General features: G+C 37.2%; 2 long non-coding RNA genes across 2 annotated transcripts; both read left to right on the top strand.

Moving 5' to 3' along the window:
* Window positions 1-25730: 25730 nt before the first annotated feature.
* LOC128922638 (uncharacterized) lies at window positions 25731-29789 on the top strand. The gene is made up of 3 exons (XR_008471827.1): window positions 25731-27181; window positions 27243-27412; window positions 27478-29789. It is a non-coding gene; the product is annotated as an uncharacterized LOC128922638 (long non-coding RNA).
* Window positions 29790-33255: 3466 nt separating this feature from the next.
* Window positions 33256-40945, top strand: LOC128922639 (uncharacterized). Its single transcript, XR_008471828.1, has 3 exons — window positions 33256-37784; window positions 37849-37929; window positions 38005-40945. It is a non-coding gene; the product is annotated as an uncharacterized LOC128922639 (long non-coding RNA).
* Window positions 40946-72089: the final 31144 nt, after the last annotated feature.

Below are 72089 nucleotides of genomic sequence, written 5' to 3'. Positions count from 1 at the left end.
CACAGGTACAGCTCGTCCATTTGTTCCACAACCACTAAGACGACGAATTTTCAACACTCTACACTCAGTTTCACATCCAGGCCGTCGAGCTACTAGACGTCTCATTACGCAAAGATACGTTTGGCCATCAATGAACAAGGATTGCATCACTTGGACCAAAGAATGTATTCAATGTCAACGAAACAAAATTTCTCGACATACATTCTCACCTATAGCAAATTTTCAACCACCTTCACGTCGATTCGAACATATTCACATAGATTTGGTGACACTTCCTCTATCAAAAGGACACACCAAATGTCTAACAATCATCGACAGATTTACACGTTATCCAGCAGCCTCACCTCTCATTGACGGCACAGTCGACCGAGTAGCACACGCACTCATGCAAACTTGGATATCCTACTTTGGAATCCCACTTCGCATAACCACCGATCTTGGAGGACAATTCGAGTCAGACCTTTTCAGGAAACTCGCTGATCTCCTTGGCTTCAAACATCAACGCACAACGAGTTATCATCCACAATCAAACGGACTTATCGAACGTTTTCATCGACAGTTAAAATCATCTCTTCTCTGCCACAACGAAAGTTGGTACGATGCACTCCCAGCAGTTCTCCTTGGACTACGTGCAGCATTTAAAGAAGACGTTCAAGCCACTCCAGCAGAAATCGTTTTTGGTGAGTCAATTCGACTCCCAGGTGAATTTTTAACACCATCAACTCATACCATCGAAGCACCTGAACTCGTTAAAACGTTACGAAAAGCATTTCAAAATCTTTCACCTACTCCTGCTTCTCGTCATACTCGAGAGAAAATATTCATTTCGAAGGATCTCGGAAACTCAACACACGTCTTCATTCGTAACGATAAAGTCAAACAATCATTTTCATCACCATATGACGGACCATTTCCAGTCATGGAGCGATTTGAGAAATACTACAAAGTACTACTTTATGGAAAACCAACACACATTTCCATAGATCGGCTAAAACCAGCATTCATTTGTAGTGACGACATCGAACATCTAAATCTCAATCCGTCTGGAAATATCAACAACATCAATCCTAATCCTTCTACTACAACACAAAGACATCGAAAAAGAGTACGCTTCAAAACTCCTACATAAAACAAAAAATCACTAGTATGATTTTCTTTTTTTCCAGCAGGGGAGATATGTGGCGATACCCACATTTAACATTTCATATAATTTATATAAAGCGATCACTTACAGGTTAATATTAAGATCATTTATATTAGCACAACTAAAGGTTAAGTTATCCTACATTTCACTTCACCTTGTTATCCTACATTCTACTTTACCTTATTATCCTAAGAGTTACACTATTGCTATCTCTCTTACGCATAGTAATTAAGCAATTACATTAATCTATTATACTAAGCAAACATGTTAAGAGCATCATCACCTGATGCTCGATCACCGTTACCTTTACTATAAGTTAACTAACGCTAAGCTATTCAACAATCAGTTGGATTTTGGTTACCACGTCGCCCAGACGTGTAATAATAAAGAACCATTTACCACATATATAACCCTATATCTAACTCGTTTAGTTTTGGGACTTACAAACAACCGTTATGTGAACAAAATTATAATACTCTCTTAGCAACTTTTGTTGCGAGAGTATAAAAATTTGGTAAAAACTCGATCGAACATGTATTTAACCCCTTGTTGTCTGACGGTACTCTCCAGTACCACTTCGAATTTTTCTGTTTTAAACAGAATCGCTGAACTTCTTGCTGCAAGCAGACCAACGATACTTTAAAGTACAAAATAAAGCACACATATAACAGTACTTTTTGTAATATTCGTGAATTTTTCGCTCTCTATGCTCATTTCAAGTTAGTGTTTTCCATAGTGCGGTCGTAAAAAAAAGTGTTGTATTATTTTACTTATATATTGCAAAATTATTAAAATTTCTCCAGGAAATAAAGAGAAACTTGAAGTTTTGTTAATTTGGCATTTATTATTGAAGACGCAAAGGAGTATAACTTTTTTGTTTACCAGTGATATTTGATTTTCTGAAAGAGACTTGTAAGTACCGTCGGGCTCTGTTGGCCCTTGTTTTTTACACACAGCACTGATTTCCTTATATACAGGTTTATACAGATAATATAATATAAAGGCTGGAGTTCACGGCAGATTTTTGACAGAAAATCAAATTGCTTCCATTGTGGAAGATACAGAGGTGATGACTTTACCGAACGATGAAGATCAGTTTTTGATTGAAGTTCTAAATCAAATTCAGGAAGAAGAAAATGAAGAGACAAATATTGTGCCAGAAAATTTCCGAAGCACAGTTTTTGAAGAACCGTTGCGAAAATGGAAAAAAGTTGAGAAACCCACCGTGGTTTCACAATTTGACTCAGTAGAGGGACCAGTAATTGGTTTTTTTGAGGATATGGAAACGCCAACACAATTTTTCGTATCTTATATGGGTACAAAAAAATAAAACTTTGAATCTTCAAAAATGTGAACTATTGGCATTTATCGGCATAAACTTTTGTATGGGCTACCATCAGCTGCCAAGTTATCGTCATTATTGGAGTATCAGTGAAGATCTGGCAGTCCCCGTAGTATCAAAAGCCATGTACCGAAACAGATTTGATTTGATTTTACGTTTTTTGCATGTAAATGATAATTCTAAAATTCCGAAAAACAATATCGGCTATTCAAAATTCGCCCTATGATTGAAGCTCTAAATCAACGTTTTCAGCAGGTATACCATGGAACGAAGGAGCTATCAGTTGCCGAATACATGATTTTTTTCAAGGGTAGGGTCAGTTGCACAAGGCTAAATGACTCAAAAGGATGTTGGTGCCAACAAACGCAGGTTGAGTCTTGCACCAACACACGCTATCAAAAAACTTCGTGGTAAAAGTGTGTCAGTACCGAAAGATGTCCGATTAGGTAATTTGGGGATAAATTGGCCAGCATTTGGTGAAAGTCGAGGAAGATATGAAATGTGCAGTTAAAAAAAAATTCAGTCAAAGCCGCATTCGAAATGTCAACACTGCGGAATATTTTTGTGCTGCAATGAAAAACAGAACTGTTTCTCCGAGTATCATGGCATTAATGTATGAAAAATATGAGCTCTTCAAGGCCAACGGTACTTTTAAGTACCATATCCTTTTTTTATACTAAGATGTCCTTTACATTTTTTTGTGGTTTTTATTGCTATAATATATGACTACGAATGGAAATATATGAAAATGTATTAGATAATTGTCTTTATTCTTGGTTTGGTCAACAAGGGGTTAAAGAGTGTTACGACACACTCGTACCGAATTTAAGCAAGTGTGATTGAACAGACTCGAACATACCAGAAGCTGGTATATACATTAATCTATGTATGGTGTTCGAGTGCTAATTCGAGAGTGTTGGTCACAATCAACTCGTGTACGACACACCCGAAATTATATTGCAGTAGTTTTCCGAAATAACGAACCCATTAATTGCCAGGCCTGTTCGTTACATCGAATTTTTCGTTAATTCGAGTACTCACTTAGAGGTATGTTTTTCAATAAAAATTAGATAAATATTCGTAAATTTCAGTTTAATAAAAAGTTTTATTAATTATTTGTTAAAAAATGAGAAAGGATAACAAAACAATTCAAATCAGCTAAATTCTTCCAAAATGGATAAATTCTGCCACTGTATATAAAAAAACTCGAGTTCCCTGCGTGAACTCGAACACAATTTTCACTTCGGGTTCCAAACTCGATCGAACATGTATTTGAAGAATTCGTACCGAATTTGTGATTGAACAAACCATAAAAAACTCATAGTAATTCTACACTGATATGTGCCGTCAATTTATTACTAATACGAGTGTATACTAACAATTTGATTTTACTCACTTGCTCATTGGTCAGGATGAAAATAAACTTCAATGAGTTCGGTACACTGATCGGCACGAGTGGAATTTGGACATCGTAGCTGAGTACAAAGTAAAGATACCCAGTGAGAACTTTGTCACATAACATTTTTCATTATTTCATTGAACATGCATTTTCGTGCATCTTTATTAATTTTCAATTAAATTTACTATTAATAGAAATATATTAAAATCTAAAAGCATTAACTTTACTGTCTTTAAATAACTTAAAACATTAAATGTAATACGACATAACTCATATGATTGCAACTAGTGAAACAAATCAAAATTGTATTAACAAGCAATATTTTTCTAATTTTAAAAGATAAATACAAATGGGGTACTCACAACGTGTCTTAAAGCATCGTAAAATCATAAAATCATAAGTTTTTATGCTAGTGTAAAAAATTTGTTGTTGGATTGCATACTAAAATAAGTTTACGCAAATACAACTCTGAACGCTATGTATTCGGTTCGTCATAACTGATCAGCTGATTTCTGTTTACATCAGTTTGCTTTTGTGTTGTGGTTACATTTGTGTTTAAATTTAAATTTCTTTTATCGAGGGTTTTCGGAATAATGGAGCAATATAATGTTATACAGGTAATATAAAAATGCATAATAAATACAATTTAACTAATTAAATGCGCTTTTAGACAAAAGCAAAGCGGGTGCGTTCCAACCCAACCAGAAAGTGGCTATTTGATGAAGAAAAGGCGTTGATTGAATTTTTGACACAAAACAGGGATTTTGAGGTAAACCTATTAATTAAAATACAACTTAGAAGTAATCTATTATAATTTTAATTATAGAAGCCAACGTCTCAAATGTATTATAGACGATGTTCAAAGGAGAGCAACATTGCGGTGGACTGGAAGCTGACACGCTCGAAGGTTCGTTATATGCGTACAACACATAACAAAGCAAAAGCATGGGAAGGCACGACGGGTGCAGGGAGTATGGAAGGCGAAACTATGAAGGGTAAGATTTTGTTTTGCAAATAAAATAAAATTTTCACGGTTTCTGCGTGCGTATAGAAGTGAAGCAAATAGTATTGAGGACAATTGCGAATTTGTGTAAATGGTTCAAACCATAAAATGAAGCGGAACGACTAGTAAATCGTTCGTGGTACTTAGAATAACTAGACATTTTTATTTCAGCCACTTTACTTTTTATGAAATGGAAGAAATTTTCGGCAGTAGAGTGGTTGAGTCAGCAGTAGTAAACAATAGTTTGGAGAACAACGAAAACTATTCTGAAGTAGACCTCAACTAGTCAGCATCTTCTGCGGTTGTATGCGAGGGCGAATGCATAGAAAACACAATTCGTAAAGGAATATAATCCAGAACTGCGGCATCAGATATTCTGCAATTTCAGTCTGAAATGATACAGCTGAAAAAACAGAAAATGGAGCAAGAAATGAGTTTTAAGGAGAAAGAGTTGGAATTAAGAGAAAGGGAATTGAGGATTAAAGAAAAAGAAGTGGAGTTAAGGGAAAAGCAAGAATTATTACTAAAAGACAAAGAAATGGAGATGAAAGTAAAATAATTGGAAAGTAATGAAAAGTTAAAAATAATGGAAATACAAATGAAAGAAAGATTGACAATGGAAGAATTGAAACACAAATACAAATAAGTGGAAGAATTGGAAGAAGTGGTGCAAGAGAATTTTAAATTACCTGAAATGAATTAATGTACCTGAAGTTTATTTTTAATAATTGCTTTTTATGTTAATTGAATTGAAGAATTATATGAATACTTACATATACTAATTAATAGTAAATATACGTTTAAATAATGATGTACTTCAAGTTAATCTATGATTTTGAATGAAGTCAAGAAGGCTGGATCTTGTGTTACTTCCTGGTGGTAAGCTATATAGAGGTGGGTTAATTTCCACGCTTTCTTCGTTTTCAGTTTGGAAATTGATTAGGAAGTTATGGAGAATGCAGCATACCATGATCCACTTATTGCATTATTTTTTATTTTGCTCATTTATCATTCTAAACTTCAATTATTTCAAGCACAATTCGCACACGATATTTTGAAAAGTATTTATTGAAACTTTCTCTTTATTCCGTAGTGTACATAGTCCGTACTATTTTGCCTGAACGGTGTCAATAAAAATTCGTTGAGTGGATAGGTGCTATCTCCAGCAATCCACTGAGAGTCAGATAAAAAACGTTGAGAATGTTTTGCAAGGAGGCTATTCAAGAAGATTTTGGCTTCGTGAACACTTCCAGGGTATCCTATTGTGACTTGTCTTATTCGTAGCCTATAGTCACAAACAGCTTGCATTTTAATAGAATATTGGCGTTTTCGTGAATAAAAAAGTTCATGTTTTTTGGTTGGCGCTTCAGCCAACTTTAATTCGGATCCATCAATATATCCTATACAACTTGGCATCTCTTTCCGCGTTGCAGTAACAATTTCCAACCGTTAATTTTCATTTGGCCAAAACAGAAACTTCTCTTTTAATGTCAATATTGCTTTAAATACCCGCTTAGTTATAATTTGAATTGTGCCACCATCACCCACGCCAAACAATGAAGCAACCTTTCGTATAGATAATCCATCCACGGAAGATCCCAACCTAAATAGCACTATTTTTTAATTGTAAATCTAATGGAAATTGCGCTCCACTAGAATTTGTGTTAAATACACTATCGTCCTTTATATAATTTAGTATGCGGCGAAATTCGTCCGGGCGAACACGAATCATTTCGAGTTTCGTCATCAAAGTTCCTAAGTACATTATGTCGTCATTGGGATGACTTTGGTATTCCGAGATGAACACTTCGACGAGTGTTTAATAAACAAAGTAAACTCAATGAAAAATGTTCAAACATTTCGTCCGCATCTTCGTCGTCGCCTGGAAACTAATTTTTACGTAAATAAATTGCAAAGTGAGACTTGCTTATAATGGTAAAACTCACTTGAGTCAAGTATCATCAGGTTTAATGCTTGATTCTTGCACAGTGCATCTATTATTTTAAAATTTTCACCTCATTCATTGTATTTTGTCTTAATTTTTGTTTATGACTTATAACTTTATGACACGTTGTGAGTACCCCAAATATAAGAGCCGGCTATTTCCAATCTCTCCTAGTCGTCGGGCTTCTGCGTTTATATGATCTTGCAACCTCGCTGAATATTTCATTGTCGTTTCGTGAATAACTTCCCGGACAATTTTTATATGAAGATCACGGTGCAGATCTGAATTACGTATATACCACGGGGCATTTACAAATTTGCGTAGCACTTTATTTTGGAACCGTTGTACCGCTTGATAGTGTATGATGGTTTTTTTTATATCCACTAATATAATTTTTTGTGTTACTCAACCAATCAATCAGTTAAACAGATATATTGCAGTTCTCTGATGTGTATCACCGGTACTCTGAATTTTGTTCGAAAGCTAACGGTTTTCCATACTTGCGCATCAGATTACCCGGCAGTTACAAGTTCTAGAAATTGCTTTCAAGTTGCAATACCATCACAAATTTTCTCCGACCACACTCTCACCAGAGATAAAGAGATGTACAACTCTCATCTCACTGGAATTGAGAGCGCAATATCGAACGTTAAAACCACCTAAACTTTGACAGTTTGACAGATGAGGAGGTTTTGATGTTTCGCAATAAAAAAGAGGGGCAGCCAGATTGAAATGTCACTTATAAGAACTTAAAACAATAAATATAAATGGAAAAGCGAAATTTTAAGGTATTTGAAGAAATGTTTTGTGATTTTAATTTTCCATGAAAAAAAAAAATTAATTACCAGTTGAGTGAATTAATACCACTTGATTTACCACTGAAAGTTTGAAAACCGGTTGTTTTAATATCCCATAATATCGCTAACCGAGATTTAAATAGTTATTATTTATATCAATTGTTAAGTATACAATAATTGTTAGCAGAAATAAATGCTGGGTATTTTAATTTGTCTGATCTGGTAATAAAAATGTTATAAAAACGAAAATTTTGAGGCGCTATCACTCTGGATTAAATTGGACATCCCTTTATGCTTTAAATCAAGTTGATGATCAAGAAATAATCAGTTGAGCATAGAGTTCTCCAATTTTCAAATTACAAGTTTCAAAATTTTAAAAATAATGATGCATAAAGTTGAAATACGTAATTTACGGTGGTACCTGTCTCATCATCCTGATATATATAATACTATCTGTCAAACGAAATCACAGTTTTCGCTTAACACTACTTGAGAACTTCCATTCCAGTCATTATATTCGATGCCTGCTCTAGTTTAGTGGATATAATGGGAAGACTTATTTTGTCATCCCCAAATTGTCAGTTAATATTTCTTTACATTTTTAAAGGAATGGAGAAACAACAAAAGTACAAAAACAGAAATTCGTGGGGTGAGAGGGAGGAATTGAAGTGTGGCAAAATAAGGTGTGTGCTCTACGTGGGCCAAGAAAAAATGGCAGTGGAGTTGCAGCAACAAAGTGTGTCAATCACAGCGACCGAAATTATTTAATTTGTAGAGTCCGAGGGTGTCGCATAATTTACTAAATGAACGAAAGCTTTCTTTAAAAAACACAGATCCATTTCGTTGGCAATCGTGTCCCCAAAAATTATTCTTACGTTGATATTTAAAAGAAAACTTTTGCATCAGTAGAAACCTATACAAACTTGTGTTCAACATGATTTAATCGGCGTCCCAAATACCTTTATTATACCTAATAGGATTTAACGTTATTTGTTGAAGAATCATCGGTGCGCAAGATATTTATCTAGTTTTTCAAAATCAATTCCTTCATTATTAAAATTTTCTTGTCGTGATTCTATAAAACACGATCATTAATAATAAATATAAGTAAATATTAAAAATTCTAAAACATACAATTCTCGTTGCTCAAAATTTTAAGAAACATAAATTTGTGAACTGTCAATCTAAACGCATTGAAAACACATGATGTCGGTCAAAACGACTTTGGTTCCGCAATCCACAGATTGTGTATTCAAGATGTTTTCAATGTCGGTCCGAACGTAGTATAAGTCTTTACATAGTATCTCGATTAGTTTTAGGTGTTACAAACAATCGTTAGTTATGTGCAGCATATACGCCCGTATATTATATGAGGAAGAACAAAAACAAATTAATAGATATTGTGAAAATTGACGTCATACGTTACCCACAGGAGATTGTGAACAGTTGAAGTGAACTCAAGTGCAATTTTCGGTGCCGTGGAAAAGTCTAAATAACATTGTTAAACTGAATGCGTAACCGAATACATTTGATCCTAATGACTATCGAACAACAACAAAATTCTTGTCAAACGAAAATATACCTTGGTTTAGCTACGAGAGCAAACACAAAAGGCCAATAAAGGTAATGATAAAAAATTTACACCACTCATGTGATACTCAATCCATCTTGAACGACCTTAAAGATCAAGGCTTTAATGTGTTAAATGCAATTAACACACTTAAGTGGAAGACTAAAGAACCGCTAGATATGTTTTTAGTAGTATTCGATGCTACCGAGGACATTAAGAAAGTTTATCAGAACAAAAGCATTCTTAATACCGTTATCAAGGTTGAGCCTATCAAAGCCTCTAAATTAATCCCTCATTGCAAAAACTGTCAACCTTTTAGACCTACAAAAAACTTCTGCGGTAAGCCATCGAGATGTGTGAAATGTGGAGGCAAACATCTTTCAACTGAATGCACCAAAGCCGATAAAGGCCCTGCCAAAAGTTGCAATTACGGCGATTCTCATCCTGCAAGCTACCGTGGTTGTATCGTTGCAAAGAACTGCAAAAAATTAGAGACAAAAAGAATGATAATACAGTTGAGGAGAATGTCAATGCTCAGACGAAAAACCCCGTTGCGGACAAAGGAAGGAATGAAGTAAGACCCCTCCCATCAACTTCTAAACTTACATTTGCACAATAAGCAAGGTCAGACAAATACTGTTCAAAAAAGTAGTCCGTTATCCCAAACGAGCAAGAAAACTTATTTAAGTCCATAAATGAGCGGCTCAGCGCCCTTGAATGTATGTATGTGATTGGCGTTGCAACCGTTTAGCCGGTTATAGCCGAATCGACGATAGTGCGCCACCTCACTCTCTCCTTCGCAGTTCGGCGCCAGTTGGAGATCCCAAGTGTAACTAGGTCGCTCTCCACCTGGTCCATCCAACGGAGTGGAGGCCTTCCCCTTCCTCGGCTTCCTCCGGCGGGTACTGCATCGAACACTTTCAGGGCTGGAGTGTTTTCGTCCATTCGGACAACATGACCTAGCCAGCGTAGCCGCTGTCTTTTTATTCGCTGAACTATGTCAATGTCGTCGTATAACTCGTACAGCTCATCGTTCCATCGTCTGCGGTATTCGCTGTTGCCAATGTTCTGAGGACCATAAATCTTGCGCAAAATTTTCCTCTCGAAAACTCCTAGTGTCGTCTCATCTAATGTTGACATCGCCCAAGCTTCTGCACCGTAAAGCAGGACGGGAATGATAATCGACTTGAAGAGCTTGATTTTGGTTCGTCGATAGAGGACTTTACTGTTCAATTGCCTACTCAGTTCAAAGTAGCACCTGTTGGCAAGAGTTATTTCGAGGCTGACATTGTTCGTGTTCTTGATGCTGGTGCCCAGGTATACGAAATTATCTACGACCTCGAAGTTAACACTGTCAACAGTGACGTGGGAGCCAATACGCGAATGCGCCGACTGTTTGCTTGATGACAGGAGATATTTCGTCTTGTCCTCATTCACCTCCAGACCCATTCGCTTCGCCTCCTTATTCATGCGGGAAAAAGCAGAACAAACGGCGCGGTTGTTGCTTCCGATGATATCAAATTCCTTCCCAATCATGACGGAGCTTTTGGTGTTGCTCAACGTCAACTTACACAGCCGTATTAGTTTTGCAGGGATACCAAATTCAGACATCGCGGCATAAAGGCAGCTGCTTTTCGTGCTGTCGAAAGCAGCACTAAAATCGACAAAGAGATGGTGTGTGTCGATCCTCTTTTCACGGGTCTTCTCCAAGATTTGGCGCATGGAGAATATCTGGTCTGTTGTTGATTTTCCAGGTCTAAAGCCACACTGATAAGGTCCAATCAGTTTGTTGACGGTGGGCTTTAGTCTTTCACACAATACGCTCGACAGAACCTTGTATGCGATATTTAGGAGGCTGATCCCACGGTAATTGGCGCAGATTGTGGGATCTCCCGTTTTATGGATTGGGCAGAGCACACTGAGATTCCAATCGTCAGGCATGCTTTCTTCCGACCATATTCTGCAAAGAAGCTGATGCATGCACCTTATCAGTTCTTCGCCACCGTATTTGAATAGTTCTGCCTGTAATCTATCGGCCCCCCGCTGCTTTGTTGTTCTTCAAGCGGGTAATTGCTATTCGAATTTCTTCATGGTCGGGTAATGGAACAACTGTTCCATCGTCATCGATTGGGGGATCGGGTTCGCCATCTCCTGGTGTTGTACTCTCACTGCCATTCAGCAGGTCGGAGAAGTGTTCCCTCCATAATCCCAGTATGCCCTGGACATCGGTTACCAGATTACCACCTTGGTCTCTACATGAGGATGCTCCGGTCTTGAAATTTTCGATCATTCCCTCTGTCTACCAGCTTCTCAAGCTCTTCGTACTCACGCATTTCGGCCTCTTTCTTTTTTTGTTTGCAGATGCGTCTCGCTTCCCTCTTCAGCTCTCGGTATCTATCCCATCCCGCACGTGTTGTGGTCGTTTGCAACGTTGCGAGGTAGGCAGTCCGTTTTCTCTCCGATGCGAGACGGCACTCCTCATCGTACCAGCTTGTTTTTTGTCGTTGCCGAAAACCAATTGTTTCCCTTGTACCGAGATGCTGATGAGTGCTCTCAGAGAGCAGGAGTGCAAGTCGAGTAGAGTATTTCGTGGCTGTCTGTTGCGATTGCAGCTTTTCGACGTCGAACCTTCCTTGTGTTTGTTGACGGGCATTCTTTGCTGCACAGAGGCGGGTGCGTATCTTTGCTGCGACCAGATAATGGTCCGAGTCTATATTTGGTCCTCGGAGCGTACGCACGTCTAAAACACAGGAGACATGTCTTCCGTCTATCACAACGTGATCGATTTGGTTCCGCGTGTTTCGATCAGGAGACAGCCAAGTAGCTTGATGTATTTTCTTATGCTGGAATCTGGTACTACAGTCGACCATATTTCGGGCCCCAGCGAAGTCGATCAGCCTCAGGCCGTTTGGCGATGTTTCGTCATGGAGGCTGAATTTTCCGACTGTTGTGCCAAATACACCTTCTTTACCCACCTTGGCGTTAAAATCGCCAAGCACGACTTTAACATCGTGGCGGGGGCAGCGCTCATAGGTGCGTTCTAGGCGCTCATAGAAAGCATCTTTGGTCACATCGTCCTTCTCTTCCGTTGGGGCGTGGGCGCAAATCAGCGATATGTTGAAGAACCTCGCTTTGATGCGGATTGTGGCTAGACGTTCATCCACCGGGGTGAATGCCAGGACTCTGCGACGGAGTCTCTCTCCCACCACAAATCCAACACCAAATTTGCGCTCCTTTATATGGCCGCTTAAGTAGATGTCACAAGGACCCACCTTCTTCCGTCCTTGTCCCGTCCATCGCACTTCTTGGATGGCGGTGATGTCAGCCTTTAGTCGTATGAGGACATCAACCAGATGGGCAGAGGCACTTTCCCAATTAAGGGTCCGGACATTCCAAGTGCATGCCCTTAAATCATTATCCTTAAAACGTTTGCAGGGGTCGTCATGCGAGATTTTCGTCGATTTTTCATTGGTACTTCGTTTATATGTGGTCGGTCCCAGGCCCTACGCACAACCGCATAAGCGGGCTTCGCCTTCTCACTTTAGCTCGCCTTCAAACGGATGTCTGTTGGCTATCCAGAGGATGCATGATCTAAAACCGGAAGTCGTGAGCTGCTTGAACCATGTGGAGAAGAATCGTTTCTGGTCACTCCCAAGTGAATGACAATCAAAAACTTTCCTCAATTGCGTGAACTTCTACACATGATCCCTATATACAATTTATTGATGAAGAGTAGCTCTTTGAAAATAATGCTATAAAACGCCAATTGTCTTTCCAAAACTAAAAATCAATTGGAAGTTATTCTAAACGACAGAAATATTGATGTATGTTTGTTGTCCGAAACACATTTTACGAACCATTCATTTTTTAAATTCAAAAATTATGACTTATACCACACTCCGCACACGGCAAACTCAGCACAAGGTGTAAGCGCGGTTTTAATCAAAAGTATTTTTAAACATTTCGAAGAAGCCCAGATTAAGACTGAAGAAATTCAAGCTACAGCAATTTCAGTAAATATGCACAGTCAGTCATTATACTTAATTGCTCTATATAGTCCGCCCAGGCATAATATCACAACTGATAATTATACGAGTTATTAAAAAAATATGACATGGGTGGTGACTTTAATGCAAAACACACTCATTGGGGATCACGTTTAATTACAACCACAGGTCGAGAACTACTGAAAGTTATACAAGTTATTGGATGCAATGTCATTTCGACAGGGAGACCTGCAGATAGTAGGAAATTACCGAATCTACTTGACTTCTTTGAGGGGTAAACCACTATATGATGTCACATCTTACAGGCCAATATCGCTGCTGCCAGCTCTATCGAAAGTCTTCGAGAATGTTCTCATAAAGAGGCTCAAATCAATAATAGATCGAAAACACCTTATACCAGTACATCAGTTCGGCTTTCGTGACCATCATTCAACAATTGACCAGGTACACCGAATCGTAAATTTCGTTCAAAATGCTATGGATAACAAGTAAGGAAAGGCTAAGTTCGGGTGTAACCGAACATTTAATACTCTCGCAATTTATTTATTTAACTTTATTTATATTATATAATACACAATTTGACCCACATATTCATCATATATATTGTATAAAGTCCATTGAAAGTTGGAAACCCTAATATTAGGTTAGAAGCACCGAGGTCCTCATGTTCGATACATGGGGCCTTGAAAACCTATGGTCCGATTTCGACGATTTTTAGAATGGGGCTTCCACACTATAAAGGTAGTATTTGTGCAAAGTTCTGCATCGATATCTTCACTAGTGCTACCTTTATATATTGTAAAGTTAACGATTCAGGTCGTCTTCAAAGTTCTGGTATATAGGAAGTAGGCGTGGTTGTGAAGCGATTTGGCCTATTTTCACAACATATCATTGGGATGTAAGAAAACTACTACAAACCAAGTTCATTGAAATCGGTCGAGTAGCTCCTGAGATATGGTTTTTGACCCATAAGTGGGCGATGCCACGCCCATTTTCCATTTTGTAAAAAAATCTGAGTGCAGCTTCTATCTGCCATTTCTTATGTGAAATTTAGTGTTTCTGACGTTTCTCGTTAGTGAATTAACGCACTTTTAGTAATTTTTAACCAAGGGAGGTGGGCGTGGTTTTTATTCGATTTCAACTATTTTCATGGTGTATGGTGGGGTACGTAAGAGAATTGACTGCAGAAAGTTTGGTTTATATAGCTCTATTGGTTTGCGAGTTATATACAAATAACCGATTTGGGGGCGGGGCCACGCCCATTTTCCCAAAAAAATTACATCCAAATATGCCCCTTCCTAGTGCGATCCTCTATTCCAAATTTTACTTTTATAACTCTATTTATGGCTTAGTTATGACACTTTATGTGTTTTCGGTTTTCGCCATTTTGTGGGCGTGGCAGTGGTCCGATTTTGCCCATTTTCGAAAGCAACCCTCTCACGGTCTCAAGGAACGTGTGTTCCAAGTTTCATCAAGATATCTCAATTTTTACTCAAGTTATCCGTTGCACGGACGGACGGACGGACAGACAGACATTCGGATTTTGACTCGTCTCGTCACCCTGATCATTTTGATATATATAACCCTATATCTAACTCGTTAAGTTTTATGACTTACAAACAACCGTTATGTGAACACAACTATAATACTCTCTTTAGCAACTTTTGTTGCGAGAGTATAAAAAGAACGTTTGTTCTGCGGCCTTCTTAGACATGTCTCAGGCTTTTGATAGAGGATGCATACTCAAACTTGCAACCGATAGAAGCGGGTGTTCTCCAGGGAAGCGTGTTGGGGCCAATGCTTTACTTGCTTTTTACAAGTGATATCCCCACTAACTCAAGTTATGTGACAGCGACATTTGCGGATGACACAGCCCTGTTAGCAGAAGGAGAGTCAACTTCAATATCTACCCTTCGAGTGCAGAAAGCAGTTAATGCAATTACTAAATGGGCTTCCAAGTGGCGCATTAAATTAAACGATTCCAAATCAATGCACGTAGACTTTACTTAAAAAAAAAACCATCATACCATCACATTTATATAAATGGTACTCCTATAGCACATCACAATAATGCTAAGTACCTAGGAATCACCCTAGATGCAAAGCTTCGCTGGAAAGAGCATATCAAGAAAAAAAGGTGCGAGCTGGATTTAAAATTTGCTAAGTTTTACAATCTGGTCGGTAGGAGATCCACGCTTTCAATCGCAAACAAGATGTTTATATATAATCAAGTACTAAAGCCAATTTGGGCCTATGAAGCTCAACTATGGGGTTGCGCAAGTAAAAACTGTATTGCCTGAATTCAGCGCTTCCAAAATAAGGTACTAAGAAGTATAGTTAATGCTCCTTGGTATGTTAGATCTGCTGACCTTCACCGTGATCTTGGTGTGAATCCAGTAGTAAACGAAATAACCAAACTTGCAAAGACTCACGAAATGGGGCTTATACAGCATGTAAATGAAGAGGCATCCAGATTCATCGGTACGGCTGAACGAGAAAACCGACTGAAACGTAAGAGGCCTTCAGACTTAGCAAGGCAACTGTACCAGCAAATGAATTTCTCTAACATTTAGCTTTTAACCATTATTTTTAAGTTATTAGAATTGAATTGTTTTTAGTATTTAATCATTGTATACTAGGTACAATTGTAATAAAAAAAGAAAAGTAAAATTGTTATTGCATTTTTTCCTATAATGGTCAAAAATATTCTAATATTTTTAAAACTTTAAGTGCACATATGTCTGTATGCAGTTTCCTTTAAGGGGTTATTTCATTCAGCATATTAAAGATACATATTTAAACATTATTTTGTGAAATTTATATATACAAATTCCGAAAGCTTAGATGAACGGAGGTAAACAGAAAAGGTTAAAAATTGAATTTTGGATAGATTTTGAACTCAAGAAGTAACTTTTGTGGACAAATTTTCGCCATATACTAACTCAAAAAAATAGTTGTAATAAAGATGTGTGGAAATTTTCCAACAAAATCGCTTCATAACTTTTCATGTCCACTGACTTCAAAATTCGTGTTTGAAATAAACCCGCTTAATGTTTTACATTCTTGAAATTTTAATCATATCGATGTCATAATTTTGGATAATATTTTAATATCGTACTATTTAATAAGACAAACAACTTTCAAATTTTGATTCCCACGTAATCGCTTAATTCACCAAATAGTCCAAATAAGCGTGATTCCTGTAATTGAACAAACTGTTCATTAAAGCGGAATTCTTTTAATTGAACAAATTGTTCAATTAAGCGAGTATCTGTTAATTGATTCCCCGGATTTTGATGTACTATTATGCGAAAAGTACTGTATATACGTTTATGTAAGTTAAGCGCTAGTGAGGATATCGGAACAGAATTTTGCACTAATACTGAATTTATAGTGTGGCATCGCCCTTCTAAAAATCGCCGAAATGGGACCATAAGTATTCAAGGCCCCATATAAGGGACATGAGGACCTCAGTCCTTCTAATAAATATTTTACCCAAAATATAGGTAAATCCCTTATATACCTTGAAAAAATTCAAAGGGAATCTTTTTCTTCTCTTAGCTCCCTTATACCCAATATTAGGGTATCTAACTTTCAATGGACTTTATACCATATATATGATGAACATGTGGGTCAAATTGTGTATTATATTCATAAAATTATATAAATAAATTGCGAGAGTATAAACAGTGCGATTACACCCGAACTTAGCCCTTCCTTACTTGTTACCATTGTGAATTGCCTAAATATGTAAAACAAAACTTGAAAGCACTACGCATGCGGAGATAGAAATTTAAATGGGTAGCATACTCTCTTGCAGGAACTCAACTGAATAACTTTGTTGTTGTTTACACATGTAAAAGTTTTGACTAGCGATCACCGCCCAAAGATAGCGAGCAGAGAAGTGTCTAATCGATTGTAGCTATTATATTCTTTGTTTTTCGAGGTTAGCCTCCAATATCGAAATATTTCCCTTCGAATTACGAAGAACCTACTTTATTTACTTATGACTCAATCTCCCGGAAGAAACAATTAGGTACAAAAAAAAGGCAATAAGAGTTGAATTTGCAGTTTAGTGTAATTATTGTGTTTGGACAATATTAGAAACTACTCTACATGTTTACAAATATTTACAAAATACTATTTACTTTCACTATACAATTTTACATTAAGGTGATCCTCCCCCATTTCCCTTGTCCTATACTTAAGTGGCCTTTATTTCAAGTCTTTGTCTTCTGTCATTTGCGGATTTTTATAGCAACGGTTGTTTAATTAGTTGACATTTGAAACTTTCACACTAGTAAAACTTCTTTAAAAATTGTAAAATAAAAATTTTGTAAATATCCAATAAACTTCTCTTAATTACGTTCCACTCCTTATAGCCTTTTTACACAGGAGTTAATTGACCAATAAACCGTCCTCTGCTTGATTAAAACGCTTAATATCGATTTATCATACAAAATAAAAATCTACATTAACTTTTAATTGAATTTTAATCGACTTGAAAATTAAATGCAACTCTCCGACAAAGACCGCATTTGTAATTATATATACGTTCTTAGTCTGCGATTGGCTGTTTTGCTGAAACATATGTTCAGTTTGAAAGCTCACAGGTGGGCGAATATTGATAGCAAAACAAAACAAAAAAACGAAACAAATTGCCGGGAATCGAAAATTTAAAGACCCGCCAAATCGCCGCCATATTGGCATTTCTCCCACTGTGACATTTAAAGAATTTCAAAACAAAATGGAATGGTGAATTGCGTCGAAGCGCACTATGAACTAAATTTGTAAACAATGAACAGCTGTTTGTGTAAAAATAAGCAAATAACCGTATATAGGATGTTCACGGAGCATAGAGGTTATTTTTAATCTAATGATCATATAACCCGATAACCACCTAACCGTGAACAGCCTAACTTAGGACATTATTAGATTAAAAATAACCTCTATGCTCCGTGAACATCCTATATATGGTTATTTGCTTATTTTTACACAAACAGCTGTTCATTGTTTACAATTTTAGTTCAATGAAATTCCTACTTATAAAATGCCTAAACAAAGTTTAAAAAGCAAAATAATCGAATTTAAAATAAGTTCTGCTATTCAGGAAATGGACTTTATTGAAGGTATGTGCTTATTAATTAATCCGAATTTTAAGGGTTCAAAAAATTCTTTGTATAAAATTTGCAGAATTTCGTAATTCTGTAGACACTAAAATTGGAGTATAAATAAATGACAAAAAATTTATATTTATTTTGTACTTTATGATTCTTACTTACTTTGATGATTTTTGATAATTTTAATGATTTTTGATGCTTTGTCAGTCTTTTCACTTTTAGCTTTTTATTTCGGTTTTAATTTGCCGATTGTAAACAAAAACAGCTGTTAATAGCAGATTTTCCAATAAGAATATCTAATTGGAAATGTCATTCGCTTAGTTTTATTTATTTTTTGTGCTGCCATTTAGTAAAATTCCAACGACTTTCTAACACTGGAAATAAGCAAACAACCACATAATCTGTAAACAAGGGCCTAGGTTGGTTATTTTGTCATACCTAATTTTGTTGTTGTTTACTTAATCACATAACCACATAACCCGATAACCACCTTATCGTGAACGGCCTAAGTGGTATTTTTGAAGCTTTCAAAATTTTCAGCATCAAAATTTAGTTAAATATATAAACCCAAACGATTACCCACCTCCCGCCCAACCGACGCGTGGGGCGCAATCCGCAAACGAGCGGAATTTGCCGAGTCATGACAGGCAAGAGTTTTTAAGCGTCGAGATCTCAAACTGTTCAGCTACGGCAAGAAAAATTTCAACAGATAAGATTTAAAATTTACAAAAACAAAAGGTTAAAAAATGTTTAATGTTACTTATTAAGCGAAGACAAAATAGTTTTTTTAATGGTAAAGATCGAATCAGACAGGTCAAGTCAGACAGGTTAGGGAATGAGAATTAAAATCATAACATATTTGACGGAATGGTTCGTTTAACTCGAAATTTGTTCTCGAAGATTTTAAAAGTAATGGTCTAAACTGCCTAGATGAACGAAATGGGACATTAAACTTGATATCTGACAAAAGGAAAGAGCTATAAACAGAACTATTCAGAAGTTTTACTAGAAATATTATATCTAGCATTTCCCTACGACTAGTGAGTGTAGGTAGATTTATAAGTTTTAAACGACTAGTATACGGAGGAAGATTCAATCTTGAATCCCAGTGTAAGTGACCTAAAGCAAAAAGTAAAAATTGTTTTTGAACGGACTCTAACTTATCAGAATGGGTATTGTAGCTAGGATTCTATACCACAGAACCATACTCCAATATAGGTCTTACCAATGTTGTAAAAAGAGTTTTAGTAATATACGGATCACTAAATTCTTTAGACCAACGTTTAACAAAGCTAAGAACACCTTTAGCTTTTAAAACAATTGAATTTACATGAGAATTAATATTTAGTTTAGGGTCCATAGTAACTCCTAAATCAACAAAGCTAGATATTTGCTCTAAACTGAAGTTATTTATTACGTAGGGAGAAGGATCAACAGATCTACGGGAAAAGCACATCGTTTTACATTTTTTAAGATTCAGTGGCATATCATTTATGTGACACTAAGTAACTAAATTATTTAAGTCCGATTGTAACTCAGTTCTATCATTATAAGAAGTATATGATTTAAAAAGTTTTACATCCGCATATAATAAAATGTTTGAAAACTTAATTGCGGAAGGTATATCATTAATAAACAATAAGAACAGAATCGGACCGAGATGACTACCTTGTGGAACGCCTGAAGGGACCATAATTGAATCGGATAAAGTGTTATTAAATATAACTTGTTTTTTTCTGTTAGTAAGATATGAGGATACCCAATTGGTTTTCAACCAAGGCAATCCAATTTTTGCAATAGAATAGAGTGGTTTACTCTTTCGAATGCTTTACTAAAGTCTGTATAAATATCATCGATATTCTTATTGTCTCTAAAACCCATTAACACATGGCTTACGAATTCAAGCAAGTTTGTAGCTGTAGATTTCCCTTTACAGAATCCATGCTGAGAAAATGAAATCAATGGAGAAATCGAGAATGTAATTTGGTCAGTGATAATAGCTTCAAAAAGTTTGGGTATAGCTGACATTTTTGCTATCCCCCTATAGTTCTCAACGGATGATCTAACACCGCTTTTATGCAAACGTATTATAAAAGAGTTTTTCCACAATGACGGAACCCTTGTTTAAGAGATGGTTTGGTTAAAGGTTGGTTAAATATATTTTGCACAATTTTTAAGGAAGCATGAGGGAATCATATCGGGGCCATATTTAAACGAACTTTTTAATGTATCTAGATGGTTTAAGACATCTAATTCAGAAATGATTGGTGCATTAATAACGGTACTCGGACAAGACACATGTTGATATAGCACATTCGTAGGGGAGTTAGAACAATAATTAGACTTAAAGAATTCAGCAAACATATTAGAAATAGTAAAATTGTCACATGACATGGTTGAATTATATTTCATCGCGGACGGAAAATTGGAAATCCTGCGTTTGGAGTTAACGAAACCATAAAAAGTTTTTTGATTGCGAATAATATTATTTTTAACTTTATTTATGTAGTTTTTATAATATTTTTTGTTAACTACCGCAAACTCTCGGCTTAACTTAGAATACTTTAAATAGTCACCAAGCATTCCAGTTTTTTTATAAAGTTTAAAAGCACGAGCTTTTCTATTTTTTAGTTTACTTAGCTCTTTCGAAAACCACAAATTTTAGTTTTTACTTTGGGTAACAAAACATTTCGGAACAAACCTTTCAAATAAATTAAAAATAGTTTTATTAAAATGTGAAACATTAAATTTAATATTACCACTATAATCGGACCAAGACATTTTAGAGAGTACCAGATTAATCTTTTTAAAGTTAGCTTTCGCAAAGTTGAAACTAAAACAATGGTCCTGTTTATTGTAAACAAGATCGGATTTGATTTCGATATTAATTTCCAAAGCAGGATGATAAAAGGCAAAACTAAAGGATCAGATCGGACAACAGAAAATATTGAAGTATTATCAACATAGACCAAATCTAAGAATTTACAGAATTTGTTAGGAATCAAACTAATTTGGTTAAGACCCAACTCAGACATTTCTTCCAAAAACTCATTAAAGTTTAAACGAGTGCAAACTGGTATAATGTAATCATCAATGGATTTCCATGATACATACGGTAGATTAAAATCGCCCAGAACAATCATGGAATCAGTATTATTAGCAAATGAAAAAACATTTTTTATTAAAGAAGCATGCTTCATATATACAGATAAGTCAGATAGAGGAGGTATATAAGATAACGTTAAGTAAGTGTAACCACTATTAATGCAAATTCGTATGCATTTAAGTTCTATTATGTTCGCATGAGGGATTTCAACTTCTTCAGACGGAATTGAAGAGTGGACATCGAGTAGTACGAAAACGAAAACTGAGTTTTTTTGTGGTATTACGACCAAATTTTTTGCCACAAATTCAGAGTTAATAGGAGGCGGATCCTGAGTTGTTTTCCGCTTAAGGTTATCAGTAATTATTTTCGGAGGATTATGCGCTTTTGATGACGTTGGCTTCTCTCCTTGAGGGCAAGATTTATTTAAATGAAGCAAACATCTCCCGAAGAACTCGAATTTTTAATATACCATAATAAAAGAGGAAAAAGTTATGCAGAAATCGCAGAATCGTTGCTTATTTAGTATGTTATAAAAATCATAATGAAAACAATAGAATATGTAATAAGGTAAAAACCGGTCGAATGAAAGGATGACCCTTAATGACGAGAGATGGATTATACGTCAAGTGAAGGCAAACCCAAGAATATCAGCCCAAAAAATCAGCAACGAGCTTAAAATTTACTTGGAATAGGAAGTCAGTGGTTCAACAGTAAGGAGAGTGCTTCGTAAAAACATGTTTCATGGAATAACTGCTCTCAACAAGCCATTTATCAATAGACGCAATAAACGCAAACGATTAGAGTTTGCTCTTTAATACCAATCTATGCCGAAAGAGGTCTGATTCATGTTTTTTTATACTCTCGCAACAATAGTTGCTAAGAGTGTATTATAGTTTTGTTCACATAATGGTTGTTTGTAAATCATAAAACTAAACGAGTTAGATATAGGGTTATATATATCAAAATGATCAGGATGACGAGAGGAGTAGAAATCCGGAAGTCTGTATATCCGTTCGTCCGTCCGTCTGTCCGTGTAACGGATAACTTGAGTAAAAATTGAGATATCCTAACGAAACTTGGAACACGTATTCCATGGCACTCTGAGGAGGTTGCTTTCGAAGGTGGCCAAAATCGGACCATTCCACGCCCACAAAATGACAAAATGAAAATAGATGAAATCGGATAATAACCACGCCCACCTCCCATACAAAGGTTAGGTTGAAAATTACTAAAAATGGGTTAACTCACTAACGGAAAATGTCAGAAACACTAAATTTTACAGAAGGAATAGCAGAAGGAAGCTGCACTCAGATTTTTTTACAAACTGAAAAATGGGCGTGGCACCGCCTACTTATGATACCCTGATAACATGCATGAAAAATGGGACATCGGTTCACAACCACGACTACTTTCCTTATAACTCAATTTTGAATTCCATCTATTGCTTCACTTTATAATGTATACATAAGGAACCAATGAAGATAGCAGAATAAAACTTTACACAAATATCATCACTGGCTTCACTTGTGAAAATTGTCGAAATGGACTAAAACTTTTCAAGGCCCCAGATATCGAACATGTTGAACTCAGCGCCTAAGGTTAAATTTTAACCAAAAATATGGGTAAATCTCTCAGATAATTTAATGTATTTCAGAGGAAATTGTTTTCTTCTAATAGTGTGTCTCTGTTCCAAAAATTATTAAAATCGGGACTTTATTCTGCATATATGAATTGGTTAATATGTGAGATATCTTAGCGAAATTAAGTGAGTGTATAGTATTGGATATAGTGTACCATGCTGGTGAAAATTAATGAAATCGGTTCAGGAATTACCTACGCCCTAATATACATAAAAAAATTCATCAAGCAACGTGGCTGTCCCCTGATCGAAACACGCGCAATCAAATCGATCACGTTGTGATAGACGGAAGACATGTCTCCAGTGTTTTAGACGTGCGTACGCTCCGAGGACCAAACATTGACTCGGACCATTATCTAGTAGCAGCAAAGATACGCACTCGCCTCTGTGCAGCAAAGAACGCCCGTCAACAAACACAAGGAAGGTTCGACGTCGAAAAGCTGCAATCACAACCGACAGCCGAACGATTTTCTACTCGACTTGCACTCCTGCTCTCGGAGAGCACTCATCAGCATCTCGATATAAGGGAGCTGTGGAACAGCATCTCAAACTCATTGCATACCGCTGCAGCCGAAACAATTGGTCTCCGGCAACGCCAAAAAACCAGTTGGTACGATGAGAATTGTCGTTCCGCAGTGGAGAGAAAACAGACTGCCTACCTCGCAACGTTGCGATCGACCACAACACGTTCGGGGTGGGATAGATATCGAGAACTGAAGAGGGAAGCGAGACGCATTTGCAGACGTAAAAAGAAAGAGGCCGAAATGCGTGAGTATGAAAAGCTTGAAAAGCTGGCCGACATGGGTAATGCTCGAAAATTTTATGAAAAGATGAGGCGATTAACAGAAGGTTTCAAGACCGGAGCATTATCATGTAGGGACCGAGAAGGTAATCTGGTAACGGATGTCCAGAGCACACTGGGATTATGGAGGGAACACTTCTCCGACCTGCTCAATGGCAGTGAAAGTACAACACCAGGAGATGGCGAACCCGATTCCCCAATCGATGACGATGGAATAGATGTTCCATTACCCGACCATGAAGAAATTCGAATAGCAATTACCCGCTTGAAGAACAACAAAGCGGCGGGGGCCGATGGATTACCGGCCGAGCTATTCAAATACGGCGGCGAAGAACTGATAAGGTGCATGCATCAGCTTCTTTGTAGAATATGGTCGGAAGAAAGCATGCCTGACGATTGGAATCTTAGTGTGCTCTGCCCAATCCACAAGAAGGGAGACCCCACAATCTGCGCCAACTACCGTGGTATAAGTCTCCTCAATATCGCATATAAGGTTTTGTCGAGCGTATTGTGTGAAAGACTAAAGCCCACCGTCAACGAACTGATTGGACCTTATCAGTGTGGCTTTAGACCTGGAAAATCTACAATGGACCAGATATTCACCATGCGCCAAATCTTGGAAAAGACCCGAGAGAGAAGAATCGATACCCACCATCTTTTTATCGATTTTAAAGCTGCCTTCGATAGCACGAAAAGGAGCTGCCTTTATGCCGCGATGTCTGAATTTGGTATCCCTGCAAAACTAATACGGCTATGTAAGCTGACGTTGAGCAACACCAAAAGCTCCGTCAGGATCGGGAAGGACCTCTCCGAGCCGTTCGATACCAAACGAGGCTTCAGACAGGGTGACTCACTATCGTGCGACTTCTTCAATCTATTGCTGGAAAAAATAATACGAGCTGCAGAACTAAATAGAGAGGGTACAATCTTCTACAAGAGTGTACAGCTCCTGGCGTATGCCGATGATATTGATATCATCGGAAGCAACAACCGCGCCGTTTGTTCTGCGTTTTCCAGACTAGATAAAGAAGCGAAGCGTATGGGTCTGGTGGTGAATGAGGACAAGACGAAATATCTCCTGTCATCAAACAAACAGTCAGCGCACTCGCGTCTTGGTTCCCACGTCACTGTTGACAGTCATAACTTTGAAGTTGTAGATAATTTCGTTTATCTGGGAACCAGCATTAACAACACCAACAATGTCAGCCTTGAAATCCAACGCAGAATCACTCTTGCCAACAGGTGCTACTTTGGACTGAGTAGGCAATTGAAAAGTAAAGTCCTCTCTCGACGAACCAAAATCAAACTCTATAAGTCGCTCATTATTCCCGTCCTGATGTATGGCGCTGAAGCGTGGACGATGACAACATCCGATGAGACGACTCTTGGGGTTTTCGAGAGAAAGGTTTTGCGCAAGATTTATGGTCCTCTAAACATTGGCAACGGCGAATACCGCAGACGATGGAACGATGAGCTGTACGATTTATACGACGACATTGACATAGTTCAGCGAATAAAAAGACAGCGGCTACGCTGGCTAGGTCATGTTGTACGGATGGAAGAAAACACTCCAGCTCTGAAAGTATTCGATGCAGTACCCGCTGGAGGAAGCCGCGGAAGAGGACGACCTCCACTCCGGTGGAAAGACCAAGTGCAAAGTGACCTGGCTTCACTTGGTGTTTCCAGTTGGCGCCAAAAAGCAAAAAGGAGGAATGAGTGGCGCGCTCTGGTGGATTCGGCTATAATCGCTTAAAGCGGTTCCTACGCCAAATATATATATATATAATATACTATATATGACGATTTTCGTTATTCTATTAAACTTTATGCCGAATTTATGAGTAAATTTGTGTGTTATCTTAATAAAATTTCTTCAATAAATTGCGAGAGTATAAAATGTTCGGTTGCACCTGAACTTAGCCTTTCCTTACTTTTTTTATTTATGCGTCAAAATTCAACATATTTGCGTTAGATGGCAAACAAACTGTGCAAAAAACCAGGTAAAACGATGCGCATACCCAATTTGCGTGCGACTGGACGAGGATACGTAATGGTGCGGGATTGTATGTCAGTATACAGAGTCGGTAATTTGGTATTTATCGACAATATTATGAACCAGTATGGCTTCATAGATATTCTGAAAGAAAATTTAATACCAAGAGCTGAGAAAAGGGAAATGGCTCTTAAAGAAGAGTGGAGCAAAAATTTCGCGATACATGCAAAAGTTAGTCAATTCGATACTAAAAACGATTAATACTTTGAAAAACGCCAAGGGCGGCCCAACTAAGTATTAAACTAAGATTGTTTGTTATTATTTACCAATTTGCTTCATAAAATGTTCTGTACGATTTTGAGTGAGACACAAATTTATGAGTTGTGAACATGAAATATTTTTTTGTTAAGTTAACTACTGATTTTTTTTTTTTGGTTTTTATTGTTATATAACAAGTTCAAATATTAAACAAACTACCATAATTTTTATTTAATTTTTGAAAATACAGAAAATACAGTTATATTTTTTTTTAAGTGACACTCGCTGTACATACGTAACCCTAATTATTTACTAAACTGCTGCACAAGTGCACTTGCAATCACTTGAAGAAACAACCAAAGTTCTCGTGTTTGAACAAGTTTTGTTTTGAGCTACATATATCATGGCTGCTTGTGAAGTATTATTTTGTGTGTTTTATTTAAATCAGTGATCTGCAGCCTAATTAAAGTTTAAATTATTGAAGCACCCATTTTTTAAATAAGTAAAACGTAAAATAAAAGTTGTCTAAAGCCAAAATATGGAATTGAAGAGGGTGATACAGTAATACTTCATTGCACTGTCAATTCGAAGCACGCAATAGAAGCTACGCCAACAATTGTCAATGGCGAAACCATTGAATACGCAAATAATTGTTGAATATAATAATATTATCTTGCCTTAAATTCTAATTAATTTTCCACACAGATATTTCAAAACTCATATCATATATTGTAGCAGCGTAGAACTTTCGGAGCGATGGAATATGTGCAGCAAGCAAATCCAGAACTATGGATCCAAACGCTGCTACATGGAACACAAATCATTTACACACCAGATATTAAGTTTAATGTCACTTTTTTACGTGCAATTAAACCTGTTGGTGAACACAAGCACGAGAATTGGAACGATTTAGTTAGGTGCTTTTGAAACCGTTTATTATCACGACGTGTGTCAACTGGGTTTTGCCAATGAGCTAGAGGGCAAAGCAGTTTCAGTAGTTTTGGGCTTACCGGCACTTGGCCGTGCCATTAGCAGCTAAAACACAGAAATTAAAGGGTAAATTTAAGTGAATGTTTGTGCTCATAGAAATTAAACAACTTTTTGTATGTTTAATTAGGAGGACATTTTTGATTCATTTTCACCTTGTATTGAGGAATCATAACGTTGTAGTATCTCTTTACAAGGACATAAATTCACCGAAATTAGTTCAATGGAAATACTACAGCAAGAGCATGGATGTTAAGACTTGAACGGTGCCGTGCTAGATTTAGAATTCCTGAAACATAAGTTAATTATTACCAACTTTTATTACAAACTTTATAAATATTCAAATTTTACTTTATATTCTATAGAAACCTTCCTCCCAGATGAATCTAGTACTAGTGAATTTAATGAAAGAACAGGTCCTAAAGAAAGCAAAAGAGTCCTCACATAATGTGCGCAGCTTACACTTCCTGGCAAAATTTGTTGAACTATTCAATACGTTTTACGTATGTATATAGTGTAGTACGATAATAGATGTATAAAGTAAATATAATAATAAACACCTAAATGGCGTGTTATTTTCAATAAATATGAAATATAATTGATGATGAATGTTATTAAATTCTCATTTGGGATTTTGGTAGAACTAACCGAAAATAGCGGGTATATTTTCTGGGCTTTTGTGGGTCGCAGTACTGAAAGTGCAGGTGGAGTTTTCGTTCGCAGTTTTGGGTCTTTCATCCGTAATAGTACCAAGAACAGTACTGAAAGTGCACATGTAGTTTTGGTTCGCAGTTTTGGGTCTTTCATCCGGGATCGTACCAAGACCATTCACAGAATTGTGCAAGAGGTATATATAACTTGTTAAATTATGAATTTAATGTGTAAGAAAGGGACGTACACTATAGTTTCGGGTACTTTTGTCAATTCGCCCTTAAGAATGGCATAGAAACTTTCATTGAAACTGCTAGTACCGCTCCCTGGCATTTCACCGAAGAATTCGCCGGTACCTGTCTTGCAGGGAAATATTCGTTTTCGCCGTTTCCTTCGCCTATTCTTTGTGAATTCGCCACTCCCAATTCGAGCTGTCGAAGTTCGACTGAAATTTCCTTCGCTTCGCCAGTGACAATACTAGCCTAAGAGAATCTGAGCTAATGGAGGAGGATTGCGAAGCGAAGGAGAAAAAGGCCATAGAGAGTAAACACACTGAACTCAGAATGTACTTTTGTTATAGTTGGGTAATATCCACCTTAACAACCTTTAAATATAGTTTGTAACTTAAAAATATTTATTTATATATAAATGTAATGTGTTTAAGTTTATTATAACTGAAAACAAAAATCGCCGCTATGGCCGCTGTTCATTTGAAAATAAAATTTTAAGTGAATGGAGGAAAGTGTGTTTTAAATATTTCTTTTATTTTGTTAAGTGTTTTTGAATATTTATCGAACTTATAAATGCAAGTTAACTCCACCGATAAGATATTGCAATTTGAACTACTAAACAAATGTGACCAATATGTCATTGGCACATCTACTATTAAGAATCCTGTTACACACTCGTTGTACACATTAGATTGTAAGATGATCTTTTCACTTACCACACGTGATTTTAAGTGGACATTCGTCACACACATTAGATTGTAAGATGAACTTTTCATTTACCACATGTAGCGCGTCTAAAGTGGAACATATGTTTAAAAGATGACTATTAGATTGTAAGAATATTTGTACTTAGTCTTAAGAACAGGATTGTATAAAAGTAAGTAAAATACAGATAAAACGGCAGTCGTTTCCAAGACTCGGACGTTTTTCGATCGCTTGACTAAATACTCGTTTTTTATTTGTTAAAAACCTTTTACATAAGGTCAATAAATTAATTGGCGATCCTGTCAGGAGAAATAAAAAACTCCTATGGACCAAAATGTTTTAAACGGTTCGGTTTAAAAACAAACAAACGCAAACAAGTATTGCGAAATCGCAAGAAAAGTGAACAAAAAACATACAATCAATCCATTTTCGAAAAAATAGCAAACGAAACGAAATATTTAAATTTCCAACTAAATTGTTATTAAAAAAGTGATACATCACTCACAGTTTCTTGGAATATCGAACAATCCATTTACAAAATCAAGTGGATAAATAAATAATTTAATTTTAATAAAAAGAACAACAACAACAACAACAACATATTTTTAAAGTGCGCAAGTTATAAAGTCAACTCATAGAAATCAGTTGGCAATTGAAGAAGCAGCTCCAACCGCCAAAGGCAGAGCAATAACAACAACTTCAACGACAACAAGTTAGTAGTAATTATTATAAATATTAATTCCTCTTGTATTAATTTCGAAAAGCTCTTGTACTGTGAGTATTGTATTAATAACAAGCATGAAACTCACAAGTGACCGTACATAAGACAAAGAAAACAATATTAATTATTATATTATTTATACATTAAATATATAAAAAATACAACAAACAACTAGTATTTAAGCTTTATAAAAACAAAAACATAATGCATGGCTCGACCAGCCGAATAACAAAACATTTTGAAACCGCGATTCACCACCGCAAGGGGGACCCTCCGGTTTATAATATAAACTCAATTCTGCGATTCTGAACTCTAGACCCTCCAGAATAAAAAAGTATCCTTTCCCAGAAAGGATCAAAACAATAAGTATTTAATAAACAGAAATTGTAGGTAATAAAAGAAAATATATTTATTAGTGATAGAAACAATTGAAAAAAATAAAATAAATAAAATATAAAATAACAGTCAATAATTTTACAGTAGAAGATATAGCTAGAATAATAGCTACACAAACCAGTAATTTATGAACTGAGATAGATCAGTTGAATTATGAATTAAAAGCATTAACTAATGCAACAAATGTAACTGAGTATGAAACTCAGAAAATTAACGATTCTATATCATGCAACGTCATCAAAATTGGGGTCTCTCATCCGAGGCTGTTTTTTTCTTTTTCATTGGGGGGTGTTTTTATGTGGTGGGTTCCAAACCCTACAACCGCATAGGCGGGTTTCGCCTTCTCACTTTAGCTCGCCTCCAAACGGATGTCTGTTGGCTACCCAGAGGATACTTGGTCTAAGACCGGAAGTCGTGAGCTGCTTGAGCCACATGTAAAAGAATCGTTCCTGGCCACTCCCAAGTGAATGACAGTCAGAAACTTTCCTCACTTACGTGAACTTCTACATATGACTCCATCCTCCACTTTCCTCACTTACGTGAACTTCTACATATGACTCCATCCTCCAGGTGATAAGGTGCTTGCATCAGCTTCTTTGCAGAATATGGTCGGAAGAAAGCATGCCTGACGATTGGAATCTCAGTGTACTCTGCCCAATACACAAAAAGGGAGACCCCACAATTTGCGCCAATTACCGTGGGATAAGCCTCCTCAACATCGCGTATAAGGTTCTGTCGAGCGTATTGTGTGAAAGACTAAAGCCCACCGTCAACAAACTGATTGGACCTTATCAGTGTGGCTTTAGACCTTGAAAATCAACAACGGACCAGATATTCACCATGCGCCAAATTTTGGAGAAGACCCGTGAAAATAGGAACGACACACACCATCTCTTTGTCGACTTTAAAGCTGCTTTCGACAGCACGAAAAGGAGCTGCCTTTATGCCGCGATGTCTGAATTTGGTATCCCCGTAAAACTAATACGGCTGTGTAAGCTGACGTTGAGCAACACCAAAAGCTCCGTCAGGATCGGGAAGGACCTCTCCGAGCCGTTCGATACCAGACGAGGTTTCAGACAAGGTGACTCACTCTCGTGTGATTTCTTTAACCTGATGCTGGAGAAAATAATACGAGCTGCAGAGCTAAATAGAGAAGGTACAATCTTCTATAAGAGTGTACAGCTACTGGCGTACGCCGATGATATCGATATCATTGGAAACAACACCCGCGCCGTTAGTTCTGCTTTTTTCCAGACTGGATAAGGAAGCGAAACGTATGGGTCTGGTGGTGAACGAGGACAAGACGAAATATCTCCAGTCGTCAAACAAACAGTCAGCGCATTCGCGTCTTGGCTCCCACGTCACTGTTGACAGTCATAACTTTGAAGTTGTAGATAATTTCGTCTACCTGGGAACCAGCATTAACAGCAATAACAATGTCAGCCTGGAAATCCAACGCAGAATCACTCTTGCCAACAGGTGCTACTATGGACTAAGTAGGCAATTGAAAAGTAAAGTCCTCTCGACGACGAACAAAAACCAAACTCTACAAGTCTCTCATCATTCCCGTCCTACTTTACGGTGCAGAAGCGTGGACGATGTCAAAATCCGATGAGACGGCACTAGGAGTTTTCGAGAGAAAGGTTTTGCGGAAGATTTATGGTCCCTTAAGAATTGGCAACGGCGAATACCGCAGACGATGGAACGATGAGCTGTATGTGTTATTCGACGACATAGACATAGTCCAGCGAATAAAAAAACAGCGGCTACGCTGGCTAGGACATGTTGTTCGAATGGATGAAGGTGCTCCAGCTCTGAAAGTATTCGATGCAGTACCCGCTGGTGGAAACAGAGGAAGAGGGAGACCTCCACTCCGATGGAAGGACCAGGTGGAGAGGGACCTGGCTTCGCTTGAAATAACCAATTGGCGCCAAACTGCCAGAAGGAGAGATGCGTGGCGCGCTGTTTTGGACTCGGCTATAACCGCGTAAGCGGTGTCTACGCCAGTCAAGAAGAAGAAGATATCATGCAACGAAAATGTAGATATAATAAAGTCTTTAGAAGATTCTCTGGCAACTCTTATGTCAGCTGGAGAGAAGCTGCAAAAAATTCTATGAATCTCTATATAGAAGAAAGTTGGAGATATTTTGGAGCCCTAACAATACTACAAAACCAGATTGTTGGCAATGCCAATGACATCTTGACAACCCATGGCACTGTTTTAAATATAGAGGCCATATTTTCTAGGTTAGACTTTGCGTTTGCGGATAGAAGGCCAATTCATGTAATTGACCAAGAAATGAGCATTATGCGACAAGGATCGAAATCCTTAATAGATTACTATAATGAAATCAGAAATTGACATTATTAATTAATAAAACCATAATGACGCACGGAACAAATTCCGAAATAACAAGACAATTAAATATTAAGAATAGCGAAACCGCGCTTAGAACATTTATATCAGGTTTAAATTATCTTTTAAACTAAATTTTATTTACGTTGACACCTACCGATTTGCCAAATGGTCTTGTAAAAGCACAAGAACTCCATTCAAACCAATTGCGATCCCAATTTGCTTTGCAATTTACTAAAAACAACCATGAAATTGGTTCACGAAACCAGCCTCAAGCTAATCGAAGATATCCGCATTATCAGAATAATTTAAGGTACCCTCAAAGGAATTTCAACCAAAATAATTCATACCAGATATATTCCAACCATGCAGAACCAATGGAAGTGGATCAATCAATCCAATTAACAAATAGGCCCAGTGCTATGCAAATAAACCAACCAGATGTTAGAAGTAACAGGTATAATTGGCAGACCAATTATCGACCAACGAATATAGCAAAGAGGTTTATTGAAAGTGCACAAATAAGCACACTACCTCAGCCAATAATTCAAAGAATAAATAATATTGGTGAGAACCATTTTTTAGGGTAAACTCAGATTTGCCTTATGTTATTAAAACCGATACAAAAACGGGGCAAATCTTTAGAATTCTTATAGATACGGGGGCAACCAGCTCATATATACGGGCTGGAATTTATCATAATAAAAACATTTTAGTAATTAAGAAGAGAGTAAGAACCATTCATGGTTCGACTATAATAAAACACTTTCATAATATCAATCTGTTGGGTATACAGGAACGGTTTTATGAAATTGACAATTTAGAAAGCGATCTTTTAATTGGAATTAATTTCTTAAATAAAATCGGAGCCACGATTAATATCCCAAACAGAACATTGATTTACGGGGATAATAAAACAGAGAAAATAACAGCCCTATTCTTATGCCCTCACAAAAATCACCACACTCACTATTGTGAGGTTTTTGGATTTTGTGATGATTACCTTATGCTGGAGAAAATTCAAAAGCTCAAATGCTCACAATTATCTGTGACGTGTGAAAGCAGCCATCACAATACAAAAATATTTGTGTTTGTTTTGGTTTTTAGCAATATTTGTAAACAAATGTGTAAATATTTGAGTGCTATAACGAGCATGGAGGAATTGTTCTTTGAAAAAAATGGCCTCTATAAAAGTTCAGTTATCGAATAATTGTGTTTAACCGAATCTGGAGCAATTTGGACGTACATACCTTGCATTTTCATTTGTTGAGCGATTTGCTGCCTAAGTCCTAAAACTCTAGAGTCCTAAAACTCTACGATCCGATAAGGACGCATTATTTTTGTAAAGCAAAGGACACTGACGCACAGCCTCACAGCCACAGACAAAGTTGCTACGAGAGTATTATATGGTTGCAAGTCCAAAACTGAACGAGTTAGATATAGGGTTATATATATCAAAATGATCAGTGTGACGAAAAAAGTTCAAATCCGGGACGTCTGTCCGTCCGTCCGTGCAAGCTGTAACTTGAGTAAAAATTGAGATATCTTAATGAAAATGAAATTGGAAGACGTATTTCTTGGCACCATAAGAAGGTTAAGTTCGAAAATGTGAGTAATCGGGCCATTGCCACTTCCACAAAATGGCAATAACCGAAAATTTGGTACAAAAGCTTGTTCTAGGAAGGGGCATATTTGGATGTAATTTTTTTGGGGAAGTGGGCGTGGCTCCGCCCACTACTAAGTTTTTTGTACATATCTCGCAAACTAATTAAGCTATATCAAGGAAACTTTCTAGAGTCGTTTCTTTTAGGTACTACCTTATACCGTACAAAAATGAAGGAAATCGGGTCATACGGCCCACCTCCCATACAAAGGTTGTATTGAAAATTACTAAAAATTCAGTAAGTTCAGTAAGGAAAACAACCAGAAACCTTAGATTTCATTGAAAAGATGGTACAGAAGAGCTGCTCTCAAAATGGTATACAAAATTTTAAATGGGCGTGGTTCCGCCAACTTATGGGTCAAAAACCATATCTTCCTTACTTGTTTTATAATTCTTTTGTTTTTTAACTTTCGACTGTAAATACGCAATTTCATTTGTTTCATTTGTTTACAAATTTTACATCAATTTGTATTTATTTTGGATTTATTTCTTTTGAAACAACTGTTTGACAGCAAAATGCTTTTCACCTCAATTGGTGACTTTTTTAAGCTTTTTTCTTATGAGGTTCGAGCCAGAATAGACTCACAAAATATACGTCACAAGAAACCTCACAAATTTTTCCTCACAACTCAGTTATGAGGTTTTTTCAGAATAGGGCTGTAAATTTTCTCAATGATTTAATTATAGTAAACCTCTGGGGAGAAAAACATCTTGAGACACCTACCAAAGATAATACTGGCAAAATTATCGAAAAAAATTTATAATGCCAAAATGAAATAAGAAATGATACTACGAATAAACAAATAATAAATGAAGCAAATGCTCATAATATTTTAAAAACAAATAATTTTGAAATGTCTAATGAATTATCATATAACGATAATGAAACAAAACATTTCTGCATACCACTGTTAAGAAAGGATGTTATTGTAACGGATTTCCAAATCTGTTGTTAACGCTGAAACTTTACCCTGAGTTCGACCACTGGATTGTCAAATAAAAGACACACTTTAATGGCTATACACTAATCTTTATTTCCAATTCCTTAAAACTTAACACTTTATTACTCAATACTCTAATTTACAACTCTAACTTATAACTTGTTTACACTTTACTCGACAACTCTCTCCTTAGAATTATCCTCACTCGACAACTCTCTTATTAGAACTGTGTCTTGGTGCCAGCCCGGCAGCCCTTATATAGTCGATTGCTAACATGTTATCGTCACTCAAACATTCTGGCAACTACGAATATCGATGTCTAGATAGATCTGGCAAGTTATCGATTTCGATTGTCAATTCTAGTTGGTTCTGGTGCCATTTTCGTAACATTATTAAAATAATTAATCATCATCATCAAAACGTGAACATGGATTTACCTTTTAGAACAGATATTAAAGCAGAAATTAGGACTGAGGATGATAAACCTATATGGTCAAAACAATATCCTTATTCAATATTTGCGAATAATTTTGTTAATAAGGAAATCGAAAATTTGCTAGAAAAAGGATTTATACGTCGTAAAAGTCCATATAATTCTCCCGTTTGGGTCGTTCCTAAAAAAGGAATAAATGAAGACGGAAGTCCGAAATTAAGAATGATCATTGACTTTAAAAAAATAAATGAAAAAACCATAACCGACAGATATCCAATGCATAATCCCTAGGTGATTCTCTTTAATCTGGGAGAATCGAAATACTTTTCCACAATAGATTTACAGCCCTATTCTGTGCACTTGGCAAAGTAACAAAAAAATTTAAATTTTTTTCATATTTTTATCAAGAAAGAAATTTTTTGGTATTCTGTGACAATTTTGATAAAATAAAAAGCTTCAGTATGCATAGCTTTTCCCCACACTTGTGGGAAACAAAATAATGTAAACAGAAACAGCTGATTTCTGTCCAATTATATTGAATTGAATTGAAAAAAATATTTGAATTATTCTATAACGTACTTTTTCACATGCATTTCAATATTTGTTGCAAATTAGTTAATAATTTAACTTCAATTTCAGAGTAAATCCGTTGCTCTTGGTTTAGACGTGAAGTTTCTGAGAGTGCACAAATATTCCATGCTTCGAATCTGGCCCTATTATTTTCACGTAGAAGGTCGTTATTTGGATATTTGGATTTGTTTTAACCGAGCCTTCTTCATTGTGGCTTCGTTGATAAGTTTGGTTTACGATTGACCGGTTATCAGCATATATATCCGATTCTGATGTCGAGATATCGACTGAAGCCTCCCAGACCTGATGCAAAGTATTTGGTTTGGTTTTACAACAGCAACTATATAGATGATAATATTTGGATTTGCCCCTAGTCTTTTGCTCCCCCGTAAAGCCATAGAATACTACATAACATATACATATATACATATGTCCTTTATAATATTTTTAAAAATTTTTCATTAATAACAATTTTGATTTAGTTGGATGTTATGTTTAGCTTCAGAAAAGTTCCTTGGGGACTACGAAATCTAAATTTTGTTCATTGTTGGCAAAAATTTGCTAATATATATATAGAAAACAATTTCCTCAAATTACCCTCATTATCTCCACATTTTTATACAAAAAAAGGGAAAAATAAACTTCTTAATATAAAAACGGCTCATTCACGGTTCATATATTTCCTCTTTGTGTAAAAATAACGACAAAAGTAAAATATCTCCATTACAAGAAATTCACTTTCACAACCATTGTATAAACCTACAAGTAGATAATCTAAAATACATATAAAGAATTTGCGATACGAATGCAATAGAATGAAGGAAAACGCAAGACATTTCGCGAGGACTTACGTCGATAAATACTACTAAATCGACACTTGGCGCGGGTTGTCGTGCAGATTTTGGTACTATGAACAACAACAACTCAAGGCAATGGACACTTCGCGCGGGTTGCGTGGTACTAAAAAAGACCCAAATCTACAATGTCGAGTTGCCGTGTTATACTACAATATTTATTACTTTTAGTAAATTATTAGTAATTTTTTTGTTTGTCGATATTAGTTGGAATTAAATCTGGGTCCGTTTGACTAACTGTCTATATGGGTCGGAATATAATATGAGTCTGTGGTTTTGTCTTTTTTGAATTTTTGTTCATAATTTAATGTAATTTTCATTTGATTTGATATTTTGAAAGGACGACTTTTTTTTGTTAGAATTAGTTTGTACGCTTATTATTGTTTTTTTGTGCTTTTAAACCGTTTCGTGTACCAGGTTTAGAACACTTTTCTCCACCACTATTATTTTGTTTTTTAGTTAAGATTTCGCTGTGGGTTACTTTTATATGTATTGTTATTGCATAGTAGATTGTTTAGATCGTTATTTCTTGAACTATATATATACTAAAAAAATTGGTAACGCGCCTATATTGCAACCTCAGAGGTGGTGAGGAAATAAAATATATAAAATATTTCCATTTTCAGTACGTTTATTTAAAACTCTGGGTCGAAATACGTAGTAAATCGAACAGGTGATCTCAGCTGTGAAAAATTTCCCGTTATCCAGCTGATTCTTTTGCTACTTGTAGGCATATACAATGTTCACAACTATCCACAACAAGATATTTTATTTATCAAGAGCATTTTACTTCTTAACAATTTTTCAAGAAAAAAGCTTTTTATTTTAGATACAGAACACGAAATGCTTGATAAATTTCAAATTTTTACAAATTAGAAATTTGTTGAATTTGTAAAGTGCACAGAATAGAGTCTGGATTTCATCAGATATTGATGGAGCAAAAACACATAGAGAAAACAGAAACAATAAAAAATTACCCATATCCTAAGGCGTTACGACATATGTATGTACAAAAATGCATCTGTTGCATTGTATCCAAAATAATGGATAATAGTATTTATGTTAATAACCTCATTAGGTACGTGATTAGTGAAACTTAAGATGCATTGTGTCCAAAGTAATGGATTATTATTTTGTAAATAACCTTAGTAGGTACGTGATTAGTTAAGATGCATTAGTCCAATTTTTTTTATTTTGATGTTAAAAAGTTGTTTAGTTTTTGTTTAGTTATTACAAACATTAAGCTCTGTGGATATATATACAAATGGAGGATTACAATAGCTACAGCTTTTCTTAGGTTTGTACTACGAATACAAATATATTAATATTTTCTAATCGTTAATAACCATTTCTATTTCTAAATATTTTTCAGGCATGATGAACAAGACAACAACAAATCCCTTCTGACATTTAGATTAGCAGTTGCACAACCTCTTTCCGACGAGCTGAACCCTTTTATGATGTACATATGGGAATATGGGATAGGATTGTGTGGAATTGACAATCAAACAATATTGCTTGATTAATTTCGTTGGATCCTTACGGGATAGTTATAAGGAAATCGTTCGCGCTTAGTACTAATGTATTCATTTCCTAATTCATAATTTAAATGTAAAATATTGTTAAATTATACAAATCGTATGTAATTGGCGTTGACAACTCTCTTTCCTTCGCTGTTCGGCGCCAGTTGGAGATTCCAAGTGTAACCAGGTCGCTCTCCACCTGGTCCCTCCAACGGAATAGAGGCCTTCCCCTTCCTCGGCTTCTCCGGCGGGTACTGCATCGAACACTTTCAGAGCTGGAGTGTTTTCGTCCATTCGGACAACATGACCTTGCCAGCGTAGCCACTGCTTTTTATTCGCTGAACTATGTCAATGTCCTCGTATAACTCATACAGCTCATCGTTCCATTGTCTGCGGTATTCGCCGTTGCCAATCTTTAAGGGACCATGAATCTTCCGCAAAACCTTTCTCTCGAAAACTCCTAGTGTCGTCTCATCTGATGTTAACATCGTCCAAGCTTCTGCACCATAAAGCAGGACGGGAAGGATAAGCGACTTGTAGAGTTTGATTTTGGTTCGTCGAGAGAGGACTTTACTTTTCAATTGCCTACTCAGTCCAAAGTAGCACCTGTTGGCAAGAGTGATTTTGCGCTGGATTTCAAGGCTGACATTGTTCGTGTTGTTGATGCTGGTTCCCAGCTATACGAAATTATCTACGACTTCGAAGTTATGGCTGTCAACAAGCTTTGAAATCGACAAAAAGGTGGTGTGTGTCGATCCTCTTTTCACGGGTCTTCTCCAAGATTTAGCGCATGGTGAATATCTGTTCAGTTGTGGATTTTCCAGGTCTAAAGCCAACTGATAAGGTCCAATCAGTTTGTTGACGGTGGGCTTTAGTCTTTCACACAGTACGCTCGATAGAACCTTATAGGCGATATTTAGGAGGCTTCTCCCACGGTAATTGGCACAGATTGTGGGATCTCCCTTTTTGTGGATTGTGCAGAGCACACTGAGATTCCAATCGTCGGGCATGCTTTCTTCCGACCATATTTTGCAAAGAAGCTGATGCATGCACCTTATCAGTTCTTCGCCGCCGTATTTAAAAGGCTCGGCCGGTAATCTGTCGGCCCCCGCCGCTTTCTGTTCGTCAGGTGAGTAATTGCTATTCGAATTTCTTCATGGTCGGGTAATGGAACATCTGTTCCATCGTCATCGATTGGGGAATCGGGTTCGCCATCTCCTGGTGTTGTACTTTCACTGCCATTCAGCAGATCGAAAAAGTATTCCCTCCAAAAGCCCAGTAGGTACTCACGCATTTCGGCCTCTTTCATTTTTTGTCTGAAGATTCGTCTCGCTTCCCTCTTCATCTGTCGATATCTATCCCATCCCGCTCGTGTTGTGGTCTTTTTCAACGTTGCGAGGTAGGCAGTCTGTTTTCTGTCCGCTTCGAGACGACAATCCTCATCGTTGTCGAAATCCAATTGTATCGGCTGCAGCTGTACGCAGTGAGTTTGAGATACCGTTCCACAGTTCCCTTATACCGAGATGCTGATGAGTGCTCTCAGAGAGCAGGAGTGCAAGTCGAGAATGCGTATCTTTGCTGCTACTAGATAATGGTCCGAGTCTATATTTGGTCGTCGGAGCATACGCACGTCTAAAACGCAGGAGACATGTCTTCCGTCTATCATAACGTGATCGATTTGGTTACGCGTGTTTCGGTCTGGAGACAGGCAAGTAGCTTGATGTATTTTCATATGCTGGAATCTGGTACTACAGACGACCATTTTGGGTCCCAGCGAAGTCGATCAGCCTCAGGCCGTTTGGCGATGTTTCGTCATGGAGGCTGAATTGCACTGTTGTGCCAAAGACACCTTCTTTACCCACTCTAGCGTTGAAATCGCCAAGCACGATTTTGACATCGTGGAGGGGGCAGCGCTCGTAGGTGCGTTCTAGGCGCTCAATGAAAGTATCTGTGATCACATCGTCCTTCTCTTCCGTTGGGGCGTGGGCGCAAATAAGCGATATGTTGAAGAACCTCGCTTTTATGCGGATTGTGGCTAGACGTTCATGCACCGGGGTGAATGCCAGGACTCGGCGACGGAGTCTCTCTCCCACCACAAATCCAACACCAAATTTGCGCTCCTTTTTACGTTCGCTGTAGTAGATGTCACAAGGACCCACCTTCTTCAGTCCTTGTCCCGTCCATCGCACTTCTTGGATGGCGGTGATATCAGCCTTTAGTCGTATGAGAACATCAACCAGCTGGGCAGAGGCACCTTCCCAATTAAGAGTCCGGACATTCCAGGTGCATGCCCTTAAAGCATTATCCTTAAAACGTTTGCAGGGATCCCATCCTCTAATATATTATACCATACTAATTTATAAATGTAAATACATCAAACAATTATAATAAATAAATAAAAATAAAACAATTTTAATTTTTAATTTTAATTTTTTTTTTATAAACGGAAAAGTAGTATAAAATGAAGACCAATGGAGACTTTTTTCCTGCTGCTAGAACGAGAGAGACCAAAAAAATGATACAAGCTTTCTTTACTGGTAACCAATATTCCATAAGATAAGTGACTCTACTTGTCTTGCAGGGTAGCCAAGCATTGTAAATAAAAAAGTAGTTGGTTAAGCTGTTGTCATTGGTTAACTAATTACTGTGAACTCGTCCCTTGAAGTTATAAAAGTTTGTACATTATAAATAAAAAGGAGATTTTTTTCATAAAACCATTAAAAAATAACAAATGTTTGCAAAGAAGTATTAGCTGAATTATAGTAATTTTTTCTATACTTAAAATCTATATTTTTTTGAGGTTTTAATCGAAAGTATTTAGGCAACACTGAAACAGTCCATAATTGAATAAATGAGAATTCACAAAGTTTAACAGATTTCCATTTTATATTATGCATTCGGCACATGAAAACCTTTTAAACAGATTTCTTATTTGACAGTATTTATATATGGCAATGTTATGTTATATTATGTTCCAACCGCAAATTTTAAGTGTTTAGATCATTGTATAGAGAAGTAGAGTAACTCCAAAAACCCACCTCCAGAAACTATTTTTGACATTTGAGCCAACATGGCCGCCTATGTTGAGCTAATTCATATTCCCCAAAAAGGGTTTCACATAATCAAAAATTTGTGTATTATTGTTTATTACCATTCGAATTTTTGGTATTATTATGATGTTATTTAGTATTACGAAATTAAATTATATTAATTCTTCTTGATAGGGATGAATACCTAACATAATTATTCGAAAATATTTTATTTAATTGAAACGAGAAGATTTATTTTACTATAAGTAGGATTCTCGAAATAGTATTGTAATGCGATATTGCGATATGGTACGAAAAGTAAGCAGTAATTTATATATTATTATAATTTAATTATTTTGAAGTATTCATTGACAAAATTGGGAATGGAAAATACAATTTATACGTAAGTAAATATGCATGTGTAAATTTTTATTCTAAATACAAATCGATTTTACGCGCTGAATAAACATGGGAGAGATCAAGCAGTTATTAAAATAACCCTTCTTATAATAATGATATAAATTTGTTACATTTTTATGTATTTGTCTATATTTAGACAATACATTATATGAAAACATTTTTTTTCTTTTAAACATTAATTAACATTAATTGTATGTCATGTATGGCCACTTTATGGCAGCAGACCTACATACGGAGTTAAGGTTTTTTTTTCAAATGGTGCAACAATTATTTACCAAGTTACTGCATTCAAATATAGAAATATGTATCCCTTTTAAATAGTTGACGCTAAATCACATAAATCATAAAAATTCAAGATTACACTATTTTTTCAAATGAGTACAATACATTATATATTAGCTATATGAAATTAAATTCTGTTCATTGTGCCCTTTTTCATAATTAATACGTATATTCTACCTTTTTATAACTTGTTCGTGTTATTATTTTTCCACCCTATCCCAATAAAAATTTAATTATGAAAAGCAAAAACAACAACTAGAATAACTGTCAAATAACATACATGGTTGCTCAATTCTTGCTACCATATTTCTGTGGGGAATAATTATGCCACCACATTCGATAAAATGAAGCCCAAATAAATGTTTTCATTATTCTTAAATTTGGAAGTAGAACGAGGTATTGCAACAATTAGTGAAAAAAGGAACTCTTTTTTTATCGAAAAAGTATTAAATGCTTTCAAATAATCGATATTTTTTGTACAACTTTTCAATAAATTTCGCAAAAATTCTACAATGCAACCATTTTCCGGTAAAAAGTCATCCATCTTGGATGCCCAAAGAAACTCACCCCCGGGGACTACTTGACAGTTCTCCATGAACATCTCTCAGCTGTGGATTGTTTACGTTTTATCAGCTGATAGTTTCTCTACTTCTCTATACAATGGTTTAGATTACATCTAAACCTTTCACAAATCTACCCTGTTCTCCGTTCCGTTGGAGATTTATAAATCAGCTGGTTTTCACTCATATGTAATATCTTCACAAAAATTTTGTTCAATATTATATTGATAAATTAAATACGATGTATTTGCCAAAAGCAGCAATCTGATAATTTATATTCGTTTTCCTTTTTTTCTTTCATCCGTTGTGTCATTTTTGGTACTCTTCTTCTTCTGAAAGCCAGCAGTAGCCAGCACCTACTAGCTGAAAAGAAACACACTTCGTAACTGTTGACAGAGGCTGTGACATTAGATCTGTATACTAATTGCTGGCCTTTGGAAGAGAAAAAATGTCAAAAATGGCAAGTTACTCGCACAGCTAGCAAAAGTAAAAAAAAAAAAAATTAGCAGATAGTGCTGTTTTTGGCAATTATGTCGTATTACATTTTACAAATTAATCCATATAATATTGAATAAATTGTTATTCAAGATCTTTTAAGCTGAAGTTTTCATCGTTATTTAATGAATATTTAATTTTAATAAACAACAATTATTAAAAAGAACCAAATCAAAGGAAATGCTCACTTCGCTCACACTCACACTTCGGTGAAGTGATTTTGAAGCGTAATTTTTGTATGGCGACATCTTTTAAAATCCTGAGTTAAACTACTCAACAGCCTACACCTCGCGGATTAGTGTAAGTTCTCACATAAACGCTGATATTTGAACCTATAAATCGGGTAGTTCTACCATAAAACCCATATTAATATTTTTATAAAATCATCAGTACGAGCTCGGAAATAAATCCTTTAAAAAAGCGGCAGGCATCATCTGTCAAATATTAAAATACACACGTTCTTATGGACACGACTTCACGGCCAAAGATGACACGATACGAAAATCCCTCATTTTACCTCAAACGAATTCCCTGTTCTATAATTTTCTGTAGGTAGCAATACAAGTTGAAGGAATTTTTAACAGAAATACATTGATAACATCTATTTGAATTTAATATACATATCTCCTGTATTAATAAATAAATATATTTTGTTATATGAATTTACAAAAAAAAACATTTATCTTCTTACTTATTAGTATATTTATATATATATATATATATATATATTTGGCGTAGGAACCGCTTTAAGCGATTATAGCCGAATCCACCAGAGCGCGCTACTCATTCCTCCTTTTTGCTTTTTGGCGCCAACTGGAAACACCAAGTGAAGGCAGGTCACTTTGCACTTGGTCTTTCCACCGGAGTGGAGGTCGTCCTCTTCCGCGGCTTCCTCCAGCGGGTACTGCATCGAATACTTTCAGAGCTGGAGTGTTTTCTTCCATTCGTACAACATGACCTAGTCAGCGTAGCCGCTGTCTTTTTATTCGCTGGACTATGTCAATGTCGTCGTATAAATCGTACAGCTCATCGTTCCATCGTCTGCGGTATTCGCCGTTGCCAATGTTTAGAGGACCATAAATCTTGCGCAAAACCTTTCTCTCCAAAACACCAAGAGTCGTCTCATCGGATGTTGTCATCGTCCACGCTTCAGCGCCATACATCAGGATGGGAATAATGAGCGACTTATAGAGTTTGATTTTGGTTCGTCGAGAGAGGACTTTACTTTTCAATTGCCTACTCAGTCCAAAGTAGCACCTGTTGGCAAGAGTGATTCTGCGTTGGATTTCAAGGCTGACATTGTTATTGCTGTTAATGCTGGTTCCCAAGTAGACGAAATTATCTACAGCTTCAAAGTTATGACTGTCAACAATGACGTGGGAGCCAAGACGCGAATGCGCCGACTGTTTGCTTGATGACAGGAGATATTTCGTCTTGTCCTCATTCACCTCCAGACCCATTCGCTTCGCCTCCTTATCCATGCGGGAAAAAGCAGAACAAACGGCGCGGTTGTTGCTTCCGATGATATCAATATCATCGGCGTACGCCAGGAGCTGTACACTCTTGTAGAAGATTGTACCTTCTCGGTTTAGCTCTGCAGCTCTTATAATTTTTTCCAGCACCAGGTTAAAGAAGTCGCACGATAGTGAGTCACCCTGTCTGAAGCCTCGTTTGGTATCGAACGGCTCGGAGAGGTTCTTCCCGATCCTGACGGAGCTTTTGGTGTTGCTCAACGTCAGCTTACATAGCCGTATTAGTTTTGCAGGGATACCAAATTCAGACATCGCGGCATAAAGGCTGCTCCTTTTCGTGCTATCGAAGGCAGCTTTAAAATCGATAAAAAGATGGTGAGTATCGATTTTTCTTCTCTCGGGTCTTTTCCAAGATTTGGCGCATGGTGAATATCTGGTCCATTGTAGATTTTCCAGGTCTAAAGCCACACTGATAAGGTCCAATCAGTTCGTTGACGGTGGGCTTTAGTCTTTCACACAATACGCTCGACAAAACCTTATATGCGATATTGAGGAGACTTATACCACGGTAGTTGGCGCAGATTGTGGGGTCTCCCTTCTTATGGATTGGGCAGAGCACACTAAGATTCCTATCGTCAGGCATGCTTTCTTCCGACCATATTCTACAACGAAGCTGATACATGTACCTTATCAGTTCTTTGCCGCCGTATTTGAATAGCTCGGCCGGTAATCCATCGGCCCCCGCTGCTTTGTTGTTCTTCAAGCGGGTAATTGCTATTCGAATTTCTTCATAGTCGGATAATGGAACATCTATTCCATCGTCATCGAAAGGGGAATTTCGAGCATTACCCATGTCGGCCAGCTTTTTAAGCTTTTCATACTCACGCATTTCGGCCTCTTTCTTTTTTTGTCTGCAAATGCGTCTCACTTCCCTCTTCAGCTGTGGTCGTTTGCGAGATAGGCAGTCTGTTTTCACACCGCTGCAAGACGGCAATCCTAATCGTAAAAGCTCATTTTTTATCCTGGCCGAAATCCAATTGTTTCGGCTGCAGCTGTACGCAGTGAGTTTGAGATGCCGTTCCACAGTTCCCTTATACCGAGATGCTGATGAGTGCTCTCAGATAGGACGAGTGCAATTCGAGTAGGTAGGTAGGTAGGTAGGAGTGCTGCCCTGTTTTAGTTCGGTCTCAATTAGCACTATCTGTGCCATTTTGATGCACTAGTCGTTGATCTTTTTTTTTTTTATTTGCTGTCATCTTTAAGCTTCTCGTTCAAACAATTTTGTGGTTTCGATGAAACTACTTATATCCGTTATGCTTTTTGTAGACATCCATTCGAGGTTTGATGCTTGATGGAATCCCAGTGTTCTGTGACGGATCTGCGATAGGGCTGGGCATTCACAGAGGAAGTGGAAAATTGTTTCTTTATTCCCTGTTAGTTCGCAACTTCGGCATATGTTATTGTAGGGCATACCCATTTTCGACGCATGTTCTCCAAATGGCCAGTGCCCTGTTATGGTAGCAGTTAGTCTGAAAATATTGTTTGTTGACTTATTTAATAAGTCGTTAGTTCTCTTTATGTCATATTTTGGCTATATCTGTTTGGCTATTTTGCATTTAGTTGTATTTTTCCATCTGTTATTTGCTAATAGTTGAAATTGTAAATTAGGCTCTCTTCTGATCGAGCCTAGCGGGCTTGGTATTAATTCGGCCGCCGATTCGTTCAGACAAGCCCCTGTCTACACCGCAGTCCATTTTGGACCCGTCGGTATATACTGATATGGTATCTTCCTCCCCTATCCTTCCCCTTCTCCATTCTCGTCTAGAGGGTATCCTCACCTGGAAGTTACTATTGAAATCCAGCTTTGGGAGAATATAGTCTGATTTATAGACTTGTGTTCTAAGTTGGTTTAGAATATCACTATGTCCATAGTCCACTCCTAAGTATTTAGCTGTGGGAGACAATGAGAGTGTTGTACCATTTAGTACTGGAAGATGAAACTGGGGAATTTTGGTTCTGCTTGTGAAAAGCATCAGTTCTGTTTTATTAGGGTTAACACCTAGTCCATTGTTTGTAGCCCATATGTTTAGCCTGCGTAGTGCTCTTTCCATAATCTCGCTGACTGTTGATGGAAACATGCCTGATACCAACAACACTATATCGTCTGCATATGCTACTGCTTTCATCCCTCCGCCGTTAAGTTGAAGGAGTATTTCGTTCAGCGCTACAACCCATAGGAGCGGGGAGAGGACCCCTCCTTGAGGAATCCCTCTACGCACATAACTTATTTGTGTTGTAGCGCCATTTGATGCTAAGATTTTCCTATATCTAAGCATTGATTGAATCCATCTGCACACCGTATCTTCTATACCACCATTCGTCAGAGAATTAATGATCGTGCTTACTTCTATGTTATTAAAGGCTCCCTCTATATCGAGAAATGCAGCCATTGTATATTGTTTGTAATGTAGTGATTTTTCAATTACGTTTATCACCTCATGAAGGGCTGTTTCGGTCGATCGGCCCTTTATGTATGCATGTTGGGACTTGGATAACGTTCCTTCCATGCTTGATCTTATATGTATATCCATTAGCCTTTCTAGTACCTTAAGCATGAAGGATTTGAGGCTTATAGGTCTAAAATCCTTAGCATTTTCATGTGTTCTTCTGCCTGGTTTTGGTAGGAATACCACTTTAGTTCTTTTCTAACTTCTTGGGATGTAAGACAGTTGAATACTTGCTTTGTATATATTTTCAAGCCTTTGACTTATTGGTTCTTCCAGTTTTTGCAGCATTATGGGCATAATCCCGTCTGGACCTGCCGCTTTAAATGGTGTGAAACTATATATAGCGTATTTTATTTTCTTTCTGTTTACTATCAGGCCTTGGTAGTCACCTTGAAGGGTGGGGACCCGCCGGGTTGTCAAGTACATAGCTTAGCACCATACTTGACAGTTTGACATCGATCTAAACCCATTTTTCTTGCACCGTGCTTGGTGAGAAGGAGTTGCCGTCAATGATGGCTACTTGTCGGCTATCTTTTGCAACATCGCAGAAGTGTCTTGCTGTTGTTGTACTTTTTTGCTCACCTTCACTCTGCCTGGGTTTTTTGGGCAGTGTGCCTTGCGGTTCGATGAGTGAGCGATTTCTTTTTTGGGAACTGCTCGGTTTTGTGCTCTCTATTTGTTGTTCTTGAGGCTCAGATTGCTTCCTTTGATTCATGAACTGGGGTGCCGGCTGCCCTTTCCTAGCACAAAGACTGCCCTCTGGTACCTGTTTTTCCTCAGTTGATTTTGTTTTTTTTTTGCGTTTCTTGCGCTGGTTGCGCAGTGCACTTTGGTTGGTGCTCGTGGCTGCTTTGGAGGTGGAAGCTTCCACATCAGATTTATTTGTTGTTGCTGCTGTCACTACCGCCGTACTATGGCTGGTACGCCCCGTAGTACTCTTATTCGTCTTCTGGCTGGAGGCGAGTAGTTTGTCCTCATCGGATTCCGTTATAGGATTCCGATATGTCATTTCTGTTCCAGTAGTCGTAGCCGTTGTCGTCAAGTTGGTTGTTGTAGTTTTGTTGTAGTTGTTTGTTTGTTCATGTTTTGGTCCCATGAGTAGTCCGGAAAGGGTTGTCACTCGTCCGCAGAGCCGGTATGCGTAGAGAAGGCATTTTGATACCTCCGACCTAGCCCGGGCATCGGAGGGGACCGTTAGCGGTCAGCTATTATTTACCGCCAGCTGACCATTCAGCCCTCGGCACGGGTACCTCAACACCTTGGCATAGGGTGGTGTTGATACGGGTGTCCTCACACTTCCACAATAGGATATGGGCGTAAAACCGGTGGTTTTGTGTTATGTTGAACAACCTCGCTTTGATGCGGATTGTGGCTAGTCGTTCATCCACCAGAGTGAATGCCAGGACTCAGCGACGGCGTTTATCTCCAACCACAAATCCAACACCTTCATCCGTCCTTGTCCCGTCCATTGCATTTATTGGATGGCGGTGATGTCAGTCTTTACTCTTACGAGGACATCAACCAGCTAAGTAGAGGAACCTTAGCAATAAAGGGTCCGGACATTCCAGGTGCATGCCCTTATATCGTAGTCCTTAATACGTTTGCAGTGGTCGTCATCAATATTAGGGTTGCTCATCCGAGGCTGTTGCTTCCTGTTCGTTGGTAAATCGTTTTTATGTGGTGGGTGTTCAAATATCATTGAACATGCATTCTTTTATGCCTTAGCAAATCCGAGGAGCTACATATAAAACATAAATTTGTATACATAAATAAACACATAAACATATAAGCATTAATATGCAACAAACATACATTATATGTTGCACGCATACATGCAACACACATACATTTATATGAGGCACGCATGCATCTATATGCAACACGCATGCACTCAACTACTAATAAATAAACATATTTATATGTATGCACAAGATAACCTATTGGTTATAAAAATACATTGGGGCAATTGCTTGTGTGCATTTGAAATAACCCCTTATCGTGCAACATATAAAATATAGATATAGACATACACACATACACATATAATTAGTTCTTAAGATAATTCTAAAATTTGTATATAAGTAAGTAAAAAACCAAAATAAAACTAGAATGAAATAATTTCTCAATAAGGCTAGACTATCACTTATTTTCCCCCACCAGCGGTAAGAAATATTTGATACAGCTAGTTTTAACATTTGAGAATGAATTAAATTCTCACTCAATGCAAGTCTATCATTGCCCCCCACCAGCGGTAAGGTTTGTTAGAAACTACATTGTTTTATAAAAATTGGTAAGCCGGATGTTTCTTACATTGGTCCTATCGAGCCTATGAAAGAGCTCAGCCAAAACAAAAGCCCTGAATTTAATACAGGCAAAATATAAGCCCTGTTAGTCATACAGGCAAAATAAAAAGTCCTGTTATTTATACAGGCACCATAAAAAGCCCTGTTAGTTACAGCCGGTTTCACGAAACAAATTTAAGTGAAAAATAATTAATTTCAGTTCCACCATTAGACTTAATTTTTATTTAAATGGTCACGCTTTGCCATTTAAATATTATTTAAATACTGTCATATGTAACCATGGTTACGCTTTTCTATCAGCTGAATTCCCATTTGTTTACCATTTTGACAAAGAAATACAACTTATTTGTTTACATAAATCAGCTGTTATTCTTACTAACATCCCTGCCTTTTAATTTTTTTGATGCCAAATGTCAATAATGGTGAAACGCAGGAAATTTAAGTGCAAAGTTAAATAAAAATTAAAATTAAAATTAAATGAAACTTAATTTTCAATTAAAAACTTTCGTGAAACCGGCTGTTAGACAGGCAAAATAAAAAGCCCTGTTATTTACACAGGCAAAATAAAAAGACCTGTTATTTACACAGGCAACATTAAAGCCCTGTTTATAATTCAGGCAAAATAAAATAATAATTGTAAGACGGGTGCATATTCCCGCATATTAACAATATAAAAACAACAATTTTTGTCGCGAGAATATAGCAATAAGGTTCTACAAAATGTGGAAGACTGAACCTAAATACCAATATCTGGATCGAAAAACATCCATGATCATGAGGAAAATAGAAACCTTCAAAAATAAAATGGAAAATCTAAGTTTAGAATTAACGATAAAGAATTATCAACTAAGCTATTTGCAATCATTATACAATGATATTCAGAAGATGAAAAACGAATTAGATTTCAATGAAGAAATTGAAATCATATATGACCAAATAGGTGATGAATTTTTTCAAGAGCTTTGTTATTTTAATCGACAATCACAACAAGAAGAGCCAAAAAATACTTTTCGAAGTAATTTGGATAAAGAAGAATTTATAATAATTCCACAATTCTCTTCATCTACCACAACAAAGCTGGTTAAAACAAAACCAATACAAAAAGAAAAAGAGGAATTGATAAATATTCCAAATTTAAAAAATAAATTAAACCTATCTCCAAACCTATCTTCTGAAGTTGAACGAACTAAATTTGTTAAAACAAGTGATTCAGAAGAAGAAGAGTTTATAATTGTTCCCGATCTCAATCTATTTTCTAAAACTAAGAAGAGACCAACTAAATTAGTTGAAGATAAGAAAGTAGAAGAAGAAGATTTTATAATGATTCCAAAATTCTCTCTATCTTCTGCAAATGAATTAGTTAAAAATATTAAAGTAGAAGAAGAAGAAGAGAAAGAAAGGAACGAAAACAAAATTACAGAATTACAAGAAGAAGCAAATAAAATTGAAAAGGAAGAGACTACTGAACACCCTACTTCTGAAGAAAAATCAACTGATGCGGATGAAACCTCAGATGTAGACATACATAAAATTAAAAATGAAAAGGCTGAAACTGGAGATCAAGAAGTCGAGAGCAATATTCTCGCCAATGAGCAAATAACTTGGCATTTTTCTCCTCCGGCAGACCCACATTTTGGAGAAATGTGGAAAGCTGGCGTTACCGATCAAACATGCAAACTTTCAACGTTATTAAAATGCGGGGACACCAACTACTGTACTACAACATTCGAAGACATCACTTCAATCAACATACAAATATATAAAATGCAAAGCGACATCAATCCGAAGCTGGACCCGATCGTGAAAACCATAAAGGAAATTGCAGAAGACCAACTAACTACTCTTCAAATAAGTAAACTGGAGCAGAGAAAGCTGCGAGAAGGCCTTGAGAAGATCAGCAACAACGAACTAAAATTAATATTATTCAATATTTATAAAATTTATACAGTCCACTAATTTTATATAATCATTTCTTTCCCTCGGCAATATGTTCAAATATCATTGAACATGCATTAGCAAATCCGAGGAGCTATATATAAAACATAAATTTGTATACATAAATAAACACATAAACATATATGCATTAATATGCAACAAACATACATTATATGTTGCACGCATACATTCTATGACACTGACGAGGGATCCAAAGAGTACAGGGTGACGGGTGGGGTACCGCAGGGCTCGGTTTTAGGTCCCTTGTTGTGGAACGTACTCTATGACGGAGTGTTGAGACTTCCACTACCAACGGGAGTCCAAATTATAGGATACGCGGACGATATTGCAGTAACCGTCGTAGGAAAGGAGCTGAGTCAAATACAAAGATTATGTGAAGACGCTGCTTTAAAGATAAAAAACTGGCTCACGGCAAATAAGCTCCAATTAGCAGGACAGAAAACTGAAGCAGTTCTAATAACAAGTAGGAAAAAAGTAGAAAATATAACCCTTAATATCGACGGGTATAACATACCTACAAAACAGTCAAATACGGCCACGATGACGGAACCGATTGTTCCTTCTGCGGTGACGGGAGAGAAAGTGTTCAGCATATTTTCTTTACTTGTCCAAAGTATGAAGTAGAGAGAGCGGAAATAGAGACTCTTATAAAAGAACGCGTAACTCCAGAAAATATTGTGCACCACATGATACAATGTAAAATCGTGTGGAATAAAGTAAAAACATGGTCCGCAATTGCCCTCCAGGAACTAAGAAGAAACGAAATGCAACGCAGTAGCGAAAAAAGAAGAGCTAGCGAGGAGTAGATTAAAAAATCGCTGACGAAGAGCCAATTTTGGCTGAGTCTGGTCCTGCGAAGCAATGCCTAGCGGCAGTCCCGTGGGTCCAGTGAACTGCAGTCGGAGTTAAGGGTTTAGTACGTAGGTGTACTGCTACGCAAGTCTAGCATAGTAAAATACTTTGTAGGCGTGGTCCCGAAAGAGGTGTACCTTAGCGCGCAGTATGAATCGTGCATGCTGTCTGCTTTTGACAGTATCTATGAAAGATTCCCCCTCCGAAACAAAAAAAAAAAAAAAAAAAAAACACGCATACATGCAACACACATACATTTATATGAGGCACGCATGCATCTATATGCAACACGCATGCACTCAACTACTAATAAATAAACATATTTATATGTATGCACAAGATAACCTATTGGTTATAAAAATACATTGGGGCAATTGCTTGTGTGCATTTGAAATAACCCCTTATCGTGCAACATATAAAATATAGATATAGACATACACACATACACATATAATTAGTTCTTAAGATAATTCTAAAATTTGTATATAAGTAAGTAAAAAACCAAAATAAAACTAGAATGAAATAATTTCTCAATAAGGCTAGACTATCACTTATTTTCCCCCACCAGCGGTAAGAAATATTTGATACAGCTAGTTTTAACATTTGAGAATGAATTAAATTCTCACTCAATGCAAGTCTATCATTGCCCCCCACCAGCGGTAAGGTTTGTTAGAAACTACATTGTTTTATAAAAATTGGTAAGCCGGATGTTTTTTACAGTGGGTCCCATACCCTACGCACAACTGCATACGCCGGATTCGCCTGCTCTCTTTATTTTTGGTACAGAGACACATTATTACAAGAAGAAGATTCCCTCTGAATTACATTAAAATATCTAAGAGATTTACCGATATTTTCGGTGAAAAATTACCCTTAGGCACTGAGTTCTTCATGATCAATATCCGGGGCATTAAAAAGTTATAGTCCGATCGCGAAAGTTTTTCCGCAAGTGATACCTCAGCACAAATGCAGTAGTTGTGTAAAGTTTTATTCCGGTATCTTCATTGGTTCCAAATGTTATATATTATATAGTGAAGGAATCAGATGGAATTCATAATTGAGTTATATGGGAAGTAGGCGTTGTTGTGAAACCATTTATTATCCGTGTTATTAGCGTGTCAAGAAAATATTATTTACCGACCACTATGTGGGCGATGCCACGCCCATTTTCCATGTTGTATAAAAATCTGAATGCAACTTCTTTCTGCCATTTCTTCCATAAAATTTAGTGTTTCTAATGTTTTGGGGGTGGACCCACGCCCACTTCTCCAAAAATTACATTACATCCAAATATGCCCCTTCCTAGTGCGATCCTTTTATAACTTTATTTGTGGCTTAGTTATGACACTTTATATGTTTTCGGTTTTCGCCATTTTGTGGGCGTGGCAAATGTCTGATTTCTCCCATTTTCAATAGCAGCTTTCTCAGGGTCCCAAGGAACATGTATACCATGTTCGTCAAGATATCTTAAGTAGAAGCGTAAAATAGCTTTGACATAAAATTTGTAATAACAATCGATTATTTAAAACAAATAAATCGATATATTCAATATATATATTTATATATATGTATTTAATCAACAAAAAATGAATAACAAGTAAGAAAGGGTTAAGTGCGTATATGAGAGGTTTTCAGAATTAGCCAAAAGCATTGAGGTCATCATGTTCTATATCTGGTTCTTATTGGTCGAGTAGTTTTTTAAGCCATAAGTGTGAGACGCCACGCCCATTTCTATTTTTTAAACAAAGCTTAATGCAGCTTTTCTGTACCATCTTTACAATAAAATTTAGGGTTCTTAGTGTTTTTCCTTACTAAATTAAAGCACATTTAGTAGTTTTCAACATAACCATTGTATGGGAGATAAGCGTGGTTATAATCCGATTTCCTCCATTTTATATATATGATATAGCTTTAGCAGTTTATGAGATATGCACGAAATACATAACTAAACATAATAAAGACGCATGCAAAATATCCTAAAAACCTGGTAAAGAAAAGCATTAATTAAATAAATACAAGATAAATCATCTCAACACTTCCTTATGGAATGCTTCCCGAGATTGAGAATAAAATTCCTTGAATCTCACTTTTTTGAACATCTTCGCGAATAAGCGCATTTAGAAGTAAACAACCTACATATGTAAATAAATATCTAATTAGGGTATTTTCTGACTTCACAAAGGACTGTCCTAACTTTCTAAGTGTATTCGTCCTCTTGTGGGGAACAGCCCTAAAACTTTGCCTAACGTCTATTAACTAAAACACAGTTGAATGTTTTGGTTGAAAATCCTTACATAGCAAAGAGCTTTCACAATGGATGCATTTTGGAAAAGTAACAAGTATATTCGGCATAAAGTCCAACTGAAGGCTATATGCTCACTTTTCAATTTGCTACGGTATCTCACATATTAACCGATACATCCGGAATAAAGGCCACCGTATATATGAAAAACCTATAATGAGGTATATGGGAGCTAATAAAGGCCACCGTATATATGAAAAACCTATAATGAGGTATATGGGAGCTACGGGAAGTTAAGACCCGATTTTAATAATTTTTGGTACAGAGACCAACTATTAGAAGAAAAAGATTCCCCCTGAATTCCATTAAAATATCAGAGAGATTTACCGATATTTGCGATGAAAAATTACCCTTAGGCCCTGAGCTCTTCATGTTTGATATCCGGGGCATTGGAAAGTTATAGTCCGAAAATTTGTCCACTCCGGACAGGCGGACGGACAGAGAAAGAGAGTGAATATATTTGTGACAAAATGTCGAAATTCGAATATAAATTTAGATATGCACTAAATTCATGATACGACTTCTTCTTTCGTGTGGAAATTCAAATGCTTTATTCACATGAAGTTTACAATAATATTAGAAGAAGTTTTGTGATCTGCAGCATCGGGATTTTAATTTTCCATGGAAAACAAAAAAAATGTATTAATTCCAGTTCTTACACCTTATTTACAACTGAAAGTTCGAAAACCGGTTGTTGTAATATTCCATAATATCGCTAACCGAGATTTAAATAGGTATTATTTATATAATCGTTAAGTTATAGCAATTATTAACCGTAATAAATGTTGGGTATTTCTATTTAAATGCCCAAAAATTAGAATTTTGTTTGATCTGGTAACAATGCAAAATGGTATAGAAGCGCAAATTATAAAGCACTCTCTCACCGGCATAAGTTGGACATCCCTTTATCTTTGATATCAGCTTTGTCGCGGCAGCAGGCTCTCTAACTTTGCCAACGAGACTAAGCAGCTGTAGTGTTGCCACTAAAATGTAAAATTATTTAAAGCTTTAAAAAGCATTTAAATTTCATTAGGTTTTAGTACGGCAACAACGAATTTATCTACATCCTCCATTTGACATTTGCAACCAAGGAAATTTCGCTGTTTTTTCTTTTAATTTATTTAATTTTTATTTTAATTCTCTATTTTCTAATAGTTAATTATATTATGCATATTTCTGTATGTATTTGCATATTATATGCAAAGAATTTGCCTAAAGATTCCAGTTCTCAAATATATTAAAAAGCTTCTTTTCCACATTTTTCGAGCTATTCCGATAACTCTTTCGCATGTAAAAGAAGCTGTTTGTCCTCATCATCTACATGGATGTGTTTTTTATAGTACAGTAGTTTTCCGAAATAATGAATATTCGTTTTAACGAAAACAGCTTATAACGAACAAGCAAATTTCTTACATTGAGTACCTTAAATAACGAACATCGGGAATTTTAAGTACTCGGTTTAACGAACAAGAAAAGAAAACAACGAACAAGAGAAAAAAATCAAATAACTTCGAACCAGAATTAAAAATAAAAGTTGAAAAAATTAAAAAAAAAATGTGCAAATTGAAAACATGTTTATAAAAAAGTTTAAAATTATTGGTCAGAATTGGTCCATTTTGGAAGAATTTATAGGATTTCATTTCTTTTTTTTTACAAATAATTTATTAAACGGCAATTTACGGATATTTAACTCATTTTTATTGAAAAACATACCTCTAAGTGAGTACTCGAATTAACGAAAAATTCGAGGCCTGACAATTAATGTGTTCGTTATTTCGGAAAACTACTGTACTTGGAGGATGTTGTCATATGTAGAAGTTCACGTAAGTGAGGAAAGTTTCTAACTATCATTCACTTGGGAGTGGCCAGGAACGATTCTTTTACATGTGGCTCAAGCAGCTCACGACTTCCGGTCTTAGAATAAGTATCCTCTGGGTAGCCAACAAACATCCGTTTGGAGGCGAGCTAAAGTGAGAAGGCGAAACCCGCTTATGCGGTTGTGCGAAGGGTTTGGATGAGAGACCCCAATTTTGAGGACGACCACTGCAAACGTTTAAAGGACTCGAATTAAGGACATGCACCTGGAATGTCCGCACCCTTAATTGGGAAGGTGCCTCTGCCCAGCTGGTTGATGTCCTCGTAAGAGTTAAGGCTGACATCACCGCAATCCAAGAAATGCGATGAACGGGACAAGGACGGAAGAAGGTGGGACCTTGTGATATCTACTACAGCGGCCATATAAAGGAGCGCAAATTCGGTGTGGGATTCGTGGTGGGAGAGAGACTCCGTCGTCGAGTCCTGGCATTCACTCCGGTGGATGAACGTCTAGCCACAATCCGCATCAAATCGAGGTTCTTCAACATATCGCTGATTTGCGCCCACGCCCCGACGGAAGGGAAGGACGAAATCGTGCTTGGCGATTTCAACGATAGGGTGGGTAAAGAAGGTGTCTTTGGCACAACAGTCGGAAAATTCAGCCTCCATGACGAAACATCGCCAAACGGTCTGAGGCTGATCGACTTCGGCGGGGCCCGAAATATGGTTGTCTGTAGTACTAGATTCCAGCATAAGAAAATCCATCAAGCTACTTGGCTGTCCCCGGATCGAATCACTCGCAATCAGATCGATCATGTTGTGATAGATTGACGACATGTCTCCAGTGTTTTTGATGTGCGTACGGTATGATGAGGATTGTCGTCTCGCAGTGGAGAGAAAACAGACCTCGCAATTTTGCGATCGACCGCAACACGAGCGGGATGGGAAAGATACCGACAGCTGAAGAGGGAAGCGAGACGCATTTGCAGACAAAAAAAGAAAGAGGTCAAAATGCGTGAGTATGAAGAGCTTGACAAGCTGGCCGACAGGGGTAATGCTCGAAAATTTTACGAAAAGATTCGGCGACTATCTGAAGGTTTCAAGACCGGAGCACACTCCTGTAGGACCCCCAGAGGTGATCTAGTTATTGATGACCAGAGTATACTGAGTTTGTGGAGTGAACACATCTCCAGCCTGCTGAATGGCAGTGAAAGTGCAACACCAGAAGATGGCGAACCCGATTCCCCAATCGACGACGATGGAGCAGATGTTCCATTGCCCGACAGTGAAGAAATTCGAATAGCAATTACCCGCTTGAAGAACAATAAGGCGGCGGGGGCCGATGGATTACCGGCTGAGCTATTCAAATGCGGCGGCGAAGAGCTGATAAGGTGCTTGCATCAGCTGCTTTGCAGAATATGGTCGGAAGTTGCAATCTTCTATAAAAGTGTACAGCTACTGGCGTACGCCGATGATATCGATATCATTGGAAACAGCACCCGCGCCGTTAGTTCTGCTTTTTCCAGACTGGACAAGAAAGTGAAGCGTATGGGTCTGGTGGTGAACGAGGACAAGACGAAATATCTCCTGTCGTCAAACAAACAGTCAGCACATTCGCGTCTTGGCTCCCACGTCATTGTTGACAGTCATAACTTTGAAGTTGTAGATAATTTCGTCTACCTGGGAACCAGCATTAACAGCAATAACAATGTCAGCCTGGAAATCCAACGCAGAATCACTCTTGCCAACAGGTGCTACTATGGACTAAGTAGGCAATTGAAAAGTAAAGTCCTCTCTCGACGAACAATAACCAAACTCGACAAGTCTCTCATCATTCCCGTCCTATTTTACGGTGCAGAAGCGTGGACAATGTCAACATCCGATGAGACGGCACTAGGAGTTTTCGAGAGAAAGGTTTTGCGGAAGATTTATGGTCCCTTAAACATTGGCAACGGCGAATACCGCAGACGATGGAACGATGAGCTGTATGTGTTATTCGACGACATAGACATAGTCCAACGAATAAAAAGACAGCGGCTACGCTGGCTAGGTCATGTTGTTCGAATGGATGAAAGTGCTCCAGCTCTGAAAGTATTCGATGCAGTACCCGCTGGTGGAAGCCGAGGAAGAGGGAGACCTCCACTCCGGTGGGTGGACCAGGTGGAGAGGGGCCTGGCTTCGCTTGGTATAACCAATTGGCGCCAAACTGCCAGAAGGAGGGATACGTGGCGCGCTGTTTTGGACTCGGCTATAACCGCGTAAGCGGTGTCTAAGCCAGTCAAGAAGAAGAAGAACTGTACTTCGAACTACTTTTAGATTTTGATGTTATGAGAGGGTTCGACAAAACCAATAGAGCGTACATTAAGTCTTCCACAGTGTGGAGTCTCAAGGTTTTCCGAACATATAATTGCGTAAACCTTTTGTTCTTGCTTCAAGCGCATCTTCTGACATCATTCCTATTGGTTACCCTGTATTAATTTTTTTGTGAATCGATGGGGGCATGCAAAACCAAGAATATTCTACAACAAAGATTTGTACAGTTTCCCAAGCATATATGCGAAAAGTTTCTAAGTATACTGTATACCCATAAGCCATTGTGCGCAAAATAATTCACCAGAGGTGTAAAAAAAAAGGTTGTTTGTGTCTTCATCTAAACTTTTTATATTTTTTGAAGCTGTTGCAGATTCTGAGCTCAACATTGAAACAACTTGCGAATCATTCTTTTTTCTAGCCTTGTAAAAACTCGTCGTGCGAGGATTTATCATCTACTGATGATTTTTATTTGTTTGTCTTAGCAGCTCTGAAAAAGGTTTTGGGTTACGTTGATCAACGGCATCTTGAGGGAAAATAAGACCTCCATCTAACCATTCCTTATTTCGCTTTTAAGAAGAGGAGAAATGTCAAATGAAAATGTAAACTAAAATGGCCGACTGCGAGAGAAAGATGTGTAATACAACAATAAATACAATACATTTGACAATTGATAATCTCATTTGGCTATATGTAAAGTGTTAGATTAATGAACGAGCTAAGAACGAGATTATTTTCATATTTAAACATACTATAATACACAAATTAAACACCCGGTCGAATTCACGCAACTTTTATTCCAGCGAAAATTGGGTTACACATTCTAAAACACTTTAATATGAAGCAAATTTTTACCGCAATTACACAATTTCTTTTACTTAATACAACTTACTAATTTCAATTAAACCACAAATAAAAAACAAAAATTATGAAATTAATATTTTTTATGTAAACAAACTTTGCACTGAACAAGTGCGCGAAAATAATTAATACACTTGCTGAAACATAGTTCAGTTTGAAAGCTCACAGATTTTTTTATTACAATTGTACCTAGCATACAATGATTAAATAATAACAACAATTTAATTTTAATAAGTTAAAAATAATAATTAAAAGCTAAATGTTAAATTCATTTGCTCTTACGTTTCAGTCGCTTTTCTCGTTCAGCAGTTCCGCTGAGTCTGGATGCCTCTTCATTTTCATTCTGTCTAAGCCCCATTTCGTGAGTCTTTGCAAGTTTGGTTATTTCGTTTACTACTGGATTCACACCAAGATCACGGTGAAGGTCAGCAGATCTAATATACCAAGGAGCATTAAGTATACTTCTTAGTACCTTATTTTGGAAGCGCTGAATGCAGGCAATACAGTTTTAACTTGAGCAACCCCATAGTTGAGCTCCATAGACCCAAATTGGCTTTAGTACTCGATTATATATAAACAGCTTGCAAATTTTAAATCAAGCTCGCACCTTTTTTTCTTGACATGCTCTTTCCAGCGAAGCTTTGCATCTAGGGTGATTCCTAGGTACTTAGCATTATTGTGATGTGGTATAGGAGTACCATTTATATAAATGTGATAGTATGATGGTTTTTTTTTAAGTAAAGTCTACGTGCATTGATTTGGAATCGGTTAATTTAATGCGCCACTTGGAAGCCCATTTAGTAATTGAATTGACTGCAGTTTGCACTCGAAAGGTAGATATTGAGGTTGACTTTCCTGCTGCTAACAGGGCTGTGTCATCCGCAAATGTCGCTGTCACATAACTTGAGTCAGTGGCGATATCACTTGTAAAAAGCCAGTAAAGCATTGGCCCCAACACGCTTCCCTGTGGAACAAACGCTTCTATCGGTTGCAAGTTTGAGTATGCATCCTCTTGATTTATGCGAAACTATATGTCTTTTAGGTAGGAAGTAATTATTTCGCAATATTGTTTGGGTAACATACATTTCAATTTCAGCAGTAGACCCGAATGCCAAACTCTATCAAAAGCCTAAGACACGTCTAAGAAGGACGCAGAACAAACGTTCTTTTTATCCATAGCATTTTCAACGAAATTATCGATTCGGTGTACTTGGTCAATTGTTGAATGATGATCACGAAAGCCGAACTGATGTACTGGTATAAGGTGTTTTCGATCTATTATTGATTTGAGCCTCTTTATGAGAACATTCTCGAAGACTTTCGATTGAGCTGGCAGCAGCGATATTGGCCTGTAAGATGTGACATCATGTAGTGGTTTACCCGGCTTAGGTGTCATAATAACTTCAGATACTTTCCAAAGCGATGGAACGTATCTTAAGTATAATGCGCTGTTTACAATGTTTACAATAATAAATCAAACCCAGGAGCTTTTTTGAGCCATGCGTTCCTGATAATACTTTTAATTTCTTTACTAGTAACTGGAGAAATACTGTCGAGTTGATCCAACCAACTATTTTAGATCATGTAAATGTGTTTCTTAAATGATTCGCAAATAATGCAGCTTTTTGTGCATTAGTTTTGGGCCAATCAGTTTCGTTTATTTGTATTGGTGCGACATGTTTTATTTGTTTATTAATATTCCTTGCATCTTTCCAGAGCGAATAATCAGTAGATTTATCAACAGTGATTTTAGAAAAATACGTTTTGAAGGAATCGTTTTTATGCTGTCTAATTTGTTCTCAGTTCCGCTGTATATCTATAAAACTCAAAATTCAAATCAAATCAAATCTTAGCTTTCTTCAATTCGTAAATTGATTTGCGATACTTTGTTGATGACAAAAAAATTAGGTAGATCTGGTAATTTCCTACTATCTGCAGGCCAATAAGTGGATCTCCCTGTAGAAATGACATTGCATCCAATAACTTGTATAGCTTTCAGTTGTTCTCGACCATCGGTTGTAATTAATCGTGATCCCCAATGAGTGTTTTGCATTAAAGTCACCACCATAGCTCGTATAAGTATCATTTTTGATTTTATGCCTGGGCGGACTATATTGAGCAATTAAGTATAATGACTGACTGTGCATTTTTACTGAAATTGCTATAGATTTATGTTTGATAATACTTTTGATTAAAACCGCGCTTCCTCCTCGTGCTGAGTTTGCCAGGTGCGGAGTGTGGTATAAGTCATAATTTTTGAATTTTAAAAATGAATGGTTCGTAAAATGTGTTTCGGACAACAAACATACATCAATATTTCTGTCCTTTAGAATAACATCCAATTCATTTTTACTTTTGGAAAGACCATTGGCGTTCCATAGCATTATTTTCAAAGAGTTACTGTTCATCAATAAATTGTATATGGTATTCAAAAGCGCAGAGCCGCTTATTTATGGACTTAAATAATTTTTCGTGTTCGTTTAGTTTATCCAGAATTTGGGATAACGGACTACTTTTTTGAACTGTATTTGTCTGACCTTGTTTGGCCATTTGCGAAAATGTAAGTTTAGAAGTTGATGGGAGGGGTCTTACTTCCTAGCGGTTCTTTAGTCTTCTACTTAAGTCTGTTAATTGCATTTAACACATTAAAGCCTTGATCTTTAGGGTCGTACAAGATGGATTGAGTATCACATGAGTGTTGGAAATTTTTTATCATTACCAGGCATGGGCAAAGTCTTAGCAGGTGCTAAAAGAGCGTAAGTGATCGTATACGTACACACACCGATTGTCACTAACACGCACAAGCGAAGAGCGTAAAACTAGCACCTACGATGGGACAATTTTGAGGACGACCACTGCAAACGTTTAAAGGACTATGAATTAAGGACATGCACCTGGAATGTCCGCACCCTTAATTGGGAAGGGGCCTCTGCCCAGCTGGTTGATGTCCTCGTAAGAGTTAAGGCTGACATCACCGCAATCCAAGAAATGCGATGAACGGGACAAGGACGGAAGAAGGTGGGTCCTTGTGATAACTACTACAGCGGCCATATAAAGGAGCGCTAATTCGGTGTGGGATTCGTGGTGGGAGAGAGACTCCGTCGTCGAGTCCTGGCATTCACTCCGGTGGATGAACGTCTAGCCACAATCCGCATCAAAGCGAGGTTCTTCAACATATCGCTGATTTGCGCCCACGCCCCGACGGAAGAGAAGGACGAAGTTATCAAAGATACCTTCTATGAGCGCTGCCCCCACCACGATATCAAAATCGTGCTTGGCGATTTCAACGATAGGGTGGGTAAAGAAGGTGCCTTTGAAACAACAGTCGGAAAATTCAGCCTCCATGACGAAACATCGCCAAACGGTCTGAGGCTGATCGATTTCGGCGGGGCCCGAAATATGGTCGTCTGTAGTACTAGATTCCAGCATAAGAAAATCCATCAAGCTACTTGGCTGTCCCCGGATCGAATCACTCGCAACCAGATCGATCATGTTGTGATAGATTGACGACATGTCTCCAGTGTTTTTGATGTGCGTACGGTATGATGAGGATTGTCGTCTCGCAGTGGAGAGAAAACAGACCTCGCAATTTTGCGATCGACCGCAACACGAGCGGGATGGGAAAGATACCGAGAGCTGAAGAGGGAAGCGAGACGCATTTGCAGACAAAAAAAGAAAGAGGTCGAAATGCGTGAGTATGAAGAGCTTGACAAGCTGGCCGACAGGGGTAATGCTCGAAAATTTTACCAAAAGATCCGGCGACTATCTGAAGGTTTCAAGACCGGAGCACACTCCTGTAGGACCCCCAGAGGTGATCTAGTTATTGATGACCAGAGTATACTGAGTTTGTGGAGGGAACACATCTCCAGCCTGCTGAATGGCAGTGAAAGTGCAACACCAGGAGATGGCGAACCCGATTCCCCAATCGACGACGATGGAGCAGATGTTCCATTACCCGACAGTGAAGAAATTCGAATAGCAATTACCCGCTTGAAGAACAATAAGGCGGCGGGGTCCGATGGATTACCGGCCGAGCTATTCAAATGCGGCGGCGAAGAGCTGATAAGGTGCTTGCATCAGCTTCTTTGTAGAATATGGTCGGAAGTTACAATCTTCTATAAAAGTGTACAGCTACTGGCGTACGCCGATGATATCGATATCATTGGAAACAACACCCGCGCCGTTAGTTCTGCTTTTTCCAGACTGGACAAGAAAGTGAAGCGTATGGGTCTGGTGGTGAACGAGGACAAGACGAAATATCTCCTGTCGTCAAACAAACAGTCAGCACATTCGCGTCTTGGCTCCCACGTCATTGTTGACAGTCATAACTTTGAAGTTGTAGATAATTTCGTCTACCTGGGAACCAGCGTTAACAGCAATAACAATGTCAGCCTGGAAATCCAACGCAGAATCACTCTTGCCAACAGGTGCTACTATGGACTAAGTAGGCAATTGAAAAGTAAAGTTCTTTCTCGACGAACAATAACCAAATTAGAGTTCCAAAAAGTTTTTAAATTCGCTGATAAGCGGAATTGCTATTTTTGAATCACTGTGTCACTAAAATGACCGCTATTTTTAATTCATTGTGATTTTATATTGCTATTGCGATCGCAACAAAAAAAAAAACAATTAATGAGAATTTGTATTCCACATTGTTTTATATTTTCATATTTATTAATTTTAACAATATCCAAAATTTATCTGTTTATGTAATCACAATTAACTAATTAATGAATTTTGGGTAGATTTAACTGCTTTCGCAATCATCGTTCCCAAAATCAAAGATAACATGATACGAAACTCTTTCATTCGAGAGAGAGCTCGGAAGTACGCATTTTTTTTAACATTTGGCAGTGCTGCCACTGGGGGAAAACATAAGTTAGGAGATTTTTATTCGATTTTTTGTGTATTTATTGGTTCGCAATTTACGCTTAATAGAGACTTCTTAACCAATATTACGCCTACACATACATTTATAAATATATATTTTAAGATAAACAATAAACATCTACACATACAAATAATAAAATATTGTAATATTTAAAAATCGTACTATTATAAGTCAACATAAACAAAAATGTAGCTTAGTTTTCTGCAAATATTTTAGTAACATATATTTATTTATATTTTATAAACAAATAAATACCTTAATATATTCTCTAAAAGTTAAAGAGAAAATTTGTATATATGTATTTACGTAAATGGCATTTAACACTGCTAAAGAACGTATATTACTTTGGTACAAATAGCCACCGTTTCTTAAATAATATACACATATTAACTCCATTTAAATAAAAGTTAATAGTAAGTCAAAAATCACAAAAAACTTATCGTACAAAAACGAACCATTTAATTATTTATTTCTGCGGGATTCTTAGTGGTAGCTCGTCATTTTGACTGTCAGCTGTTCAGTAGCCCATGATCTGGCTTTGTTGCCAACATCAAAAATGAGTTCATGGGCTCTCTCAACAAGCAAAAGAGAAGAGTTTCGTATCATATTATCCATGCCCAAAATTATCGAAATCGCAACTAAAATTGCTTCTGTGATCACTGACATTTTATCCAATACATGAACAGGGTTTTTTTTTCATTAACCCTCCAATAAGATTTCAATTTAATCGAAAATCCGACGTATCAATTTTGCCTTGACCAATTTCCTTAATTGGTACTTGATTCGAAAGTAATTGAATCTCAATTAGACTAGTACAACTTTGTTTATAATGTATTTAGCCTTCCGCACAGTTCAGCCGCTGCCGAGCTAAAATTATTTGACTTAAGTCTAATAATTTGGGGATGGGGTCATATGTAGAAATTCACAGAAGTGATGAAAGTTTCTGCTTGCCATTCACATTTTAAAGATCACGATTTGAGGGCATGTACCTGAATGTCCGGACCCTTAATTGAGAAGGTGCCTCTGCCCAGCTGGTTGATGTCCCCATTCACAATTAAAGGCTGAAATCACCGCCATCCAAGAAGTGCGATGGACCGGACGAGGACGGAAGAAGGTGGGTCCTTGCGACATTTACTACAGCGACCATATAATGGATCGCAAATTTGGTGTTTCGACTCCGTCGCCGAGTCCTGGCATTCACCCCGATGGATGAACGTCTAGACACAATCCACATCAAAGTGAAGTTCTTCAACATATCGCTGATTTGCGCCCACGCCCCAAAGGAAGATAATCGTTCTTGGCGATTTTAACGCTAGGGTAGGTTAAGAAGGTAAAGGGTGATTTTTTAAGAGCTTGATAACTTTTTTTAAAAAAAAAACGCATAAAATTCAAAATCTCATCGGTTCTTAATTTGAAACGTTAGATTGGTTCATGACATTTACTTTTTGAAGATAATTTCATTTAAATGTTGACCGCGGCTGCGTCTTAGGTGGTCCATTCGGAAAGTCCAATTTTGGGCAACTTTTTCGAGCATTTCGGCCGGAATAGCCCGAATTTCTTCGGAAATGTTGTCTTCCAAAGCTGGAATAGTTGCTGGCTTATTTCTGTAGACTTTAGACTTGACGTAGCCCCACAAAAAATAGTCTAAAGGCGTTAAATCGCATGATCTTGGTGGCCAACTTACGGGTCCATTTCTTGAGATGAATTGTTCTCCGAAGTTTTCCCTCAAAATGGCCATAGAATCGCGAGCTGTGTGGCATGTAGCGCCATCTTGTTGAAACCACATGTCAACCAAGTTCAGTTCTTCCATTTTTGGCAACAAAAAGTTTGTTAGCATCGAACGATAGCGATCGCCATTCACCGTAACGTTGCGTCCAACAGCATCTTTGAAAAAATACGGTCCAATGATTCCACCAGCGTACAAACCACACCAAACAGTGCATTTTTCGGGATGCATGGGCAGTTCTTGAACGGCTTCTGGTTGCTCTTCACCCCAAATGCGGCAATTTTGCTTATTTACGTAGCCATTCAACCAGAAATGAGCCTCATCGCTGAACAAAATTTGTCGATAAAAAAGCGGATTTCACATTTCGAACCGAACACTGATTTTGGTAATAAAATTCAATGATTTGCAAGCGTTGCTCGTTAGTAAGTCTATTCATGATGAAATGTCAAAGCATACTGAGCATCTTTCTCTTTGACACCATGTCTGAAATCCCACGTGATCTGTCAAATACTAATGCATGAAAATCCTAACCTCAAAAAAATCACCCGTTATATTTGGCACAAGAGTCGGAAATTCAGCCTCCATGACAAACATTGTCAAACGGGCTGAGGCTGATGGACATTGCTGCGACCCGAAATATGTACCAGATTCCAGCACAAGAAAATTAATCAAGCTACGTGGCTGTCCTCTGATCGAAACACGCGCAATCAAATCGATCACGTTGTGATAGAGGGAAGACATGTCCCTGTGTTTTTGATGTGCGTATGCTCCGTGGTCCTAACATCGACTCGGGCGACCATTATCTGGTAGCAGCGAAGATACGCACTCGTCTCTGTGCAGCAAAGAACGCCCAAAGACAAGACAAAGAACGTCAACAAATACAAGGAAGGTTCGACGTCGAAAAGCTGCAATAGCAACAGACAGTCAAGAAATTTTCTACTCGACTTGCACTCCTGCTTTCTGAAAGCACTAATCAACATCTCGACATAAGGGAGCTGTGGAACGGCATCTCAAACTCATTGCAGCCGAAACAATTGGTTCCCGGCAACGCCAAAAAACCAGTTGGAACGATGAGAATTGTCCTTTCGCAGTGGAGAGAAAACACACCGCCTACCTCGCAACGTTGCGATTGACCACAATACGTTCGGGGTGGGATAGATATCGAGAGCAGAAGAGGAAAGCGAGACGCATTTGCAGACGTAAAAAGAAAGAGGCCGAAATGCGTGAGTACGAAAAGCTGGCCGACATGGGGAATGCTCGAAACTTTTATGAAAAGATGAAGCGACTTAACGAAGGTTTCAAGACCGGAGCACTATCATGTAGGGACCGAGGAGGTAATCTGGTAACGGATGTCCAGAGCATACTGGGGCTATGGAAGGAACACTTCTCCGAACTGCGGAATGGTAATGAAAGAACAGCACCAGGAGATGGCGAATCCGATTCCCCAATCGATGACGATGGAATAGATGTTCCATTAACCGATCATGAAGAAATTCGAATAGCAATTCACCATGCGCCAAATCTTGGAGAAGACCCGTAAAAAGATGATCGACACACACAATCTTTTTGTCAATTTTAAAGCTGCTGTCATCAAACAAACAGTCAGCGCATTCGCGGCTTTACACCTACACCCTTTGTAGATAATTTCGCCAATCTTCCAACAATGTCAGCCTCGAAATCCAGCGCAGAATCACTCTTGGCAACAGGTGCTTCTTTGGACTGAGTAGGCAATTGAAGACTAAAGTCCTCTCTCGACGAACTAAAATCAAACTCTACAGGTCGCTTATCATTCCCGTCCTGCGTTATGGTGCAGAAGCTTGGACGATGTCAACATCAGATGAGACGACACTTGGAGATTTCGAGAGGAAAATTTTTCGCTACATTTACGGTCCTAAAAACATTGGCAACGGCGAATACCGCAGACGAATAAAAAGACAGCGGCTACGCTGGCTAGGTCATGTTGTCCGAATGGACGAAAACACTCCAGCTCTGAAAGTGTTCGATGCAGTACCCGCCGGAGGAAGCCGAGGAAGGGAAGGCCTCCACCCCGTTGGAGGGACCAGGTGGAGAGCGACCTGGTTACACTTGGGATCTCCAACTGGCGCCGAACTGCGAAGGAAAGAGAGAAGTGGCGCGATATCGTCGATTCGGCTATAATCGGCTAAACGGTTGCAACGCCAATCACATACGTATACATACAAAGCTGCTTTCGACAGCACGAAAAGGGGCGATGTTGAGCAACACCGAGCCGTTCGATACCAAACGAGGTTTCAGACAAGATGAGTCACTATCGTGTGATTTCTTTAACTTGATGCGGAAAAAAATTATACGAGCTGCAGAGCTAAAAAGAGAAGGTACAATCTTCTATAAGAGTGTACAGCTACTGGCGTACGCCGATGATATTGATATCATTGGAAACAACACCTGCGTCGTTAGTTCTGCTTTTTCCCGCTTTTATATTAAAATAAAATGTATATAAAAACAAGTAAGGAAAGGCTAAGTTCATGTGCAACCGAACATTTTATACTCTCGCAATTTATTGATATATTTTTATTAAGATAACACACAATTTTACCCAAGTTGAAAATCCTATAATTAGGTATATGAGAGCTAGGGCAAGTTACACTATTAGAAGAAAAATATTTCATATAAATTGAGATACCTGAGAGATTTACCGAAATTTTCGGTGAAAAATTACCATAGGGCACTGAATTCTTCATATTCGATATTCGGGGCTTTGAAAAGTTATAGTCCGATTTCGACAATTTTTTCACAAGTGATGCCACATATCATATACAGTATTTTATAAAGTTTTATTTCCCTATCTTCATTGGTATTTCTGACGTTTTTCATTAGTGAGGTAATTTTCCCTTTGAGTAATTTTCAACCTAACCTTTGTATGGGAGGTGGGCGTGGTTATTATCCAATTTCAACTAAATTCGTGGTGTGTGGTGGGGTACGTAAGCGAACCGCCCCTTCCTAGTGCGATCCTTGGTTGCAAATTTTCTTTTATAACTTTATTTATGGCTTAGTTATGACACTTTATGTGTTTTCGGTTTTCGCCATTTTATGGGCGTGGCAGTGGTCCGATTTTGCCCATTTTCGAAAGCAACCCTCTCACGGCCCCAAGGAACATGTATTCCAGGTTTCATCAAGATATCTCAATTTTTACTCAAGTTATCCGTTGCACGGACGGACAGACGGACGGACAGCCGGACAGAGAGACATTCGGATTTTGACTCGTCTCGTCACCCTGATCATTTTGATATATGTATATAACCCTATATCTAACTCGTTTAGTTTTATGACTTACAAACAACCGTTAAGTGAACAAAAATACTCCCTTAGCAACTTTTGTTGCGAGAGTATAATAAAAATTAACAGCTGTTTTACGATATTGCCATACGTTTTCGACGTTAAATGAGTACCACTAATATAATAAAAAAGAAAACAGGAAAAAATCGTAAAAAAATCCAAAAAAAAGAAAGACCTGAAAAAATGGAACGAAAATGAAAACAAAAGTTTTCTGGATTCAATTAAAAGTCAGCTCATTTTTCTCTAAAACTGGCTGATTGGCAATAATATTTCCATTTAATAAATAAAATTGGATAGAAAGCAAATATTGCGTTTGTTAGCCGTACAATTAGTACAAAATCTCTAATTACTAAGAAAATAGAGGTAAATACGTTATTATTTGAACTTCCATTTTAGAAAAAATAGCTATTTCATTGCATGCATATGTTTTTGTTTACATTTCATTGGAAAACAGCTGTCAGTTTGCATATTTTCATTCACAATAGGTTAAAAGCGGCCATGTTTAACAATGTTGTCAACGAAAATGCCGCGAACTCCCACTAACTCTCTAAAATTTTGAGAATGAATGGGAGTTAGCAAACGGAGTTAACTGACATAACTCTCGAATTAACCCCGATTAAAGCAGTTAAACCGTGTTAACGCCGCCGTCTGTCAGGGGTATTAACTATAATTCGCCGTATGATGGAAGAATCACTCGTAGTCCTTTGTGTCAGAGAGTAACAAAAATCGTGCACCTAGAATTACACACAAAATATAGAACAACAGGTATTATTCAAATGAATTTAATTGCAAAACTGAAACAAAACAATAATTTTGAAATAATTGATTGGATAAGCGCCAAATGGTGCAACAAGTGTTGCAGCAACAACAAATAATACATATTCAAATTCAGAATAAAAGTCAAAATCGCACAACGCAACCGGGAAATAACAATGTTTGTTCTACGACTATAGATATTTTAATTACTTCTAACCAACTATACATCTTTATCAGGCATCAGATGATGTACAACAAATTAAATACATCGAACTTTTGGAGTAGTAGTTTTACTACTTCGACGTGATAAACACAGTGTCTCCTATGATGCTCTTGGATCTACACGATGGATAGTTACAATATTAACAGAGCTCAAAAGACAATATTCACGCGCAGAAGTTGTTTACCTACCTTATGATTGGATTATGCAGGAATTTTTAAGCTGAACTTACAATTTATCAGTTTAATATTAGGCGTGTTTTATTTGACCAGCAAATTAAGCTATTAGCTTATTTTGTATGGAAAACTTAGCCAACATAATCATGTTGGCTTGTCATAAGCTATCATAGCTTATATATTGAACTAGAGGCATTGCCAATTCTTCGCTTCATTTCATTCACAATAGTTTGGTTTAAAAAAAAAAAGTAGTTGCCAATAGCGAGAAACCCCATTTTGACATACATATAAAAATGTAAACAAACAAAAATTTTAAATTCTATCGAACTTTATCCATAATTATTTTGACCATCCCGGATCGAATAATGATTGTAGATTCCTTAAAAAAATCAGAATATTATAGAAATAAGCTGAATGTGTTTTATATGTCCATGATTTAGCTATGAACTTGTGGTTGTCAAATAAAACACGCCTATTATGATTGTTAATTTATATATTCTGAACGTTCGCAATAGCACAAAACTTATTAATTTAAATGTAAAATATTGCTAAATTAGCATCTAATTACATATTAATGTACGAGTATTTGTCACAATGGTAGTAGTAGTGAAATTTAATTTGTATTGTATAACAACACAAAAAATCAATACTTAAAACTTTTAAGAAATTATAAATTTAAAAATTAATACTAATTTTATGTGTAAAATATGTAAATTTTGACAATGTATAAATGATAAATGAGTGTAAAAATGAAGGTTTACTTTATACTGAAAAGCTAATACAGTGATCCCCACTTAAGTGAAAAATTATCTATTTCAGTTTCACCATTTGATTGAATTTCTATTTAAATGATCTCGCTTTGCCATTTAAATAATATGTAAATATTGTCATATGTAACTTTGATTACGTATTTCTATCAGGTGATTTCCAATATTTTTTTTCCATTTTAACAAATTAATAAACAAATATTTGGTTTCATAAATATGCTTTTATTCTTTCTAACATTCATGCCTTTTAATTTTTTGTATGTCAATTTTTAATAATGGTGAAAACGAGAAAACTTAAGTACAAAGTTAATTAAAATTAAAAATTAAAATTAAATAGAACTTAATTTTCAGTGAAAAAATTCCGTGAAACCGGTTGTAAGTTGCAAAGGTCTTGCATGTTAAGAAGGGGCACTTAAGCGGGGTTTACCTCCTACAATTAAATAAATAAAAATAAAAATAAAATAGCAATTAAATTTTTTTTCATTTGTAAACGAAACGAAAAAAATCTTGTATTATTTTAGTGGTCTCTGTTGTTTTAGCAGCAGGAAAAAAGTTACCATTTCTCCTCTTTTACTGCATGTCGTGTGATTATCTTGGGCAAATGTTACATATGTCTTTCTGTCCGAATTTCCTATTGTTTTGGAAAGTCATATGTCACTCCGTGGTTCGCAGAGCCCCCTGTAGTAGTTTTTTATTTAATCAGACATTTTACAGTGGAGATTGTTTGATCTATTATTTCCAGGGACACCCCTTTGTCACAGAAAGTAAACGTATTCGTCATTTGTTGGGTCACCGTTTCTTTACTTAAATGTGGTTCAGAAATTACCCGTCTTGCAGGGCAAAGTTAAAATAATAGGCGTGTTTGACCACCATAAGCTAATAGCTAAATCATGGACAAATTAAACGCATTTAGCTTATT

This window comes from Zeugodacus cucurbitae, chromosome 6 (assembly GCF_028554725.1).
Source record: "Zeugodacus cucurbitae isolate PBARC_wt_2022May chromosome 6, idZeuCucr1.2, whole genome shotgun sequence".
In the NCBI taxonomy this organism is placed as follows: Eukaryota; Metazoa; Arthropoda; class Insecta; order Diptera; family Tephritidae; genus Zeugodacus; species Zeugodacus cucurbitae.
The sequence above is the reverse complement of the archived record's forward strand: the minus strand, read 5'-3'. Positions and strand labels throughout refer to the sequence as shown.